The sequence below is a fragment of the Zea mays genome, chromosome 5 (genome assembly GCF_902167145.1).
Source record: "Zea mays cultivar B73 chromosome 5, Zm-B73-REFERENCE-NAM-5.0, whole genome shotgun sequence".
Lineage (NCBI taxonomy): Eukaryota > Viridiplantae > Streptophyta > Magnoliopsida > Poales > Poaceae > Zea > Zea mays.
Genome location: NC_050100.1, coordinates 140,270,922 through 140,343,010, shown reverse-complemented (window position 1 = coordinate 140,343,010; position 72,089 = coordinate 140,270,922). Strand labels below are relative to the sequence as shown.

At 44.9% G+C, this 72,089-nt stretch overlaps 2 protein-coding genes across 14 annotated transcripts; one reads left to right on the top strand and one right to left on the bottom strand.

Annotated features, from left to right (window-relative positions):
- Positions 1-4,683: 4,683 nt before the first annotated feature.
- LOC103628495 (uncharacterized) lies at positions 4,684-6,633 on the bottom strand. Its single transcript, XM_023300082.1, has 6 exons — positions 6,319-6,633; positions 5,959-6,257; positions 5,489-5,873; positions 5,157-5,416; positions 5,006-5,078; positions 4,684-4,910 (listed from the first exon to the last, which is right to left on the bottom strand). Exons 3-6 carry the CDS (start codon positions 5,516-5,518, stop codon positions 4,794-4,796), a joined length of 480 nt encoding a protein of 159 aa, XP_023155850.1. The 5' UTR covers positions 5,519-5,873; positions 5,959-6,257; positions 6,319-6,633; the 3' UTR covers positions 4,684-4,793.
- A 9,949-nt stretch (positions 6,634-16,582) lies between these two features.
- Positions 16,583-44,583, top strand: LOC103628494 (tRNA(Ile)-lysidine synthase). 13 transcript variants are annotated; one of them, XR_004849565.1, is made up of 16 exons: positions 16,583-16,809; positions 16,895-17,104; positions 17,782-17,866; positions 26,866-26,941; positions 27,528-27,704; positions 28,035-28,140; positions 32,972-33,081; positions 33,193-33,282; positions 33,366-33,446; positions 33,639-34,445; positions 35,105-35,272; positions 35,372-35,535; positions 35,742-36,278; positions 36,350-36,418; positions 43,407-43,534; positions 44,076-44,332. XR_004849565.1 is itself a non-coding variant. In XM_020538473.3 (12 exons), exons 1-12 carry the CDS (start codon positions 16,635-16,637, stop codon positions 44,146-44,148), a joined length of 2,118 nt encoding a protein of 705 aa, XP_020394062.1. In that variant the 5' UTR covers positions 16,583-16,634; the 3' UTR covers positions 44,149-44,583. The 13 variants fall into 13 exon arrangements, 2 of the variants coding, with proteins under 2 accessions (XP_020394062.1, XP_020394063.1); XR_004849566.1 differs by lacking the exon at positions 36,350-36,418 and having other exon boundaries at positions 35,105-35,248; positions 44,076-44,382; XR_004849563.1 differs by having other exon boundaries at positions 35,105-35,248; positions 35,742-36,418; positions 44,076-44,382.
- Positions 44,584-72,089: the final 27,506 nt, after the last annotated feature.

Sequence of the window (72,089 nt, the reverse complement as noted above, 5' to 3'; positions counted from 1 at the left end):
TGCGCTAGAATAGGAAGGAGATCGGCACCGGACCGTCTACAGTGACTGTCTAGTGGCGCACCGGACTGTTCGGTGCGCCATCCGACAGAAGGCAAGGATAGCCTTCCTTGTTGGCATCCAACGGCTCCTAGCTGCCTTGGGGCTATAAAAGGGCCCCCTAGGCGCATGGAGGAGATACCCAAACATTCAAGAAACATTCTAAGACTCCAAGACTCCAACTTCGCTCATTTGATTCTTTGAGATAGTGACTTGAGCTCCATTTGAGTTGTGAACTCCGCGGGTTGTGTTTTTGAGCTCAAGTTGTGACTTGTGTGCGTGATTGTGCTTTGATTTGAGTCTTGTGTGTGTTGCTCTCCCTTCCCTTACTTCTATGCTTCTTTTGTGATCATCATTGTAAGGGCGAGAGGCTCCAAGTTGTGGAGATTCCTCGCAAACGGGAGAAAGACTAAGAAAGGAAAAAACCGTGGTATTCAAGTTGATCATCGGATCACTTGAAAGGGGTTGAATGCAACCCTCGTCCATTGGGACGCCACAACGTGGAAGTAGGCAAGTGTTACTTGGCCGAACCACGGGATAAAAATCACGTGTCTCTTGTGTGCTTTCTCTTTGATTGTCTGTGTTCACAAGAGCTCGTTTCAAGCTACTTAGCCATTCTAACTTTAATAACTAAGTTTTGTGGCTATTAGTGTTGAATTTTATAGGATCACCTATTCACCCCCCTCTAGGTGCTCTCAGATAGCGGTGTCAGAGACTCATGTGCTGAAAGAGTCCTAAACCCTCTATCACCTGCATTCATCACCCTGACATGAATGCGAGTGATGTAGTAGCAAGCCCGAGGAGGCTCGTACACTCGCTTGATCTCGTACAGGGGTCATACGTAGGTTCCCAACGCGTGTAGAACATTCTGCAGCAGGTTAGGGAAGTGCCCTGTCTCAAACATTGAGGTGTAATGTTCAGTGACAGACCATAACCCCACGTAGTGGTCCTGCTATTCTTCGTTGGCTTCATCATTGAGGTTTTCCTCATCTTCTTCTTCTTCCTCATCGTCTTCATCATCGTCACTAGAGTCGTCTGGGTCGTCGCCTCCGGGAGCAGGGGCTTGGACTGCTGGTGCTGGCGGTGCTGAAGCTGACGATCCATTATGAGGCTTTCACAAAATATCCTTAGTACAAAGCCACCCGCTAAGGTTTCCATGTCAGTATTGATGGCCCTCTGGGTGAGGTACCTTAGTCAAGACTACCACCCCATGTTAACATGAGCTGCCACCAAACCACTGCCGCCCCCTCTTGCCCATCTTTCAGGTAGGGTTGCTAAGCACTAAGTCTATAGAGCTAATTACCAAAGCCAGAGCCATTATAGCACTCGTGGTTGCTCTATTATCCTGAGTGGCCACTCCATGTTCCATTTAACACAAAATGTTCTTGTTTAACCATCAGGTTAACAACATAAATAAACTTCATTTCCGGAACATAGTATCATTAAAAGAGTGACATCATATTCATCAAGTTGAGCAATAGCAAAATTGCTAAGCAAAGCATTTATCCCAGGGTAATTCAAGGAATAGGGTTGGTAATTCTAGGAAATCCTTAATTAGACAAATCCCATCAAATTATGCAATATATCCAAAAAGTAAACATTATTATATGCATTACTTGGGTACAAATAGAATATGCAGAGGGAGAATCCACTTGCCTTGCTCGAAAGTGTCCTGTGGGTCGTCCTCGAACGAGTTTGGTTCGTCTACCTAACAGTCAACTTCTAGCATCGATTTGTGTATCGTACATACAAAAGAATACATAGGCCAAATAAATAAACATACATCATTACAGGGGTAATCATTCACCATTACATTCATATTCATACATCACACATTTATACTCATAAATACGTCTTAAAGTGTAAATACTTATTAATCCATTATGACTATTACTGCGAGTCATTATTGGTGAAAATATGAGTAGGTGACTATGACACTAGTTTTATCTAGTACAAAAAAACGTCTTAACGAACTTTACTAATAATAGACTTTTGAGTTGTCCATTTTATTTCTAAATAGAAATTATACGTATAGCTAAAAAATTGTTTATTTATAATTCTTCTAACATTAATATTCTAAGAATTAATGTAAATTACTAATTGGACTTTTAATAACATAATCATGGTTATTATGACATAAACAAGTATTTTACTAATTCTAAGTAATTTAGTGCTATACTTATGAACACATTTATTCTGACTAGTAAAAATCTATTTTTATCTGACCGAAAATACGTGGCCTAGCATTTTCTTCTACTTTCTTATATCAATGAAGTTATACTTAAAACACTATAACAATTATCGTTCATGTGCTAAAGCGAGATCAATCGTAATTGTCTCTAGTACAAAAATCACCAAGTTAGTGATTAGTGACATAATTTATTTTTGAAATATAAATTCATACACCTGTCAAAAAATTGTTGAGGCTTGTTTACGACTACACGTATACATCGGAGAGTAGCACATAAGGTTTTCGAATCTCTTTTACATATATTTGTAATGCAGAAAATACAGAAATAATTTTAGGAAATTCGGAGGGCCAAAACGCAAAACTGTCATCTTCTACCTTGGGCTAGAGCTTGTGCACTAGGAGAACTCGGCGAGCAGGGAGTAGGGCAGGGCGGTCTCGGCCGGGCAGGGGAGGTCGAGGGGGCGTGGACGGTCCGGTCGGGGACGGGCGCGAACGACGAGGTTCAACGGCGAAGCTCCGGCGAGGCGCGGACGGCAGGGCGGACGGTCTGGTCGACGGCGAGCTCGGGAATGGGGAGAGGGCGCGAGTGAGAGGGAGAGCTCGGGGAGGGAGAGAGGGAAGGGGCTCGACCTTTTATAGAGAGAGGGGAGAAGAGGGAGAGTCGCCGGGGGAGAGGGAGGGCGGCCGGCCATCAATGGCGCCATTAGGGAGAGAACGTGGGGGAGGGAGAGAGAGAGACGGGCGGCGGTTTCCGGCTCGGGAGGCGGATGGGCGCGGCGCGGGGCATGCGGGCGCGATGTGGTGGCGGCGACACGGGAGGGAGAAGGGAGGGAGAGGAGAGAGGGGGCCGCAATGGGGCCACCTGTAAGAGAGAGGGAGGGGAGAAGGGTTAGGGCACGCGGCCGGTTGGGCCCTAGTGGGCCGAAATGGTCGGTCGGCTAGGGTTTCTTTCCTTTTTTCTTTTTCTTTTCTTTTCTATTTTAAAATATAAATAAATATATTAAAAAAAATCTAAAAATCATAATAATTATACCAAAATTATTTATAAATAAAATATTTATTTTTGGTCCAATATTTCTATCTCAAATAATCGGATTTTCAATATAAAAGAAATTCTACTAAACATCCAAAAATCAAATATGAGCAAACAAAATTATTCTCAATGAAAATAAAAATTAAGCACTTGAAAGAAAAATGCATTACCATTTCTACCATTAATAAACTAAATGCATTATTTTTAGTTGATGATTTTTATAGTGTTACCGCTTTTGAGCGTTATGTAAACACACAACCGGGAGGTGGGGGCACGCCGTGAGGTCTTGAGCTGGCGTCATGAGCTGCTATCTGTGGATACAGTGGCAGTGAGCCAGTGAGTCGTCGACGACGAGGGAAAGTCCTCCTGGGGTCTAACGGTGACGGTGGCGAAGCTTAGCGGCGACGTGTCGCCGCTACTCCTAGGGTCTGGAGAATAAATAGTGGAGGTGGAGAGGACAAAGGATTGAGGCTTGAGAATCTAGGGTTATAGACTTATGGTGTCCAGGGGAGACTGGAGACATCAGATGCGGGGACACGAGACAGATATGGGCTGAAACACTGTCTTGTTGGGTTGTTCGACCTGATTGGGTGACCGAATAATGTAACTGTATAACATATCAATTTCTATGAACTAGGACCCGAACATGAACTCGAGAACTGATATTTTGGTCTGTTCGATTTCGGGTTCAATCTGATTGGGTTTGATATTCGATCTCGGATATTTTTGCCGGTCCTAATTGTGGATGTGCTTTTACGGGCTGTACCTTATAGGCCTGTACCGTGCCGGTCTAGGGCGACCTACATGTACATGTATAAATAGTGGACGAACAAACAACATTCAACTTTTAAGATAAGACTTGTTTGGTTCTGTTATCATCGACCTGGCCTTGACAGTTCTGCGCACCAATTTCGGATGCCTGCAGCCACGATCAAATGCCCAGGAGTAGGGATGGCAACAGGGAATTCCTTGTCGGGTTTTAGCTCCCCATCCTCGTCCCGCGACGAAAAAATTTCCCAGCGGGGATCCCCACATACACTTGCGGGGGACATTTCTTCCCCATCCCCGTTATCCATGGGGATAAATCCCCGCCACAGATCCCCTCGCCCCCGCTTAAACTACAATTAAATCGTACTTAATTTGTTATTAATGTAAAACATTGTCATTTATACATATTGTTAGATGTAAAAATCATTATGTGTACATTAAAATGAACATATTTGTACAATGAGTGATATTTTGATAAAATAATTATTTATTTTTATCATTAACTGTTATATGAAAACATACTAGTCAAGTGCCCGTGCGTTGCGACGGCACACAAATTATTCATGCACAATGATTACATAAAAACAAGTAACATATTATGGACCACAATCTTACAAAATATACAAATCAATTTACAATCAAACGTGAATATACATTAAAATTCATACTAAAAGGACAGGAATAACAAGTGAGCAAAAATTCTAAATCTTTGTTTTTATCATAAACTCGAGTATTTACAAATAAATCACGTATATCTAAAGCCAACTAAACACTGATGCGCTTAATAATCTTTTGTATTTCTTCTGGAATATTGTCATTACATTCATTGTCCTGGTACTTCATCAACTCTACCAAGAATTTGGTCCTCAGTACACTTGAAGTCTGTACATTCGATATAAGACAACATTAAATTCAGTAAAGACAATTAGTTATAAAAAATGATATTGACCAAGAATTAGAACTACACAGTTACTCACAGTGGAAATGCAGGGTAACCTTTTACCATTCCACGAGTGCATAAAGTTGATAACAAGAAAGCCTGATAAATCCCTACAAATTAAAATAACTCGTTCTTACGTGTATATATAGCCAAAATTATTTAGTTGTCTTCAAGGTATAAGAAATTACCAGTTTAATGTTTTTGGAACCCATGATGGTACTATACGACGCCACATATAAATATCGTCTTTCCATGTAGGATTAGCCAATTTCATGGCAACATTCATATTATTGGCAATATTATGTATTTTGTGAATATAATGCATGCTTGGATCGTTACCCTTAAACCATGATGGTAGAGGCATGGAGTCCATTATATAGATGCTTCTGGTGTTCATGTTAAATACATATAAACTGAAGTGACCCAAGAAACAAAAGGGCAATAGAATCTGCAAGTTAAACAAACATCTTAAGAGAACAAAATTAAAGATTACAAAAAATATAAAGGAGTAATAGCTTACTTGGCTGCAATCTGAAATAGTATACTCCATGTCAGGCCAACATTCAAATAAATTCGCCAATACATTGGTATCTAGCTTTGCACGAAGGCGAGGGTCTTGACCATAATTAGTTATGGACTGTTTATTACCATGTTAGTAAAATATAGTAATATAATGATCATATTTATATGAAAATAGTTTAATCACTAATCAACATACACAGAACTGTAGATCCATGTAGTGGTATTTGTTTTCCAACAAGAACAAGGCATCACTGCATGCGATCATCCGAACAGCTATGTTGAAGCAATCCTTATCCATCGGTTTATTTACATCCAATATATTTTTAAGCTGTTGAAGACTTAAAGAAATTGGATAAGGCTTGGTGCTCTGAATCCAATGTTTCCTATTAAATAAATATTTGTTTTCATAGTTAAAGAAAGATCATAGATGTTGAATATTTATCATATCTATAAAAAACATTAACTTACTCCAAATATTCGGCGTCGTCTATCTCCATGATGTATGTGCATAATGCACTCATCAGTTCTTGTGTGTTTGTTGATGTTAATGTAGCGGGCAGAGCACATGACGATATAAATGGTTGAACCTGGGATGATGCATTTAACGATATAGGTAACTCACAAGGAGTCTTGATTATCTCAACATCACATGAACTTCCTCCATCTTCATCTGCATGATGGTTAGTCTCTTGATGTCCTTTCTTTGTGTTTAATCTTGAGTTCCACAATATTGCAGGTAGCTTAAATCTAAACTTTGTTATATCGTTCTGCAAATGATATAAATTAGAACAAAATAAACATTGTTCATATGAAATGCAACTCATCTACCTGAGTTATGTTATTAGACAGAGAAGACCCTGTCCAATATTCCATATAGTTCACCATCCATAGACCGCAAGAAACCCTAAACATAATTTAAAAACAATAGGTGAGTTTCTATGTATATGAAAACAAACACAATCAATTCTGTAAAGTAATGGTCACAAGAATTTTACCCATCGGTTTGCATTTGCTTTGTAATCTTTTCTATAACTGGCCATGATGTAACATCAATGTCTGACCACTTATCCCGGTTAAGTTCTTTATGTTCTGCTACAATTTTAATCTGTCTTTCTAGACCTTTTAACTATGTGGCAAACAAATAAAATTTTAAGATTGAAAGATAGCAAATAATGTAATGCTAAAATAATCACATATATATAAGGAATAATTACTCACTGTAGTATAAAGGTCTCGACGATCCGTTATTTGTGGTCCCATAGAATCGAGTATATGTACCTCATTTTTTTTAGCATTGACAATCGCCAGGTACGAGTGAAAATTTTCTATGTTTATTGGAATGAACACCTGCATCGAACATATGCATTAAAATTAATTTGCAAGTGTTGTGTACCAATATATTACATGTCTTAGAATGAGTTGATTTTTAAGTTAACCATGTCAGCTTGTAAATAGTTGTCCACCCTGTTTTCAAGTGTGTCTTCCTTACAATTCAAGAGTATCTTAGGATCACCATCACGCTTAAGCAAGCTGGAAATGAACGTGCTCTCTAAGAAGACCTTTCCACCTTCTCTATGAAGTATATGCTCTTCATCTCTAATAGAATGTATATATGCACTAAGGACCTGTATACCAAAACAATACAATTGGTACATTAAATTTACAGGTTAGATTTAAATTTGAATACCTTACAATATAATAGGATAGATATAAAGATATATATTTTATTTTATATTATATAATATAGATGTACTTGCCTCGCCAGTCAATTGCAAGTCACCATGGAAAAGACATTCCATATCATATCTATTTAACCAAGCGGTGTCGATGTTCACCACAACTTGTTTTCCCGGTAGTGATTTAATGTATTCAATAAGTTGAAGATCTTCTGTAGTGCACGTATAATCTATATATAATGAACAAATTATACTTCATATGCAAATGATATATGAGAAACCGATAGGATGCAACAAGGTAAGAACCAAAAATAATTACCTTTGGGTAAAACTCGAGCCACATTCAACTTCTTTGGTTTGTTATGCTCGCATATCCTAATCAAAGTGTCCAAGTTATCTTGTTCGATCTGCTCCAACGTATCCACATCAGAACTTATTTGAGTTGATTCATTTTGAACATCCAAGGATGACAAGGGAGTCACATCTGTGTGAGGAGTAAAAAACATCAATATATTGAAAAAGCATTATTTAGTAGAAAATTATAAGACAACATTTAGTAATCATCAGACAGAGAGCATTTAGAAATCTAGATATGAGAGCCTACTCGGTTGTTCTCCAACATCGGCTTTAGCTGACACATGAACTGGGTCACTGCCTACTGCCACAACATCAAGCGATTGTTCTACAACATTACCAACAATGTCCTTAATATTCTCCCCATCATTATTATCTATGGTGCACAAGAGAATAATTAGGTGTCAAACAAAAAAATATTGTTGAAATTACTCCAATGTAGTTATTGATAACAGCTCTTACCCAATTCGTGTGTGTCACTGCATTTGATTAGAATTTGAGCTGAACAACCACTACCCGCCATATCCTCAAATGATGGATTAACAATAGTGCCGACATCAACCTTTTCTTCATCCATCTCTAATATCCATGGTGATTTAGTAGAGATATAAAAACATATTGCATTAGGGAAAGCATTAAAAAGGAAACAAAACATTCGATAAAATGTGCAAACAAAACATTCGATAAAATGATAGTGCACAACGATTACATAAAAAACTCCGCGTTCGAATTGACGGTGTAACTCAGTCCCCTCGACCCAAACAGCTGCCACTTCCGATGAGGTAGGTGTATTAAACGTTCTTTGGTCAAGCTTGTAGTCTGTGTTAAGGTCAATACGGTATTCATCAATATTTCCATATTGGCCAATACTTCTGAATGTCTCTGCGTAAGGATTTTCCCTTAGCAAGTTTGCTAATTTGGTCATCACATTCTGATCTTTAGCTTTGAAGACTTCGTCACGCGCAAGACGCATTCGATGCGATAAAAGAGGATCATCATCGTAGAAGTACAACTCCAGGTGTTTTGGATCACTTTCTCGACGACCAAAAGAGTGTATCCGGTGATATACCTGACCATGTGCTTTGAATGTATAAACACCATCTCTTGAACTTGCAAGATTTTGGTCATACTCGCAGTTGAATGTGGTGAATGAAAAGTGACCATTAAAAAATCTAGTGTTATCCAAAAAATGTTGTGAATCAGCGTCCCTAGTTGTGTACAACAAGTGAAGCTCTTCGGGTGGTTGTGGCATCACAAGTTTGACCTTTCCCTGTTTGCAACAGAAACCAGGAGACTCGTACTGGAACCTTTTTGCTCCACAATGTGGACAATCTGACTGAGGTTGCAACATTTGTGTGGCGTCAGGTAGGTTTCTATATACAACATCGATGGTACCAAAATCATCTGAGGTCACGACCGAATTTTGATAGGTAATGTTTCCTCCCTCAAGATTATCAAGGTTACGTTGATCTCTTCTTCTGGCATATCGCTCTCGAGCGCGTGCCCGTGTATTCTCGAGCTGTTCAGTTGTCATACTCGCACGTCTTGCTCGATATTGTTGTCGGCGTGCTTCTGCGCGGTCTACTGATGCGTTAATAATCATTTTAATTGGTATGGGAATCATTAAGAAAGGAATGGTAAGTAACATATATTCTGTCGTACCAGCTATGTTTGCTTGGACGGGATATGTTGGAACAAAGTGTGAAGGTTCAAGTAAGCAACTATTGTTGGTTGCACTGACATCTAATAATAATAACAAGTCAAATTATTATTAAATCAATTGCATGTAAGTTATGCTTGAACCTTGTATACAAGTGAAATCTGGTAAGATTTACCATTGTTCGGTTCGCCATGAGGTGGTGTATCGCCTAACGGTTGGTCTCTTTTACGTCTCCTTTGTCCTGGCGTCATATTCGCATACCGTTCTCTAGCACAGGCTCGTCTACTTTCAATTTGGTCATAATTCATGCTCGCACGTCTGGCTCGATCTCGCTGTCGACGCACTTCCGCGCGATCATCTGGTACTTCATTAAAGTATGTTTGCAAGACAATGGGTGATATGGTAGTCGATGGTGCACGTGTGTTAATGTTCGTACCATCATCATCAACCATAAAAAAAATATAAGTTTCAAATTAGTAATTTAGTAATGAATAATAATATTTATGCTTGGCACTATGTTTTAACATATTTATCATTAAACTAACCGTTGGATGTATGTCCTTGTAGTAAATTTGATATGGCAGTCGATGATGTACATGTGTTATTCGTACCATCAGTAGCAACTATAAAAATAAGTTTCGCATAATTAATAATAATTATATTATTATTATGTTTGACACTATTGCCTTAATATATTTATCGTAAAACTAACCGTTGGATGTATGTCCTTGTAGTAAATTTGAATATGTCACGGTACTTTGTGTCGATAGTGGAAAGGATTCCACACGATGATAGGGCTCTTCATCATTAGATGAAGATGTGTTACAACTTTCTAGGAGTGGGTGTGATGTTTCTCTGATAATAATTCCAGAAGGACCATTTGTGCAATAGTCAGAGTATCGTCTCTTTCTATTTTGAGATGACGTAGCAACTAAGATACAACCAAGAATTAGATGAGTTTGAGAAAAAATAGTTGTATTAAAATTAATATTTTACACTTAGTTTACAAAAAAAAATAAGATTATCAATGGTCAACCTGATTTTCCTTTATCCATAGAGTTATTTGGACGCTCCGACATTTGGTGATAATTCGATGAACTTGACCCTAAAAGAATTAAATAAAGACCGAAGCATTAGGGTGCTAGTGAAAGCGAGGAGGATTGATACGTGATAGCTGATTCAGATCAATGATTTGATGTTGAAAAGAATATGGTTGTTCTACTCGCTATTCCCGGTTCAAATCATTTCACAGACCAAACATTTGAGTCATTTGAAATAAAACGCACGGGCAAGGGAGTGATTATTTTCACAAATAAAATAATATAAGGTTTAATAATCTTCTTATTAATTCAATCCTGAATAGAACAAATTGCTTTTACAAATATCGACACATGTAAGATTTGGTCGATAGCACCAGGACATGTATTCTCTCATAAATATGTATTCTCTCATAAATACAGTTGTATTGAAATCATCACCATCTATCTACGCCTTTGTTCTTCAAGAAATCTAACAGCAAATTGACGATCATTCCACGCCATCAAAGCTTTCTGAATTGCTGCAATAAATGCTACATTTGATTACATCTATATATGTAATCCACTATATGATGTGAACAACAATTTCAATGTAGGTAATTTTTGAAATACTTACGTTCAAAGTGATGGTTATTGTGATGGAAAGGATTGAAGTGTATTGTTGTATAATCAGATGACTCGAGGCACTCTAGAATTACATATTTAAATATTCGTTACAATCATTGTAAGAAGAAAATAATGACAGATGTGTTTGAAAGACGGTTGGTACATAAATTGTTATTACCTTGCCTTCTAAATCGTCGAAACATAGTCCCAATTATTATGCTACAATTCTCCTTAGCCAACACCCAGCGAAGTGCATTTTTGTTTAGCAAGTCACCCCAAACTTTAATGGCATGTAGAGACCACCTAGGATATCGATGTTGAGAGTAATAAATTAGTACTATTTTGAATATTTCATGTTTTACATATTATCGATAATTAACGTGATATACCTGGCATCCATGACAACAATCTTCCTGAATGGACCCCACATTGTGCGATGAATTACATCTAAGTGGACTACAATAGCCATAATGTCTACAAAAGCACGACGAAAAATGGATTACTACTTTTTTGTGTAGAAGGTATCGTAAGCTACCCAGAAGATTTTCACGTTCTTACCAACTAAAGTCCTATTTGGTAGTTCGGCATTATCTGCAAGACTCAAGAATATATGTTTTGGGAATGGCGGCATTTGAAATGGAACTGTGTACGGCTCCACGACAGTTTGTCTGGTGAGATATAATTCCATTGGACCACTTATATGTCGAAACTGATGTGCACCCATACTAATACTGAAATCTACATTGTGCATCTTGAAAACATGCTTTTCATGTAGCAAATTGTTGAAGTGCTTGACTGTCTCGTACGAACTTGTCATTGCCTCGATCTTGGCTCCCTAATATTATTCCAGCAGAAAAAGGCAGTGGTATGGAGATTATATAATTTTTTTGAAATTTTGAAATGGAACTTATGTGAATGTTAACTTACATTGATGTCAGACAAAATGAAATGTTGTCTGTCACGATAACGTGGTTCAATGGGGAATTTAACTTCTACTCGAGCGACAATACTGAACTTCCGTGGTAGCACATAATAATATTCATCGCGATAGTCGTCGAACAACCTAAAACTATATTAAACACGCAAATGAATAATCGTCACAACTTTGATAGGTTTCATTCTGTGTAACTATTCGTATATAACTTACATAGGCATCCTTTTTTGGCGGTCCGCTGCATTTCTCTCACGGTTCAGTACAGTCGGTTCCATCGAAACCTTTTTTATGGAAAATATGTTAGATAAACTTGCATTTTTAATTCAGTTTAGTAAAAGAGGCATTCAGTTTATTGTATTACTCATTTGAATAAATAGCTTTATCATGATCGGTAGATCCAGAATAGAAGGATGAAGAGAAGGGGGTGAGAGAGGATTCTGTACGGATGCAGGGGTTCCGTACAGAAAAGCAGCCTTCTATCTACCATTTTATCTAAAAAAGCATCGACCTCTATATACCGGTCGCATGCGTATAAACTTTATACCCCAATCAATACCCCCACCACACATCAGTTTGGCATTATTATATATTACTTAATCTGTTGCATATATAAATGTTTATTCCAATTCAATATAATTCATGTGCTTACTTATTATCCATTTAATTCATATACCCTAAATTCCACTAATCGAAACATATGTCAAATCGTGATGTGATATTAATTCATGACATAACAAGGCATGCTAAATCTTTATTAACAAAACAGTCTAGTCAATTTTATTTAACTATGATGGATTAATAAACCACATGCAATAATATATAACAATAGCTTTATCATGCATTTTGAAGTACAAAATAATAATTACATTTGACCTCGACGTACCTTGCGTTGCCACCAAGATAGCAGAAGAAGGTGTCGATGAGGGTGCTCTCGCCTACGATGTCCAAAACCAATCCAATCTCCACAGCAGGATCACGGTGCAAGCTTTTAAAAAAGAACAGTTTCATATACTCAAAGGTTGACCTTCTAATGAAGCATTTAGTAAATAAGTACATCACAGAGTGAACTTTCCTAGGGATCAATTAATAGTATAGTATAACACTCTTTTGCTTCAGTATTTATGTTTGGTTGGTCCTTTAAATTAATATCATATTTACATGATCAATTTACATATTTTTCAAACCATAAGGTATCGTTTCTTTAGTTCGTGCCATGATTATTTTATATGGAGGACAGATGGCTGCTCACAGCCACAACACGTAGCATGGCCACACTTTGCAAGTTGCAAGGAAGTAACTCAATTATTGGTTGAACATTGCAGTTTTGGTTAATTAAACCAGAAGAACATTTAGGTTTTTTCTAATCACCAATCAAGAAACAAACAAAAAGATAAACTGAGAAGCAACACAATTAAGCCACCGTTTTCCGAAAATGAGCTGGAAATCCAACCATGAAATGAACATGTACAATAGACAGAAATATATACCATATTAGAACTGACTACTACTCTAGACCAGCAGGGAATGCAGCAATTTAGAATTACAGATCGTGATGTGATATTAATTCATGACATAACAAAGCATGCTAAATCTTTATTAGCAAAACAGTCTAGTCAAATATATTTAACTATGATATTTAACATCAGTCACTCTTTGTATTAAATGTATTGCAGTTTATGTTCTGGAGCAGAACATTTGTCTCAAGTTTTGCATGGAGCTGTGCCAGATGGCTTTTGGGATTCTGGTGCGCATATGGCATCTACTACTTGTTTTTTTCTTAATGTAATATAATTATACATGGTTCTACTAATCTTGTTTCTCATTCTAGTTGAGTATATCCATTGAAGTTCCTGGTGAAGAACCATACCATTTTCAGCCCCGTCTGTTTTCTAAGGTAATCACTCACCATTCTATTTAGATGTTACTTTTCATACTTGTTATCTGTTATTAAGGTAAAGTGTGAGTTTCACTGTATAGCATATAGCTAGCACTTTGTCAGTTTGTCTTCAAGACAAGGGTCAGATACAGAATAGAAATTTATTTATGACTTCTAGATGCTGAGACTCAATCAAAAGGTCAAAACTGAAAAAATTAAATAACTCCAGAGAAACAAAATACACACACACACAAGGTTCACTTTACATTTTTTCTACTGTATAAACACAGTACACAGGCAATGGAGATACAAATCAAGATGTTGCTTTGTGTTATTTTTTAAAGAAGTATTTAGCAGGTCTTCTCCATTCTAAGGTAATCACTCACCATTCTTTTTGTTCCATATGCAGTGTCACTGCATTTTTATTAGAATTTTATCTTGTTTATTGTTTGACTGATTTTTGTATTGTTGATTGAGAACCTCCCATGCTTGATCTTTTGTCTATATGAAGAAAATCTATTAAAAACTTGAATCTATATTTTCTGCGACCATCCATACATCCTAAACCTTGATGTTGATTGTATTTCACTTGGGACAAAATTTTTGGGGTAACCTACAAACACGCTTAGCCATTGACCAAGCTCAACAAACTGGGCTACATCCGAGGACACGACTCAAACTGAACAAAACAGAAAGGAATACAGTTAGGCTGACGAAACTGAATGGATGGCTAACAAACAAACTGGTACATCAGAGAATCACAAGTGAATGTGGTAGTGAGTTTCCAGAAGAGTCATTTGTGTATAGAATCAAAATAACATGGCAACAGAGCACAGCAATAAGTAAACTTAATATATTGGGCCTTTTTAGCCTATGCCCCTATGTGCAGAAGGATCAGGTGTTGGAATTAACAAGAACAATATTAGCTGTTGTATATAGAGCACAGGTTTTTTTCTTTGCCTTCCATCTGAGATTTTATATTAGCTGTTGTATACACTGCTTATCCCCGCAGCCGCTCTTTAATGCTTCTTATGTTTATTTATGATAACATGCCGTATCCTGTATCTCTAGTTTCATATAGTTATTTATTTAACTTCATTTATGAATTGTATGTCCAATCCTTAGAAATGCCACCAGTGGCTAATTGTGTAAAAGATGATCAGTAGTAGTAATAAAAAAATGTTTCCTTTGGAACCACCAAATGGGCATGACATTTTACCATAAGTTGGGTTGCACATGGCCACACTAAACTACATCTGTAGCTAACAAGGCAATTGTTTTGCTTGTACTGGTACCATGAACCATCATCAGATCAGGGCAAACAATACCAAGTCAAAGCCCAATTGTCACTATCTAATACTAATGTTCATCGACCTGGCATTATGATGGTTAACTAAAAAGATACTTCATCATCAGGTTCGTGAAAACCTTAATTTTAATCTCAGTTTGGTTTGTTTTCAGGAATAAAAAGTCAGTGGGAGTTATAAGAGAGAGAAGTACCATAAGCTCAAACAATTGCAATTACCAATCCACTAAAGTTTAATATTACTGAGTTCAAACTAATTGACAACACAAGCAACAACAGCCTTTTAGGCTTGATTCCATACAAATCATGCTAGAATAAGCTATACACATGGCTTAGCGACAAAAAGAGATGACATACAAATCTAGAAAACAGGGTAAATGAGAATTTAAAACCTGTATATCCGTGTGTATGCAGAACTGAAGCTTGTCGGAAGTGCTTATCTCAAAGCCAAAGCGATCTTGTTATTCTACACAGTGATTACAAATAGGAAGAGGACAACCATTAAAATGTACGTGCGTCGCAGGGTTTAGGGTTTCGTTGAAGAACAGCCAAATAGAGTATAATAGAGAACACACGGACCTGGGTTCCCAGCATGAAGCAGCACGTGGAGGGACAACTCTTTGGACCTTATCTCGAGCAGTCTCGTCGCAAAGCTGCAGGGAATCGCCGCGAGCAGCCAAATAGGAAAAGGATGGGTGGGAGATGAAACCCTTGATATAGGAGAGGGGCAGATCCGGAGGGCGGTTGGGTCGGGGTGACGAGCGGCATGCACGGAGGTTGTTGGGAGTCCGACGGCACAAGGGTTGCATCATGCATGGAGGTTGTTCAACGGGGAATGGCGGCGGATTTATGGGCGCAGCGGATTTCTGGGCACGGCCGCGAGGTCCGAGCTCAGGGAGGGCTCGTCGACGCTCGGGGACGGGGCTGCTTCGGCGCTCGGGGACGGGCCTACTTCGGCGCTTGGGGACGGGGTCTGCGGGGTCGGCGGGGATGGCATCTGGGGGGTCGGGCGGCGGGGTCTGCGGCGTCTACGGGTCCACGTCTGCGGGTCTCCGCTGGGAATGGCGGCTGCGGGGTCGGGCTTCGGGGTCGGCGGGAATGGCGGGGTCTGCGGGGATGGCGGCTGCGGGGTAGGCGGGGATGGCGTCTGCGGGGTCGGGCGGCGGGGTCTGCGGCGTCTGCGGGGATGGCGTTGCGGGTCGGCGTATGCGAGAATGGCAGATGCGGGGGATGTAGGGGTATTTTTGTAAAATGGTGGCGTGCGACGGGTTGGTTGGAAGAAGAATAGGGGTCTTTTTATAAAAACATGACGCACGACGACCGTTGAAACTGGTGCTTTAAGTATAGTATAGATTATATGTAAGTTTAACGGGTCCCTGCGGGGAATAAGGATGTGAAATGGTTCCCCATCCTCGTCTCCGTTTACCTGTCGGAGAAGAATATTTCCTTATTTACATCTCCATGGAGAAAGAAATTTCTCTTATCATCCTCTATTAGGACTAGTTTGGGAGTCTAAAATTGGAGGGAATTAGAGGGGCTAAAATTTCCTTCTCATTCAAAATTAAATAAAGAGATGATTTTAGTCGGTCCAATCTCCTTCGATTTTAGAGAAATTCCCTGGGATTGGGTCCCATTGTTATGTCTACGCCCTAAACCCTGCAGGCGTCATCCGTATCTTCCTTCTCAGCTCTGGCCATGCCGCCTCTCCTCTTCTCCCTTCGACCCTCGCCCTGTTCAGGCTTCCCGCTACGCCGACTCCTATTCCGCTGCTCCGCTTCCTCCGCCTCCACCTTCTCGTCGCTCGCCTCTTACCACGCCTCCTTCGCCCGCCGGATGGCCCTCGCCGGCATCCATCCGCACCACCGCATCGGTTCGCCCTCCCCTATTTTAGTCACATTTCGTTTCAATGGGCTTACACTTGCTAACTCCGGTTATTTTTTTCTGGTCGGTTGCAGCGGTCGGGGTCTCCGGTGGACCGGACTCGATGGCGCTGTGCGTGCTCGCCACGGCCTGGAAGAAGGCAGCGGGGAGGAAGGCCGGTGATGAGGAGGATCCCGTCGCCTCGGCATTCGTGGACGGGCTCCTCGGAGTTGTCGTCGACCACGGTCTGCGCCCCGAGAGCGCCGACGAGGCGCGGCTAGTGCGTGACCGCGTCCGTGGCATGGGTAATCTCATGTACTTAGGCCCTGTTTGTTTCAACTTATAGATTATATAATCTAGATTATAATTTAGATTATATAATCTGGATTATTTGCTCTGGATTAAATAAGCTAGGTGCTGCTGTTTGTTAGCTCAGATTATTTAGACTTGGCTTATTATTCATATGCATACAAATACAACAATACCCTTGACTGTTTTACTTAGCTGGTGGGTGAGAACGTCTATGGACAGGTGGATGACAATTGGAAGTAATTTTAATCAACTTTCCATGGGTAGTGGATCTTTTAAAAAAAATAAGCTGAAATAAGCACCCTTTGATGAGCTTATAGGATTATCATAATCTCAAGTGCTAGATTATATAATCTTATCAGATAAGTTGCTTGTTTGTTTCCTCACTAGCTTATTTACATTGGATTATATAATCTACATAGATTATAATCCCAAACAAACAGGGCCTTAACCTCGCTGTATTTGAAACTTTTATAGATGTAGTCGAGCGTCTGGGCACAATGTACACAGTTTAGGGAATTTCCAGCACTTCCTTTTTCGTTAAGAAATGACCAAATCGGTGCTTAGCCTGGGTTTGTGATCCTCAGGTCTTGTTTGTTTTGAAGGATTAGAACGTAGCTGTGGTAACCTCTGCCATTTGGCTGTCTTTCGAGGTTCTATACTATTTTTGCAGGTGTTGAGTGTGAGATTGCTAACTGTGAGTGGCCGTATGGCCCTCCAAAGCAAGGGAAGGTGCAAGAGGCTGCCCGCGAAGTGAGGTATCCATTTTACTTTACCTCTTGTCTAACCTGATGCTACTGGGCTAATTTGACTTCCTGTAAACTTGGCATCTAGGACCTCAAAGTTGGGAACTTGCTTATATTTAGTTTGTTCTGGTATTTATCTGAAAACTTATCTGAAAACTCTGCCTATGTTGAGCTTGTCCCAACATACCAGATCCTGATCCCTGGTAAAGGAGGGGTTGTTAGGTTTGGTGAGCCAACCTCTACATAGCCATTCTATGGAAATGAAACACATGAGATATTCGTTGGGGCATAACCCTCTTAGCGTCATGCCATGTCGGAACTCGGGTATGGTGTTAAATGGGCAATGGTCGGGTCGTCTGTCCCTTGGGGACGCGCCGTGTCGTGGTCTGGGCACGATATTAAGTGAGCAAGGACCGGGTCGTCATTTCCTTAGTGGTGCGCTACATCGGCGCCCAAGTGTAGTGAAAAGTGAGCAAGGGTCTTCACATCTCTCTCAATGGGTGCGAAGGGTAAGGAAGCTACTTGACAAACTAGGTTTCATGCGAGTAGTTGGAATGTAGGGTCCCTAACAAGTAAGTTACGTGAGCTAGTGGATGTAGCATTTAGGAGTCGTGTAAATATTCCTTGTGTCCAGGAGACTAAATGGAAGGGCAAGAGGTGGAGGATATTGGCTTCAAGCTTTGGCACACGGGGGCAACTTCGGGCAGGAATGGTGTCGGTATCTTGATCGACAAGAGCCTTAAGGATTGAGTTATTGATGTTAGTAGGCAAGGCGACCGGATTATCCTAGTCCGACTGGTAGTTGGAGATGCGACTTTGAATGTGATCAGTGCCTATGCCCCTCAGGTAGGTCTTGTGAGAGCACCAAGAGGTTGGGAAGATCTGGATAGCATGATTAGCACCGTGCCTATCGGTGAGAGACTCTTCATAGGAGGAGACCTCAATGGTCATGTGGGTGCGACTAATGTAGGTTGCGAGTGGGTGCACGAGGGGTTCAAGTACAGTAGTAGGAACTAAGAGGGGGAGAATGTTTTGAACTTCGCGTTAGCCTATGACCTGTTGATTGCGAATACCTTCTTTAGTAAGAGGGAATCACATCTAGTGACATTTCACAATGGTCAACACTCAAGCCAGATCGACTTTATCGTTGCAAGGAGGGAGGATAGACGTGCTTGGTTAGATTGTAAGGTGATACCTGGGGAGTGTGTTGTCCCTCTACGCAAGCTTGTGGTGGCGGACTTTCATTTTCGGGTTTGTGTCCACCAGGACAAACGTGGCAAGATCGCGAGAACGAAGTGGTGGAAGCTTAGAGGAGAAGCGACACAAACGTTTAAGGACAGGATGCTATGCGAGGGGCCTTGGGAAGAAGGAGAAGATGCAGACGACATGGGGCTACAGATGGCACATGTGTTCGGAAGGTGGCTTTAGAAGTGTTTGGTGTGAGTAGGGGAGGCAAACAGGAAGTGAAAGGCACCTGGTGGTGGAATGATGAGGTGCAAAGGGCTATTAAGAAAAATGACTGTTTCAAGCGCCTCCACCTTGATAAGAGTGCAACTTCTATGACCGGAATCCCCTATACCAGGCGGCCAGAGGGGGCTAAGGCCCAAGGCCACCCAGGTAGGTGAGACCGACTAGGCTAAGGATAAGGCCAGGCACGGGACTAGCTAGAGATGGGATTAGCTAGAGATAAGATAAGGATTAGCTAAAGATTAGGATGAGAGATTTTAGGAGATAGTTGGTTGTACTCAGCATTATATCAGCCGATTGGCATTGAGAAATAAAGCAAGCAGATAGTATCCGCCCGCTTCTTCAACAGGAAGCCGAACCCTTACCTCCCTGCGCCCTAGCCTTCTGTTGACAGCGACGGCGCCTCTGCGCCAGCAGCCAATGCGCCCAACCCTCTCTCATCCCTACTCCCTGCGGTAGCTCCCTGGTAGGGTTAGGAAACCTACCAATTTGGCATCCGGAGCCTCTGATCTTCCGGCCACCATGAATTCCCCACCACCAGCCCCAACCGCCTCCCTGCCCTCTTCCACCCAGCCGCTGCCACCAGCCACAACCGCCTCCTTGTCCACCTCCACCCAACCGCTGCCCAACACCACCACCACCGCACTCATTCAGCCCACCTCCGGCATGTCCACTGCCCTTCCAACCATAACCAACGAATAGCTCACCCACTCCCTCCTCCACTTTTCACAAAACCTAGCCTCCTTGACAAAACAGATGGCCAACCTGCAGGCCGACATGTTCGTCGTCAAGTCCTATCTGGTGGGCTCCCATGCGCCGTCGAATCTGGCCGCGCTGGCGGTTGCCATCGCCGCCCTATCGCCATCGCCCCTGCTGCCACTGCCGGCACCGTCCACAGGTGTGCCCGTCCCAGTAGTGCCCTCGACGGGCGTGCCAATCCACATGATCAACTAGCCCAAGTCACCGTCGCAACTGCCGTCATGGGTCACGACCCCATTGCCGACGGCCACCACCTCCTACTCCACGCCGATCACGACGACGGTGTCGCTGCCCTCGGTGACCACAACCGCTTTGAGCACGTTCGGGGGACCTTCTAGCCTCGGGCACGCTCTACAGGGGGTCGATGGAACACTCTTTTTGTCTCTCTCGGGCTCATCTCCGTACGGGGGCTCGCCGTCGCAAGACTGATCGTCGCCAACCACGGCACCAACCACCGATAGCGATCGTCCTCCGCCGAAGTTCTACAGACTTGAGTTCACCACGTACGATGGCTCGGAGGACCCGCTGAATTGGCTCAACCATTGTGAGTAGTTCTTTCGGGGCCAGCGGACGTTGACATCGGACCGTACGTGGCTGGCCTCCTACCATCTCTGGGGAGTGGCCCAGACCTGGTACTACACCCTCGAGCAGAGCGAGGGCATGCCATCGTGGGAGCGTTTCAAGGACCCGTGCCATCTTCAGTTTGGCCCTCCTGTTCGCGACTCCCAGTTGGCTGAGCTTGGGCGACTCCCGTTTCGGACAACTGTACAAGACTTCTCGGAGCGCTTCAACGCCGTCTTATGCCATGCGTGCAACCTCGACAACCTTCAGAAGGCCGAGCTGTTTGTGGGGGCCTTCCCGACCACATCAAGGTCGACGTGGCGCTACGTGCGCTGCAGGATCTTCCGACGATGATGTACTTGGCCAGGGCTTTCGAGCACCGCACTAACACCATGATGGCCATGCTGCCGTCACCCCCACCGCGTCCGACACGGCCACCACAGCCGCGACATCAGCAGCCGTCCCCGGCTGTTCCCGCAGGCGGCGGGGGTCTGCCAGCGGCCGGTGCACAGCCGGGCCTCCGTCCCTTCCGTCGTCTCACGCCGGCGGAGCAGCAGGAACGTCGCTAGCAAGGCCTCTGCTTTAACTGCGATGAGCCGTTCGTCCGCGAACATTAATGTAAGCGCGTCTTGTACCTGGAGGCCCGGGAGGACATCGACGACATTGAGACCTCCGCCGCAACGATGATGCAGGACTCGTCCACGGGGGAGGAGAGCCCCACCGACGCGACGGCGAACGCGCTGGTGGTTTCCCTCTATTCTCTTGCCGGCATTCGCACAACCAACTCCATGGTGGTTCCGGTGCTGATCAAAGGGGAGCGCTTCCTCACCCTACTTGACACTGGCTCCACGTATAACTTCCTCCGTGGCGACACGATGCGGCGTTTGGGCATGACGCCCTCAGGAGGCGCTCAGCTCCGGGTGACAGTGGCCAACGACGACCGACTCTAGTGCGCATGCGTCGCGCGCCACGTCCCCATCGTCATTGAGGGTGCTTCTTTCTCCGTTACATGTGTGGGCATCGACTTGGGCGGTTTCGACTTCATCCTCGACGTCGACTTCCTGCGCACTTTGGGCTCCATCTTGTGGGACCTCGAGGCCCTGACGGTGTCCTTCGGCACAGGGGCGCGCATGTCCAGTGGCAAGGCGTGCGCACTCTAGACACGACTGCCCTCTCTGCGGCTGCGAGCAGCCCATGCTGGACGTCCTGCTACAACAGCAGGGCGCCCTCTTCGACGAGCCAACAGGGCTGCCCCCGGTGCGTCCATACGATCACCGGATCCACCTATCGGTGGCGGTGCGTCCCTACCGCTACCCACAGCTGCAGAAGGACGAGCTTGAGCGCCAGTGTGCAATCATGCTTGCCCAAGGGATCATTCGGCCGAGCATGTCACCGTTCTCCGCTCCGGTCTTGCTAGTCCGGAAGGCGGACCGCTCTTGGTGCTTCTGCATCGACTATCGCGCTCTCAACGCCAAAACAGCGAAGGACAAGTTCTCGATCCTAGTGGTCGACGAGCTCCTGGACGAGCTCCATAGTGCCTGCTTTTTCTCTAAGCTGGACCTTCGGTCAAGTTTGAGGCATTGATTATGACCTGAAGCCTGAGAGTGTGGTGCCGATTCCAATCATGGCCTGAAGAGAGATACCAAGGTCTTCTGGTGACACAACCTTTGTGGTAGCATCTTCTTCCTTCCAGTTTGAGCAAAAGCACCGCACGACCTGAACATTTGTGATTCGGTGAATACTTCTTGCAATGGTAGCATTCGTCACTGGCGCGCTTGGCTGCAATCTCATCTGGGGATAGGCGCCGGAGACGTGGTCGGTTTGATGTTGTTGCTGGCTTGCTGCTGCTTTGGATGCTGCTGCCGGTGCTTGAGATGCTGATCTGGTAGGGCTGGTCTTGAGTAGCAGGCGTCTTTCATATACCCTGGCCAGGTGCATGGCTCGCTGTAGTGTCTCCGGCTACTCCAACTCCACATCAGTGCGGAGTGGCTCTCCTAAACTAGCTTTATACATATTGGTCTGCTGACGATGAGTCATGTTGTCACAGCGGCAAAGGAGAGTCAAGTATTGCATGTATAATCTTCAACAGTGCCGGTGCACTTCAGCTCTTTCAAATCTGCCATTCCATTGAAGCGGAGCGGTGGCCCGAAGCGCATTTGCAGGAATTATATGAACTGCCCCCAGGTGAGGACACCGCTGAGGTCGCGCTCCAAAGCATAAAACCATTCTGCCGCCGCACCTTCCAAGTGCAGTGAAGCCTGCCATACCCTCTCATCCTGGTGAACGCCCATGCCACGAAAATATGTGTCACACTTGTTGATCTAGGGTAAGGGGTTCGATTCTCCGTCGTAGTGGGGGAAGGAGAAATTTGGTCGAGGTGGTCCACCTCTTCATAGCGATCCTGCTGGCCACCGTGCCGTCCTCCCCGGCGTCCTCCTCCGTGGTCGGCGTCAGAGGCACCAGAGTTGGTGTGCCCCGCGCCCGTGTGACTCTCGAGGACAAGGCCCAACAACGGGGTCGCTGCTATCGGAGGTGGCCCTTGTGGCGATCCCGTCGGATGGATGGGGTCTTGTTCTAAGAGGGCCAGCCGCTGCACATGGGTGTCCAGACGGTTGTTCATGGTGGCCAATTGTCCCAGAATGTGATCCAACTTCTTGGAATCCGTCATCTTCCTAGGGTCTTCATCGCTGCCGAACATGAATGTCGATACAGCTGTGGAATCTGATACCAAATTGATGGGAACTCGGCTAGTTCTCACCGGGCGAGGAGTACACCACGAAGGGTGCACGAGCAGCGTGGATTGAGTGGCGGAGCGAAGGGAGTAGGGCACACAGCGTGGCGGCTGGAAAGCAGGATCACCAGAGGGCGTGGGGTTCGCCACGGTGATCAAGCATCCGCACCACGTAGGTACAACTTTTCTTGATGAAAACCCTATTACAATCTAAGACACCCTTATAACTTCGGGGCCTAACAACTTATGGGATAATTGAGTGGATAAGCCCCAGGGAGGATAAGCCTCCTTAAATTTCTCTAACAACCGACTGCTATCTAGCCAAGAGCCGACCTAATGACTTGGGCGCCTGACATAGCGCCAGCCCACAAAAGAGTCTACAACAGCTAATGGCTCTTGGAAACTAAAGCACTACGAACTATTTCCTTTTATAAAGCAGCTAAAAAATCAGAGGTGACACATAGTTGCAGATTCTGAAGCGCCAGTTTGGCAAAGTGATCGAGTCCTAAACAATGTGCCGAGTCTACAAACTTGGGGGCTACATGACAGAGTTGGGGACTCGGCCAAAAGACAGAACACATCAGACACAGATAATCCATGACATTCAAGAAGATTCAGGAGAAGAGTCTCATCTTTCTGAGTTAATGACTCAGCCAAATAAAACTCGGAGGCTACTATCAATAATATATACTAGGGGTACCCAGATCAAGCTCAATGAAAAGGCATGTATGAATAGGCCCATGGGCTCGATCGAGAGCCCATGGACTCGACCGTCATGATCAGTAGGAGGTCTACCACCAGGAGGATTCTAGAAGCACAAACATGATAGATCTTATCCAATAGGAGGTATGATCAAGATCCTAACTGCTAAGGCAAAGATCCTAACAGATAAAGCAAAGATCCTAATGGATAAGGCGAAGATCCTAGTGGATAAAGAAGACACACTTGTAATCATAGAGTTAGATTCATGTACAACTAGGTAACCAATTTGATACCATCATGGACTAGGCAACCAACTCGGTATTCATCATGTAATTGTTGTCCCTCCTTGAGCTATAAAAGGAGGGACATGAGAGCCCCTGAGGGCATCAGATCTCATCTTGTCAGAGAATACAACAACATCCCATACAGGACGTATCTCGCATCGAGAGCCTGAACCTATTTAAATCTTTGTGTCTCTCGTGCCTTTACCTTCAACTTTAGATCTCAAGATCTACCCCATAAATTCACTGCCGCAAAATTCTCTACATAAAGCCATTACTCAAGGAACTTGAAGACACTGTAAAACATAGACTGCTGCTAAGTTTCAGAACAAGGCCTCACAAAGATGTTACTCAACAGCAATAAAATGCTTTCTGAAGAATTAAAAGGACAAGAGTCTTTGGTCAAAACACAAATGATCACCGAGTCCTCACACAAAAGTATATATGTCATTAATCCACAACAAGGCTTAAAGCACATGGTTAATCCTAGTAACGTTGAGTGGGTGTTTATGACAAACAAGCTATCCAAATCAATAGAATGAAAGACCAATACTCAGTGTGATGTGCAGAAACAAATTGATGATTGAGGCAAGGCACGGTTTCACCAGCCACTGTCCCAGGAGTTCCTATGCGCCCTCGTTCCTGCTGGCATGGAAGATGGAGATACAGAGCATCACCGCACTGTGTCAGCACATGCTGGTGCGCCTGGCGTCGTACCAGTCACCAATGCTACCTTGGCACCTTATAATCAGCTCACTGCACCGCACCAGCGCGTGCAGGCGAGCCTGGGCGTTGTACCAGTCACTAACACCACCTTGGCACCTTTCAATCCAATAACTGTAGGAGCTCTGCAGTGCACTCACAGGACGGTAGGAAAAAGGAAAATAACGGAGATTTTTCTGAGGTTAGTTTAATACTGATGGTTATAGAGGATATCAGCCATGTGAAAAAGGTGACAAAGAACTGAGTCAGCTCTGTACTACACGCTGTAGCTTCAATCCTGTCATTATATCCTCAATCTGTGTGCTCGCAACCACTGCTGCGTGGTGCACGCCCGACCGACTCAGGCATTGCCATTGCACCGCTGCCACTGTAGAATGAGAGCTGCTACTACTTATTCCTCTTTGGTACTCAGAACCCAGCACTTCCTGTACTCACGAGAAGTAGGGCTGGGCTAAAGAACAGAAGCAAGAAGGCCTAGATAACAAGCTTACATTGGTCCATAATCAGATTTTTCTACATTAAAATTCCATTAATCAGCTATAATAATTTTTGTGACACATGGAGCATTGTGCTAGGAAAGAGTTATACCCATAAGTTTGCCAACAATCACTAAATTAAAGTTACTTTGCTAAATTGTAACAGACCGTGTCTACTACTGATACTGTTCTTGTATACACTACACATTTTATACTCCCTCTGTTCCAAATTATAGTTCACTTTAACTTTGTCCTAAGTCAAACTTCTCTGATTTTGATAAAGTTATAGAAAAATTTATCAAACTCTGCAATATTAATTCAGTCCCCTTCCCTTAAATTATCCTTGAATTGTGTCATGATAATGCATTTAATATTTTAACTAGAAGTGTAGTATAAGTGAATTGCGGCTACTTCTTCCCATCAACTTATGCTTTTGGATTAAGCTGGTTGGTGCATGTAATTCGATATAGTATCAACACCAGAGGTCTCAAGTTCAAATACTAGTTGCTCGCTCCTATTCCACGTTTGAAGCCTGAGGGAGCCTCCACGTGAGTGGTAGTGTTGGAGTATAAGTGAATTGTCCACCTCTTCGTATTAAGCTTTGGGTTTAGTCGGTGCATGCAACTCAATAAAAGGATGTACTCTCTCCATTCCAAATTATAAGGCGTGGTTTTCCATATACATAGGTTTTGCTATGCACTTCGATATACACTATATCTGTATACATAGTAAAAGTAATGTATCTAAAAAACCAAAAAACATCTTCTAATTTAGAATAAAGGGAATAATAGATAATATATTAAGGATGGAATATACCTAAAGATTTAGCCTATTAGTGAAGTGAAAACAATTATCCACATGCTTGAACCTTGATTCGTGGCTTCTTTGGGTTTCAACTCTAGTCTACCCCAACTTGCTTGGGACTAAAAGGCTTTGTTGTTGTTGTTGTTGTTGTTGGAGTAATAGATATTAATGTTCTTCTTCTAAGAACTTGTTCAAAGTTTGGGAAGTTTGATTTAGGACAACTAAAATGAACTATAATTTGGAGTAGGGAGTAGAACATTTCCTATAGCCTTGCAATCTATAAATGCATAGACGATTTCAACCAATGCCAAGAACTGTTGGATCCAAGAGGTAGGTATTATAAAAAGACCACAATGCTCAATTTTGCATAACATGATAAAATTTAAATGAATCTCGAAGCCTTTGTGAAATAATTGCGTTACTTACCCTGTTACCCAACCTATGCACTGGCAATTTATTGTGTCAATTTATTCAGCTTGATAAATCTTCATGTGTTAATAAATTCAGGTACCAAAAACTATTGGACATTTGTATAAAGCAACAGATAGGAATCTTGCTTATTGCACACCATTCTGATGACCAGGTTTGTGAAAGCTGGTTTAATTCTTCATGTTCTTTTGATGTTGATGGAGATGTTATCCCAATTCTATAATTGTAGCTTAACAAATAAGACTTAGTTCTCAGTAGTAAATAACTTGATATTAAATGAAAATACTCCAGATAATTTACGAAATCTGGAATTACCTCTTGTACTGTTATACACAATGTCTAGGTCTCTAGGAAAAAAAGGCCAGTTGATGAGAGTTTCCTTTTGTTGGTCAGTTGATGAATCCCTACTTGGTGGCACATGCTCTGTTGCGCATTACTTTTCGAATCTGTTATGTGAGGAACTGGAACTAGATAGGGTATTACTGTGTGGTTACATACTACCACGTCTTTTTCTGCCCATATATTTTCGGGCAAAACAAATGGATATCTGATTGAGTGAACGGATATATAGATTTAAGATTGAATAGAATTTTTAATTTTATGCTGCAGTTGTAACAGTATCCATTGAAGCATCAAATTGAGGATTTGTGAATATGCTGATTTTGTTTCCATGATATTTACATACAGTCATCCTTTTAATGTTTGTATTTGTCTGAATGAGCCCAGTCATGTAAATGCAGGCAGAGCTCTTTGTTCTCAGACTATCTCGCCAAAGTGGGGTTTTAGGGCTTGCTGGTACAGCTTTTGTGTCTCAGTTGTTTGCATCTAATGTAAAATATGATGGGGAGAGATTTCGACGTTATGGCATACTTCTTGTGCGGCCTATGCTTGAGTTTTCAAAAGATGACATGTATAAGGTGAGTTAAGTCTTCACTGTATATATGGACTTATTAATGGGTGCCTAGTTAACAGAAGTATAAGTAATTTTCTTTTTTGGCAGACATTTTCTCAGACCTTCCAATTATTGAGATTGGCTAGACATCTTCTCTTTATTTAAGTGCATTCTTACAACTTCAAAATCTCTCAATCGGAACAAAAATGATCTTTATGTTGATTTAATCCCCCTTTCTGGATAAGAAATTTATTATGGACAGATTGAAGTGTATTGCCACTGTTTCTTACTGTCAATCAGTTTAGGAATCATCTTTTCATATTGCAGTACCTAATTTGTCAATCTTTTGTCACAGATATGTCAAGGTAGTAATCAACCCTGGGTGGAAGATCCAACGAATACTAGTATGAAGTATGCTAGAAACCGAATTCGGGCGTCTTTAAGAAAATTATCCACCGAAGGTCAAGCTGTACTTAAAACTGCCATGCTTGCTTTAATTTTATAGTCCTTTTATGTTGTCCAAAGGTTTGAGATTCAATAGAACTTAAACTGAATATATGAGATGTGATTTTGGCACTAATACACATTGAAAGGAAATATGACTTGGGGGAATAGTAGATTGATTATAGAGGTACAAGGGGTGTACAATATATAGGTAAGGTAAGATTTATAGAAAGCACCCAATCTATGAAGATCCTTGCCTAATCTATGATTGACTACCATAAATGCCGAGGCACATATGACAGGCCTGATCAGCCCAGTCTAACACATATGGCAACCTGATCAGCCCAATCTAACATGCCCCCGCAGTCTTATAGTCAGCCACTCCGCACATTCAGACTGGACTTAAATTCAGTGCAGACTGAAGATGGTAGTCCTTTGGTGAATATGTCTGCATACTGAGACGAAGTTGGGACATGAAGTACACGAAGATCACCAACTGCCACTTGCTCTCAAAGTGAAGTGAAAGTCAATCTCAATGTGTTTGGTTTGATGACGGTGCACCCAGTTGGCCGCTGGAACTGCCCGTCCAGGATGGATTGAAACTGATGGCATGCTACTGTTCAATGGCAAGGTTTTCATTCCTGACACCTTCTTTATGGCCGGTGTTCCTTTCCCAGGCCCATGAGTCTGGCCATGAAGGAGTGTAGAAGACAGTTCACCGTTGGTGTACCTCTTTTTACAGTCCTCAGGCCCTTCGTCTTTTACAGTCCTCAGGCCCTTCGTCGTTTACAGTCCTCAGGCCCTTCGTTGTGTACGAGAGATTGTGCGCAGCTGTGCCACTTGCCAAGGCAACAAGACTGAACATGTTCATCTTGCCGGCCTGCTCTAGCCCCTGCTGATTCCATCTATGGTGTGGGCTGATATCTTGATGGATTTCATAGAAGGGTTTCCAAAGGTCGGTGACAAATCAGTGGTGCTCACGATGGTAGATCGGTTCTCCAAGTACAACCACTTCACTGCTTTGGGTCACCCTTAGCAGCATCGGTGGCAAAAACTTTCTTTGATGAGATTGTCAAACTCCATGGCCTCCCATGCTCTATTGTGAGTGATTGTGACACCGTATTTACAAGCTTGTTCTGGACTGAATTGTTTAGCATGGTTGGAGTCAAACTGCAGATGAGCTCCGCATTCCACCCACAATCTGATGGCCAATTGAAAGTGGTCAACCGGATTATCACCATGTACCTTCGCTATCTTGCTGGTGATCGGCCAAAATCATGACTGAAATGGCTCCCATGGGCAGAGTTTTGCTACAATTCATCCTATCAAATGGTCTCCCTTCAAAGTCTACGGCAGCCCCCCTTCCCCCATGGTTTCCTACCAGCTAGGGGACTCGCGTGTAGCGGCTATTGGCAAACAGCTTCGGGGCAGGAATGAATTTCTTGCTGAGATAAAAGATCGCCTCATTCCAACTCAGGTTACAATGAAAAGCTATCAAGACAAGCGTCACCGGGAGGTGGCATTCAGCATTGGGGATTGGGTATGTCTTCGGTTACAACAATGAACTGTTGTGGGGGTCACCACAACAGCCCACTCCAAACTGGGACCTAAATATTTTGGTCCTTACAAGGTCCTGCAGAAGATAGGGACAGTTTCATACAAGCTACAGTTGCCCCATTATGCCCAGATTCATATTGCTGAAACTTCCTTCCCTAGTGGTGGAGAATTTGGAAGTGGTTCAAGGCCTCCTCCCATGTAACATCTCAACTTTTCCTTGCCGATACCTGGGCTGGGACTGCCGTTGTCTCTCAAAAATCTCACCAAGGATCAGTTGCAGCCTATTGTGGATAGAATTGCTGATCAACTCCCAGGATGAAAATCAGATTTGATGACAAGGGCTGGTAGAAGGGTGCAAGTTCAATATATGCTTACTGGAATGCTTATTTATCTCGCTATGGCGGTAAATATCCCCCTTGGGCTATCAAGGCTATCGACAAACTTAGAAAACAGTTTTCTATGGAGGGGGTGCAAGGAGGTCAGAGGAGGGCACTGTTTGGTTGCTTGGGGCAGAGTTGTAGACCTCTCCAGCTGGGTGGTCTTGGCATTTCTAGTCTTAAAGAGCTCAGTTGGGCCCTGCGCATGCGGTGGCTATGGCTCCAAAAGACTGAGCCTAACAGACCCTGCTGCAGTTTACCCATCCAAGTGCGAGACAAAGCAAGGGCTTTCTTCTTGGTGGTGTTGATATCAAAAGTTGGTAATGGGACAAACACGTTGTTTTGAACTGATAAATGGGTTCATGGGCAGAAAATTGCAGATCTAGTGCCTAGATTATTTGAAGTCATCCGAGAAGAATCACTAACAGAAGAACGGTCCAAGAGGCGTTAACAAATAGGAGATGGATTTCAGATATCACAGGAACTCTATTTGTGGGGGTTTTAGTGGATTATCTTCATCTTTTGAATCTGATTTTAGATTTTGAGTGCAGCCCGATGTAGAGGATAAACATATATTTAGTATTGCTGCTAATGGGGCTTATTCGGCAAAGGCTGCATATGAAGGGCTGTTCACCGGGTCTGTTCACTTTGGTCTATGAAAGAGTTTGGAAAACTTGGGCCTCTCCCAAATGCCACTTCTTCCTTTGGCTCACAGCTCTAAATAGGTGCTGGACAGCTGATAGGCTGGCTAGAAGAGGGCTGGACCACCCAAAGAGAGGTCCTTTATGTGATTCGGATTTTGAAACTTTGGATCACATTTTGGTTTCCTGTGTTTTCGCGAGAGATCCTGATGCTGCACCAATTTAGGTTGCATAGCCTTGCTCCTATTCCTGGTACAAATTATTTTATGGGATGGTGGGAGAAGGTTGACAAAAGTTCTGGGGATCTGGCTACGAGGGGTCTCAATTCTCTTATTGCCTTGGGAGCCTGGATTCTTTGGAATCACCAGAATAGAATCATCTTTGATGGATTATCTCCTAGTATTTCCACTGCTCTTCGTCAGGCAAGAGAGGAACAACAATTGTGGGAAATGGCTGGAGCTAAGGGTCTCTCCTTTCTTGCAGCCACCCCTCGTGTCCCTTAGTTGCTTGTTGTAGTGTTGTAATTGTTCATGGATATTTTCCTCTTTCTTTGGTTTAGACCTCATTAGGAGGGAATTCTTGTATCTGGGTCCATTTTGGACCTTCTTATTTCTTCTTAATATAATGATGCGTAACTCTCCTGCGCGTTCGAGAAAAGTGGTAGAGGAAGGTGGTCAAGTTAGTACCAAAAGAAAGGAGGCAAGGGCTGAATTCTCTTATCATTTTAACAGCCTGGGAGATATGGAAGCATATGAATTCTTGTGTCTGAGTATTCAGAGCCTAACACACTCACTTTGATCACAAGGATTGTTGAGGAATGTCGGCTCTGGAGGTGGGCTAGAGGCTAGAGCCTCCAAAGTCCAAACTGCAAGACTTCCTGGTCTGGGCACGAGCTAGGAATGTGTAGGCCTTGATGGCCTATCCCTCTGTGGTTTTTGTATTCAAGTGGTCTAGGTGTCACAGCTTTTAGTTGCTCAGTCCCTGGCTATATGGGTACATGTCTTGTGGTCTTGGCTGTTTTCGGTCGTTTTTTTCTCTCTTTGATGTATGTGGTATTTTTTTCTTCTTAATGAAATGACACACACATCACGGAGGAGCCCAACTTTTCCATATCCTTTCAGCTGGCTCAAACAAAGTTGATCGAACTAGAAACCGGTTATTTGCAGATTTGGCAGAGTATTCCCTTGAGGATGTAGGTAGCCATCTGTGCCTGTCAGGAACCTCTGGATGAAGCTGAACCCCCTAAATCAAATCCCAAATATTGAAGTACTCAAGTAGAACTTGTTCCGGCAGACTACCCCTGATATCATTCACCCATCTGCTATTGATCAAAGCTTCTTGGACTGTTCTGATAAACTGGATTCTTTTGGGGATACGACGAATCAGAGATGGAGCAATCTTCTTAATCGATTGCCCCTGAAGCCAGCGATCTGTCCAGAATAGAGTTGAAGCACCGTCACCAACATAGTAACACACACAAGCAGAAAAAAGGGCTGCTGCATTTGGATGAATTTGGATGTCAAATTCTGCCCAGGGTCTGTCCGGTTGTGTTTTTTTAAGCCAGAGCCACCTCAGGTTTAGAGCCCACCCAAGAACATCCAAGTTGTGCAGACCCAGACCTCCTTGGTTCACTGGTTTGCAAACCTTAGCCCAACCAACAGCACAATGACCTCCTTTGATATCAGTTCTTCCTTTCCAAAGGAATCCTCTCCAGACTTTATCTATTGCCTTGACAACCCATTTGGGGCACTGAAGTGCTATAAGATGGTAGATAGGGACTGCCGTAAGCACAAATTTAACCAAAGTTGCCCTCCCAGCTGGGTTGATTAAAGCAGCTTTCCAACCAGGTAGCTTATCATCCACCTTGTCAATGAGATCTAGAAAAACACTTCTGGGCAGCTTCTTAATAGAAAGGGGTAATCCCAAATACTTACAAGGAAAGTCCACAACTTTGTAGGGGAAAAGGTCTTGTGCATCACTAAGGTCTTGCTCATCACAATGGGTTGACCGTTAGTTTACTAGTTTCAATTATAGTTTATTTATGAAGTGCAAGATATTTGAAAAAGATATGAAAGTAGTTTCCAGGATATTTTTTTATATATTGTCACATCAACATTTTTTTGCCGAAGTATTTTATAGTTGATATTTGATTTTTTAAAAAGTTCCACTGTAACATCTCAAACTGCCCATCTTCTGTTCTGGAGGGAGTATGTGTGCAGTTAATCTTGAGTGCATGAACATACATTGTTCTGATAAACTCTTGTTTACATCAGGTACCTTTCTCTCAGGAGTTCATAAACTGATAAGCGCATGCCGATTGACACGGGCATGTGTTGATTGTGCTTGCAATACAATTGCAAAGCAGTCGGTGTCAATATCGGAGGTCCACCGTTGCTCTCTACTTAGATATGGAGTTTTCTAGTCTTAGGTGAATTGTGAATATATTATTGTTTTTCTAGGCTGGCTTCTCTTAAATATGTTTTCTGTCTTGCAGTATGGATATGCTATTATAGACCTGGAAAACCTTGATCCGTTAAATGTTGACGACCTTAGTCTTTCACAATATTTAGCATATATCTTGCAGGTATGTATAACTGACATTGGATATTTTATTTGTTGGTAGTAGCAGATTTTTATAATAATTCTTCATTTTTTTGTCTTCTGCAGTTTGTTTCACAAAGGCACAGGCCACTTCGTGGTAGATCTGCTGAACTGCTACTTGATTACATTCGTAGCATTCCCTGCAAGGTTTGCTATACTTGACGAATTCAGTGTTGTCTTGAAAACTCCTGAAATGATCAAATTAGTAGTACATACATTTGTGGCTCTATATGCTGGTTCATGATATGAAATATTAAACATCTATGCTTACATGAATACATGATTAGTCATTATGCAGTCGCTTAGGAGTTCATTCAGCAGTGCTTGATTCTCATGCAGGCTGCCCTTACTGTAGCTGGTTGTTATCTTTGTGCTGTCCCAAGGTCTAAAGGTACAAAAGTACTTGTTTGTTGTTCTGTTGACTGGATGGAGTCATCTTCTGCTGAAACTTCCTACAAGTGTTCCTATGAAGAGCAGGCACCTCCAGTACCGGATATTGATCTGATAGTCCTTGAAGGACATCTTCAAACTAATCAGTCTATACAGAACCACTCGAACATACCTTTTCTGTATTCCAAATCTTCCATAGATGTTCTGAACAAAGCGAAGGATTTCAACATAATAGATGATTTTACATTAGAAAAGCTCCATTACTTACGGACAAACGAGCATGATAAATTTATTGTGAAAGAACATAAACACGAAGAACAGGACCTGCAGGAAACAAAAATTTCTGATTGTAATGTTTTAGGCCTCTGTCCTGGTGAAACATGTCACTTTATGAGCAAATTCTTGATTACATGGAAAGCTCCAGAAGATGTCAATGAAATATGTTCACTTGAAAATAAACAATCTCTGTCCAAGTTTTGTACTGTGAATTTGGGTGGAAGTCTTGAAGTCCGGCACATGGTTGATACTGATTGGTTGTTCCTTGCTGAAGTTTGTAACACCCCTTCAGTGGAAGAGAACCGTAGTCATCCAAGAGCATCCTGTACCAAGATGAAGATGGATTCTGCCCTGCATCACTCCAGATTCTTGCAACAATCAGCACAGAAAGCTCTTCAGATCCTTAGATCTATTCCAGCTGCTGCAAGACGAACACTTCCAGTACTAACCAATGCACAAGGTGACGTAGTATGTATACCGGTAAGTATATCCATCAGTATTACCTGATTTTCCTTGGACTCGATGTTTTCAGGAATTCAATGTCTTTTGCTTTAAGAGATGTCTTATCGAATGTGCTATCTGCTAACTTGATTGAAGTAATTATATTTAACTACAACAACATATCAACACTACCTGTAGAGTAAATTAATGTTGGCAGTTACTGTATCACACTGTCCATATGCAATTAGTGGCATCCTGAATTTAAAGGTTCTGGAAGCTTTGTGATAAATTGCATGCGATACTTTGGGTGATACTCCTTCCATTCCAAATTATAAGACATTTTGGGTTTTCTAGATACATATCTTTTACTATGCACTCTTATGTCTAGATACTTTGTAAAAACAATGTATCTAAAAAACCAAAATGTCTTATAATTTGGAATGATAGAAGTATTATATAGCCTTTTCTGAGAACTGGCTGGTTTTCTTTTACAATACAATTATGCTGTGTTTGCTACTTGCTGTAAAAAGGGCTAGTTTGGGAACTCAAATCCCCTTCGGGATTGGAGGGGATTGAGGGGGAAATTAGTTCATTTCTCCAATCCTGGAAGGGATTTGAGTTTCCAAACTAGCCCTAAAAATTGGTATTTTTCCTCCAGATCAATTCATCATCATGCTAATATTATTTCTCCTGATCAGAGTGTTGGCTTCAGATGTTGCCCTAGTCTATTGATAGAAGCAGTATTTTGTCCAAGAGTACCTCTCGGTGGAGGATATAGTTCATATTTATGATTGGTTGAGCTTTGCTTTGGACGAAACGAAACATAGGGTGAATATTCACAGGTGGGAATGGGATAGTGGCTGCTGGTAAATATCCGCTGTAAAGGATTTTGAGTTACTTAGTTTATTATAATCTGTGTGCTTATAACCTTATCTTAGTGTTTTGTTCTTGTTAACCTGCTACAGTTGCTGAATGATGCAATCGGTCTAGGGCATCTTTGGCTCAACAGTTCAACTTCTTCTACCAGTCCTAGTGGATCTTTAGTAGAAAACATTTACTTTGGCTTTCCCGTGACAGACAAGGCTGGTGATGACTGACAAGAAAACATATATACCAGGGACAAGATTATGTAAGGCTAACTCCAACGGTTCCGCTTCCCAAATCCTCATATTCTCAATTTCTATTCAATAGGGATGAAAGTGGTAGTCCTGAATTGTTAGGATAAATTTAATATTTTAAAATAGGTATGTATAAAGTTTGATGCTGATCTTTTCTTATGTTATCAATCACATTATTACGAATATATTATCGATAAGGTGGCATCCTCTCTTCCAGGTTGGCAAGCGGAATTATTGAACAAAGCTGGCCGGGTAGTACATGTGCAGTTTGTTATGACAGCTCGGGTTATCTACTTATCTATACAGCTTTGGCTCTAGACTTGCCTGCTTGGGCATTCAAGTCCATTGACAAACTCCGTAAAGGTTTTCTTTGGAGGGGTGGAAAGGAAGCGAAAGAGCTTGGCCTAAGGTGACCTGTCCTAAGGAACTAGGGGGCCTTTGTGTGCTTGATCTCAAGAACATGAACTGGGCTCTCAGAAATAGATGGCTTTTGCTGCAGAAACTGGAACCTGGGAAGCCTTGGGCTGATTTCCCCCTGCAATCTTGTTCAGTAGTTTAGAATCTTCTCTCGGCTGCGGTCGTTACAGAGGCTGGAGATGGAGCCAACACCTTGTTTTGGAAAGACAAGTGGCTGCAAGGTAGAAGAATCATGGACATAGCACCTGCGGTGGCTGCTTTGTTCCCAAAACAAAATTCAATAAGGGTCTTGTTTGTGATGCTATGGTAGACAACAAGTGGATTGCGGATTTCCAAGGTGCTCTCTCTTTCTGGGTCCTGGTGGAGTACTTTAAGTTGTTTTGAGGGCTTCAGAATGTTTTGCTGCAGCCAAGCAAACCTGATCGACATCTTCGGCGTTTTTCCTCCGGCCAGTATTGAACCAAGTCAGCATATAAGGTCCTGTTCTATGGTGCCACTTCTTTTGAGCCGGCTGAGAGCATATGGAAGTCTTGGGCTCCAAATAAATGCTTGTTCTTTGTCTGGCTTGTGGAACACAATAGATGTTGGACAGCGGACAAATTGGCTAAACGAGGCTTACAACATCCAGAGAAATGCCCTCTCTATGACCAGGACGAAGAAAACATTAATAACCTATTAGGGCTGGTTTGGCAGCCTAAATCCCTGTTGGGTACCCGATGTTTTCCCTGTGCTGGTAGCCCACACATTAAACTCCCACGGGCCACTGCTTTGTCCTGTTTGGAAGCCGGCTCCATGGGGATAATTGCCCACCCTGAGCCCAACTTTCGCGTGTGTTAGACTGTATGTGTGAGCCGGCACCACTGTTAGGCTGGCTGCCCATTATGGGTAGGGTTCTGAGTCTATATATATGTAACTACCCCTATGCAATATTATATCAAGCATTACACAATCTTACATGGTATCAGATTAGGGTTTCCTTCCACTTTACCAGCCCGCCACTCCACCTACCTCTAGTCGCCGCCCCCGGGAGGCTCATCTAGTGCTGGGAATATGGGCTGGGCTTTTCGGGCCAGCACGAGCACGACCCGAAAATAGGAGCCCACAGCACGGTCCGACACGAAATAATATGGGTCGGGCTAGCACGACCCGAAGGCGGGCCTGGGCCGTGCCTCAAATTTCGGCCCGTCAGGCCCCCGGCACGGCCCACATAGATGGGCTGGGCTTGGGCCGGCACGACCCAATTAAGCCCAATATGTTTAATTTCTTTAATTTAGTAAGATATCGACTTTATATTGTTGTTATATTTGGAGTTTATGTGGTTAAATGTTGCTAAAATTGTTTAATATCTTTAATTTAGTAAGGTATGAACTTTATATGGTTATAATATTTTGATTTTATGTGGTCAAATATACGGGCCGGGCTTGGGCCGGCACGGCCCAACGAAGGCACGACGTGGTTTAGGGCCGGACTGGGCCACTGTTTTTACACTTCGGGCTGGCACGACACGGACCAAAAGTTTTTTGGGCTTTTCTGGCCCAAACCCGTTTGGCACGAAGCACGATAGGCTTGGGCTGGGCTGGCCCGGCCCGGCCCAATTTTTAGCACTAGGCTCATCCCTCCCTCCTGGGGGCGGCCACATCCCAGCCGCTGGCGCGTGTCGGGACAACCCGCCCAGTCGGCATCGGTGTAGACGCGAAGTTCCGTGGCGGAGGACCGGCGTAGGAGCCCGAAGTTGAGAGTTCCCCGCAAGTAGCACAGGATCCGCTTCAGCGCGATGAGATGTGGCTCTCGAGGGTCGTGCATGTGAAGGCACACCTGTTGGACGGCGTAGGCGATGTCGGGCCTGGCGAAGAGGAGGTACTGAAGGGCCCCGGCAAGACTCCGGTAGCCGGTTGGATCGGCGACCGGGGGGCCGGTGGCGGAGTGTTTGCCCTGCGTATCCACCGGAGTCGCGCAGGGGTTGCATTCAACCATGCCAGCACGTTCAAGGATGTCGACGGTGTACTGCCGCTGGTGGAGGAACAGGCCCTGGGAACGACGCTCGACGGTGACCCCTAGGAAGTGGTGGAGCGTCCCGAGGTCCTTCATCGCAAACTCCCGCTGGAGGCAGGAGATGATGCGACGTAGAAGCTCGGGGGAGGAGGCGGTGAGGACGATGTCGTCGACGTAGAGGAGGTAAGCTATATCCGAACCGTGACGAAGGATGAACAGGGACGTGTCCGACTTGGCCTCGACGAAACCCTGTGAACACAGGAAGGTGGCGAAGCGACTGTACCAAGCCCGGGGTGCCTGCTTGAGGCCGTAGAGGGACTTGTTGAGCTTGCAGCCCAAGTCGGGTTGAGTAGGGTCGACAAACCAACCGGCTGGATGCAGTAGACCGTCTCCGTCAGGGTGCCGTGGAGGAAGGCGTTCGTCACGTTGAGTTGGTGGACCGGCCAGTTCTGGGCCAGTGCCAAAGTCAGAACAGTCCGGATGGTGGCAGGCTTGACCACCGGACTGAAGGTCTCGTCGAAGTCGACCCCAGGGCGCTGGGTGAAGCCCCAGAGCACATAACGGGCCTTGTACCGCTCCAGGGACCCGTCGGCGTGCAACTTCAGCTTGAAGATCCATTTCCCGGTGACCACGTTGGCACCAGGGGGAGCAGGCACCAGGTCCCAGGTGTGGTTAGCCTGGAGAGCCTCGTACTCTGCTTCCATGGCGTGTCGCCACTGTGGGTCGGCAAGCGCACCACGGGCAGTCGTGGGTACCGGCGGAAGAGCTGAAGAAGAGGTGGTAGAGAGAATCAGGCGATCAAGTGGCCGAAGGACACCAGCCGCGCGGCGGGTGACCATCGGGTGGATGTGTCGAGGATCACGGTGGACGACGACGGGGTGATAGGTCGGGACCTCGGCGCGGGAACGAGCCGGGGTACCGCGTCGACCACGACGCTGGTATGTCTGGATGGGCTTGGTGTAGCGAGACGGCGGAGCGGGGAATGATGGAGCAGAAGGCGTCGGTGCCGTATTGGGCTGTGCGGGAGGAGGGGACGTCGAGGCCGCACGTGGCTGTGCGGGGGAGGGTGGTGCAGACAGGGCCGCGTGAGGTGACTCAGGGAACGTCGAGGCCGCACGTGGCTGTGCGGGAGTGGGCGACGAAGGCAGGGTCGCGCGAGGCGACTCCGGGAACGTCGAGGCCGCACGTGGCTGTGCGGGGGAGGGCAGCGCAGAGGGCGTCGAGGCCGCACGTGGCAGTGCGGGGGCGGGCGGCGCAGGCAGGGCCACGCGAGGCGGTGAAGCGGACGAACCGGTGGGGAAGGGAGGCACGATTGTGGGGGACACAAGGTTGAGGTCGAGGAGCACGTCGAGGTCGGTGAGAGAGGCAGTGGGGGTGGAGGAAAAAGGGAAGTTCGACTCGTCGAAAACGACGTGACGAGAGATGAGGACTCTGTGGGAGGCGAGGTCAAGACACCGATATCCCTTATGATCGGGAGAGTAGCCGAGGAAGACACAACGAGTGGAGCGAGGGGCGAGCTTATGAGGAGCAGTAGAAGCGAGATTGGGATAGCAAGCGCACCCGAAGACACGAAGATGGTCGTAGGAGGGATGGACGCCGAAGTGAGCGAAATAAGGGGTGGGGTGGGCAACCGCCTTGGTGGGGAGACCGTTGAGGAGGTAGGTGGTAGTGCCGAGGGCCTCAGCCTAGTAAGGAGCGGGAAGGGAAGCCTGGAAAAGGAGAGAGCACACAACATCGTTCGTCGTGCGAATCATACGCTCAGCCCGGCCGTTCTGAGGAGACGTGTAGGGGCAGGACATGCGGAGGTGGACGCCGCGAGAGAGGAAGAATTTACGGAACACATTGTTATAGAACTCACGCCCGTTGTCACACACAATGTTCCGGATGGTGCGACTAAACTGAGTGGAGACCCAAGCGAAGAAGTGAGACAGGGTGGGAAAAGTGTTGGACTTCTGACGTGAAGGAAAAGTCCACAGATAATGCGAGAAGTCATCAAGAATAAGTAAATAATACTTATAGCCAGAAATGTTGATTACAGGGGATGTCCATACATCACAGTGTATCAGATAAAAAATGCCTGCTGCTCTAGAAGAGGAGATGGGGAATGGGAGCCTAACATGGCGACCTAACTGATAAGCATGACAGAGGTGCTCAAAAGATCCCCTACAACCGGAAACGGAGGTGATGCTGGAGAGCTTGAACATCACATCACGACCGGGGTGACCGAGACGACGATGCCAAGTCACAGAAGAGGCGGCGGCTGCAAGCAGAGGTCGGTGTAGAGCGGCCCGGGGCTGTCACACCGAGCGAGAAGGGTCTTGGTGGCAAGATCCTTCACAGAAAGACCAAATGGGTCAAACTCCATGGAACAAGAGTTGTCAGTAGTGAACTGACGGACGGAAAGAAGATTTTGAATAATGTGGGGAGCAACAAGAACGTTGGATAAACGGAAAGGATCGGGAAGGACCGCGTCACCGACTGAGGTGACGGGAAAGGCAGAGCCGTTTCCAACCACAATGGAGGACGGAAGGGAGGGGTGGGGGGAGAGGTGGAAGATAGAATACCTGCGTCCGGGGTGGTGTGGTAGGAGGCACCGAAGTCAGCCACCCAGTCAGAGACTGAGGTGGGTGGGGCCAGCGTTATTGTGGAGAAGGAGTTGGCGAGAGACTGCGTGTCCCACCCATTGGTCCAGGGCCCCCACACGGGTGGGGCAGGAGGCCCTGGGAGGGGAAGGAGCCCCTGCCGAGGCTGGGGAGGTGCCGAGGGCGCCGCGGGAGGTGGAGCGGCAAAGAAAACCTCCTGAGGGGTGGCGGGGCGAGGGGCCGAGGTGCTCGCGGACGGCCCGAGCCACATTTGGATAGTGCCAGTCCACGAGTTGTAGAAGGATGGCCACTGGGAGCCACCCGGTGAATGGCCTCGGTCGCCGCGTCCACGACCACGACCCCCCCCTAGCCAGTAGGCTGTCGAAGAGCTCCAGACGGCGGGAGACCGGAGTGCGGTGAAGAGGATCCCCCCGGAGGCAGAGGGGGGGGAGCCCGAGGAGCAATGTAGAGCGTCGTGGCGGGAGCGGCGGTCGCAGTGGCGGAGAGGCGAAGCTCCTCGAGAAGCAGATCGTTCTTGGTCTCCGCAAAGGTGGGAAAAGGCTTCATGCGGGTGAGGATGGGTGTCACACGATCGAAGCGAGGGCTCAAGCCGCGGAGGAGGTTGAGCACGAGGCACTCGTCGGTGATGGGGGCCTCGAGGGTGCGAAGAGTGTCCGCCATCGTCTTCATCTGACGGCAGTACTCGTCCACAGAGAGATCGCCCTGAGCAAGCTGACGGAAGGCGGTCTCGAGGTACAGAATCCGAGTCTGGCGGTGATCGAGGAACTGAGCCTCAAGGGCACCCCAGATCTGGTGAGCAGTGGCGTTCGGTACGCGAACGATGTCCTAAAGTTCGGTCGTGAGGGTGCCATGAATCCAAGAGAGCACCACCTCGTCCATCAGAAGCCAATCCTCTAACCTCTAACGGGTCAGGGACCGCTGAGAGGACGTGGTCGGCGAGGGCGTACCGGCGAAGGGTCTGCAAGACCTGATCGCGCCACCGAGGGTACTGAGTGGAGTCCGGCGCAAGGACGTCGGTGACGGTTGCCCGGATGCTGGTGAGGGCCGGCGCCTGAGCATGAAGAGAAGCGCGAAGGGTTGAGGCCGGGGCGGGCGCGGGCTCGAAGGTGTCGGCGCTGTGGCGAGCGGATGTGGGGGAGCCATCCAACACACCCTTGCCAGCGAGACGGCGGTAGGTCTCGGTGTACTGGCGCTCAATGGCGTCGACAACCGCCTGCTCCTGCTCAAGAGCACGGGCGGCGTCCTAGGCCCGCTGGCGAGCAACCGTAACGGCCGCCCGGGTGGCAGCGAGAATGGCAGCAGCGTCGTCCGAAGGACTGCGCAGGGAGATGATGGCGGACGGCTGACTGTACACAGTGGTCGGCGGGGGGCAGCCACGAACGGGGGCCCCGCCAGTCGTGTCGAGCGGGACATGTGGAAAGCCCGGCGCCAGCAGTTGGGAGCGAAGTAGGGTGGCATCCGGTAGGAAGAGCGCAGGAGCCAGCTGAGACCTGTCGTGGCCAGGGGCGGCCGCGAGGGTGGCGGATTGGGTCGGCGCAGGTGGAGGTGGCTCGACAGTGGGGGGGGGGGGGGGAGCGTAGCGGTGAGCACGAAGGCGTGCCCCGGCGGCGTACCGGCAGCGGCGAAGGGACACGCATGGCCGGAGACATCGGGTGTGGTGGGGAAGTGGGCCGCAGGGGGCGCGGCGACTGCCGGGGGCTCGCTGGCCGCAGAGGGAAGGTTCGCCAGGGACGTGGCGGTGCCCGGGCTCCTGCCGCGGAGGAGGGAGGGGCCCCGGCGGCACGCCAATCGCGGGGGAGAAGCTCGCCGGAGGGGCTGCGAGTCCCGGCGGCGCGCCGGCCGGGGGGGGGGGGAACACCCGCCAGGGGCGCGGCGAGTGCCGCCTTGTAGGAGAGAGGAAGGGGAAGGGGAGGGAAAGGGTCGCCGGAGAAGGGATGGGGCGGCGGCCGACCGACCATGGAGAGGCGGCTGCGGCTGGAGGGGAGGGGTGGGGGCGGCGGCGGCTGGAGGGAGGGAGAACCTAGAGCTCTGGTACCATGTTGGATTGGATAGAATGTTGCTGTACAAACCCTAACCCTAACAGCTACAGTGATAAGGACCCCTAGTGGGCTGTGGGCTAGGCCCATGTACACAGATAGCTAACACATATACTTTTTTTCTGGCTATGTCAATGAACTATACCGAGCTGCGCTGACCCATTTCCAAACTTCTAAGTGTACACTGTCCAAATCTTCTGCAGGCAAGTTCAGTGACAATATTTTACTTTCGTACAAAAAAAATGAATGTATGCTACTGTTACAGCAGCTGTCAATGTTGCTATTTTAATTGTCGTCCTGATAAACAAGTGTTTGATTCGAGACATATCTGTCCTTCGGAAATAAAACACTTGCTTCGAACTAAAATCTTATCTGTAGATGTAAATTATTGGTAATGACCCAAAAAATCTTATTCATCGTAAACACAAACCCTCTTGCGTACATACTAAAATTTTCAACCCATTTTTTTACTTCGTATATCAAATCTAGCTTGATCTGTTTATACATTTTTTTACTCCGTGTAAGGCACCTTCATGTATTCTTTTTATACCAGCTATATATGATGCTGCAGCGATGTTAGATGTGAAACTTTAATTGCTGTGCACGGAAAATTAAAATTTTCCATAGCGTGCGTTTGCATACAGCCTCTTATTTACAATGAATGAATAATATTAGTACGTAAAGTTTTCCATTGCTTGGTGGATGTATACACTATTGCAACATTTTTAGACTGCATTGCACATCGTCATACCGATTACCTTACATATATACATCAGCATTTTATTAAATGTTGTACGCAAATGACAATGCATACATTTAATTGTGATCTTGCAGGTTGCTCGACCACTTCATAATCTATGTGGTTTGTTCAGATGGGAAGAGCTTCTGTGCAGTGGGCTGTTATCCAGAGCATTAACTTCGACAGTACAATCATACAAGTATACATCAAATTCCATGTTCAAGTGAGTACTTCCGTACTCCTCTTTCCATTATCTCAGTTAATTGCATGAGTACTCATATGCTTTCTGGATATGTCAACCATTTACAAGGACCTGCGCAATACATTTCCGCAAAAAATACGAATGTTCGGTACTGTTACGTCAGCTGTCAATGTTGCTATTTTAATTGTGTTCTTCAGCAATAAAACACTTGCTTTGACCTAAAACCTTATCTGTCGATACAAAATATAGATAATGATCTAAAAACATTATTCATTGTAACCAGAAACCCCCTTGCACCCTAGCTTCATGTGTTTCTTTTATATTAACTATATGTCATGCTGCAGCGATGTCAGATGTCAGACTTTAACTGCTGTGCAAGGAAAATTTAAAAAATCCATGATGTGTATTTATACACAGCCTTTTATTTACAAAGACTGAATAATGTTAGTATTTTTTTTAAAGTTTATGCATCAGCGGAAAGTTGTCCTTTGCCACTGTTCTTTTAGTTATAACTTTTTAAACATAAGAAATGTTTTACAGAAAATGAGTTTTGACTTTTCAGGCCTCCCTTCCAACCAGAACAGCTGCATCTGAAAGCTCTGACAAGGCGACAACCAGACATCCTTAAAAAATAGACCATTTGTCATTCACTTAAAAAAGAGAGATCACAACATTAGGGTAACATAAAAACAACTACATTTAGTCTCTATAGTACTTGTTTTAGGTTAAAAAGATTAGCATTACAGCCTCCTTCCTTAAACACCTTTAAATGATGTAAGTACTCCCATGTCATATATGTCATTCCTATAGTTTCGACCAGTGCTGTATTTTTTATATATAACAATGTAGTCTAGAACTTCTTTGCGTGATACTGGAAGCCTAAAAAATTGTACCACTGCAGAGACCGTACGACTGACGGCTGCACGTAGATACGCCACAAAAAAGATTTGGTTGACTACCTTCAAACGGACCTTATGAACATATCCAGTACTGACTTTTGTAGCGTAGCTATTAGGCTGTCTCGAGCAACGTTACATAATTTTATCTTCTAAAGGATTCTGATCTCTATATCTTCTCAGTCTCCAGCAACGTCCTCTAAATTCGGTCCTCTAAAGTTAGTGATAACAGACTTCCTTTTTTGTGTAAATATAATTTCGGATTTTTTTTCAAATTGTAAATATTAATTATCACTCCAAATAATTTTTTGTGTAATTGTTATTGGTAAAACGACACATAGTTTTAAGGAGGCTGAAAATTCAGTTTGTAGCTACAGTAGCTTGCACCGTAAGCCACGACACTTCTTGTAGAAGCCATCCGCCTTGTTCAGGATGCTAATACGTTACCTTCTTTCAGAAGCATATTTGTCCTATAAATAAAGCACCCCCTCGTGAATGATTCACTCACTCAAGTTGTCCAGCTGTAATGCCCAAATAATTAGATTTATAAAAATATGTAAGTATTGGGAATTAAAAAAGGTTTATGTCATTACTTGTTTTGTTTTCTCCCTTTTATATATTCAAATAATGGGATCAAGTAGACTACTAACAATTATGTTAAATGTATAAATTAAATATGCATTACATGCTGAGGTTCTTGTATGTTTGCATTTGTATTTAATTAGCGAGACAAGCTTGAAAAATTAATATTTGAAAATGGAAATAAAAAAGAGAAGGAAAGAAAGATATACTATAGAGAAATATATAAAAATAATTATGTCTATTCATGCTGGTACTTTTATATGTGCATTTAATCTAGGTATGAGACTTACAAACAAATTTGAAATTCAAAGACTAGATTTTAAAATGGAGAAAGAAATTCAAAATGAAATAGGAAAAACAAATGAAAACTTCGGCCGGGCCTACACCCTGATTTTGGCCCACCACCGCTTTTCAATAGCTTGGCCCAACTGGGCTGCACGCCGCGCCGACAGGCGGGCCATTCCTGTCAGCGGCCGTCGCGCGCGCCACAGGGCAGGTTCCCTCACCGACGCGCTGGACCCACTTGCCAGCTGGCCATATCGCGCGCCTCTGCTCAGCAACTCGGCACCGTCTCTGCTGGCACTGCGGGTGGGACCGCGGGGTCAGTGTCGCGGTCGTCGCCCTCCCTTGTGGCTGATTCGCATTGAGCTCCAAACAGATCTTCACCGAATTCCTCGCGCGGATGGGACAGATGGAACTGTCTTTGGGGCCACACTTGTTACTATATGAGCCACATTTCCCTGCCTCCTTCTGCTTACCCGCAAGTTCTCAACCCTACCAGCTATAGCCGCGGTAGGGGCCGAGCGCTCCGTCATCGTAAAACGGGAGAGTGGGGCGCGTCCGTGGAAGTGGGCATCCATCGACATAGTGATCCAACGAGGCGACAGGCTGAAGCAGTGGACCAAGCCGCAAATCTTCATCGCCCAATTGTGCTACGGGGGTGACCGGAGCATGGAGAATGGCTCGCCGGAGGCGCTACACCGCCGCGCTGCGTGGGCAGGAACCTCCGCGGCGTAATCCATAGTGAGTTTCGCTCCTACGAATTCGCGATACTTAGAGCATTACAATTTACACTAATGTTCGGTGTTTAGGTGCTGGGAGATCGGGCGCGTCCTCGCTGGTGCTTGCGCCGCCGTGGTCTGTGCAGATGGCTCGGCCACTGCTCCCGTGTGGAGAAGATGAGGCCACTGCCATTGGATTGTCAGGCAATGGGTAGGATTAGAAGGAGCATACCTTTTCGCTTAATTGATCGGGACCGTTCGGTCGGATTAGATGGTGGTGTTCAGATCTGTTGGGGTCCGTTGGATCTGGATCCAAGGGCCCACGTCGTGTACCGGTTCGCTTCATGGTGTATTTAATCCTGGCGCTTGGATTAGATCAGATGGCCGAGATCCGTGCACCGTGCCACTTTGCAAAACAAACCCTAGGGTATGCAGAGTTCAACCCGCAGTCCATCGAGGGTAGAGAAGGATTTAATTTGTGTCTAGAGAACTTATGAATTAGCCCTCGTACTTTCTAGTAATGTTGAGCGCGGTCCAGAGAACTGGTAAATAGAATAAAAATATAGAAAATGAATTTTAGTATAAAAATAATTCCAAAAACTTGTTTAATGTATAACTAATTCATTTTAATTCCTTTTTGACCCATTTCAGTTGCATTAAATTCATAACAATATTGTTTATCATCTGGTAACCCTGTCTTATCATGAAACATAGATTAAAATTATGCACTTAATTTATTCTATCAAACACTTAAAACTTCGGAAAATCATAATTCTTTAACCGAACTTCGAATTTAGTGGTTCTCGAACCTGTGATCTCGATGTGATGCGTAGAATATTGTCATGCATTCTGTTATGATGTTTGGTGTGATGTTAATTCCTCCTATATCATGTTTTTTGTATTGTTGCGAGTGGACGAGCAAGCAACCGAGGACCCAGCGCCCAGCAGGTGGAAAATACTAAGCAGGAGCTCGTAGAAGGCAAGTTGTGCCCTTGATCACTTTTATTTACCCAATAATGTTCTCTATAATCACTTTGGCATGTTTAGGATTAATTTGATGGGACCCAATATGTCACCCTAGTCTGCTTTGCCTTATGCCTTGATCACCACTGAACTTTTGGGTAGTCTTGCTATTGCTATATGTGGTTTTGAGTGTTTAGATAAATTTGACACATGATCATTCTTTATATTACTATTGATTATTTATTGTTCATGATAAGATTACTGTGTAAATTGGAACATGGAGAACCACCCGGGAAAACAGTGCTACCGCAAGGGTGGAATGGGACACTATTGGCCAAGTAATTAGGAAAGCTAGTGAGAGACTACCTTACATAAAAGGGGCAAGCGGGGAGGCGTCGCTGTAGAGTATAGGGAGGTTCTCTGGTCGGACTATCTGTCTAGCTTTCTGGACAGGGGATTCCTATGCTTCCTTCTTCCTGAATTCGTAGCGGGTTTTCTTGAACTAGTGGAACTTTAGAAAGGCCTCATAGTGCTACCCTGCCTCGTCTCCTCGGTAGAGATGAATGGGACTTCTAGACTCCTTGGAAAATGGGTAGCATGGCTTGTGGGTAAAGATGTGCAACCTCTCCAGAGTGTAAAACTGGTATATCAGCCGTGCTCACTGTCACACCCGGGTTTCGGAGGCACCAAGATCCGGGCGCGAAATAAACACCAGGTGTGCTGGGACCAAGTCTCACACATATGATGAATAGTGGTACAGAAACGAATGTCACATCTTTACTATATAATAGGAGTTCTGTACAAAATAAATAAATAATTACATCATAAGAAGACAACGATCCAGCAACCCAAAGTTGACTAGGAGACGATGACCTAGACCTCTCATGAACTCATCACAACATCCTTCATGTGCCTCATCCTGCGGTACCTGTTCTTGACCTGTGGGGGGTGTGAGACAGCAAGAGTGAGCTCACATACGTTCATCGCTCAACAAATTTTGGGGAATAATGTGCATGAACTCGCCAAAGGTGGGAGCTCATGTGAAGTGTAAGGCTTACCAAAGAGGATGGTTAAAGTTGAGCATTGTTTTTAAAGTTGGTCAAAATTTTATTAGCAGTTACTAAGTATAAGTAAATACCAATCTAATTAAGTAGTAGAACAAAAGTGATAACAACACCTGCGATGCAATGCATATGACAAATCAAATTTTAGTTCCATAAGTTAATCATGTGAGTGTCCGAGCTGCTCATGACCGTGAGCACGGCTAGTATACCAGTTTTACACTCTTCATAGATTACGCATCTTTACCCACAAGTCATGTTACCCATCTGCCAAGGGATCGCTACTTCCCATACCCCTCTACCGAGGAGGCAAGGAAGGGTAACACTACAATGCCTTTACAAAGTTCCACTAGCTTCAGAAAACCCGCTACAGTTTCTAAGAAGCTCCAATGCAGGGACCCCTCGTCTGACCGCCATCGCAGCAAAATCAACCCATTGGCCTCCTTACACTGACCACTCCCCTACTACCCTTGCCACTTTTGGGTAAAGTAATCCTCCACTAGCTTTCCTAATTAGTCAGCCAAGGGCGTCCCATACCACCCTTGTGGTAGCACTGTTTCCCCGGGTGGTTCTCCATGTTCCAATTAACATAATGATCATATCATGAACAGTAAATAACAAACTGATAATAAAAGTGTGATAATGAATAATGTATATCTTTATACACAAAACCACATAAAGCAATAACAGGTACTACCCAAAGATTCAGTGGTAAACAAGGTATAGAGATAGTCAAACTAGGGTAACCTATTGGGTCCCATCAAAATTAACCTATGCAGATCATTATGATTAATAAGAACATGATTAGGTAAAAAGAAGTGATCAAGGGCACAACTTGCCTGGGACTTGAGATTCCAGGTACCAACTTGCTCTTATAGTGACTCGTAACCTCGCTGCTAGTCGTAGCAAACAAACATGGTATAGGCAAAATTAACATCACACCAAACATAAGAATAAATTGCGTAATAATAATCTACGCATTGCAACAAGATCGTGGGTTTGCGAACCACTGAAATCAGAGTTACGATTAAAGAATTATGATTTATGGTAGATCTATGTGATTTAAGTATTAAACTATATTATAAATTGATTAGTATACATCATATGAGAGAATATCTTATAAATAATTAACTCAACTTTAATCTAAGTCCTTACTTGATTATAAATCATCTTTTAGTCCAAAGATAACCATAAGATCATGATAATATATTAATATTAGAATAAGCTAATCCAGAAAATATAGTTTAATCAAATTAGTTACCTAATTATAAAAGTATGGGATATCATATAATCAATGTTGCTACTGCGTAATAAATATTTATACGAAGCTAACGCAACTTGAACGGATCTAAACAGAGTTGAAATGAATTAATTATGATTTTCCAAAGTTTTAAGTGTTGAATTAGAAGAAACTAAGTGCATAATTTTTAATCTAAGTTTCATAACAAAGTAAGGTTTCTAGATGATAAACAATATTATTATGAATTTAATGCAACTGGAAGGGATCAATTCGGAGTTAAAATGAATTTTCCACAAATTAAACAAGTTTCTGGGTTTATTTTTACACTAAAAATCAATTTCTGAATTTATTTATTTGATTTCACGAGCTCTGGACAACGCAACAAATACTAAAAAGTCCGAGGTTAATATCGCAAAAGTCCCGCAGTCATAGACTTTCTTCAGGGTGGACTGCTGGTTGATTTGTATTAACCTGAAGGACTCGTTTAAAAAGTTGCCACGCGAAGGGGTATGCAAGGATCGCGACCGTCCGATCAGAGAGAGAGCGCCAAGATCAAACGGCACATGACCGAACCGGTATTATATCGCGCCCATCGGATCTAGAATCGACGGTCCCAATTTTATGAAGCTCGAGTTGCACTGAACCGCCCGACCATACCCCTACGGTCCCGATCAAATCGCCCAGGGGAGTACGCACGATTAAATCTTCACCGCTCATCTACGATCCATGGCTACCACCCACACCACTCTTCATCTAATCGCAGCCGGTCATCGCGAAATCGACGGCCCCGGACCCTTCCTCCTCCTCCGCCGTTGCCAGATGGCGGTGCCGCCCACCCACACGGTGGCGGTCATCGTCGAAGGCTGGTCCGATGGTGACCCCAAGCTCTAACCTCCGATCTGATCAGTGCAAAACAAGAAGGGAAGGATTGCGAACGCAGAAGGAGGCTCATTATCGTGATTTGGGTCGCAGAACTTCCAGCCCACAGAATCATGCGAGTCCGACGCGGTGATGCTGCTCTGGAGAGCAATTGCCACGCCGCCTTGGCCCTTTCGCGCCAGCATGCGACGACCCCGCATCCGGTATTCGCCAGAGATCACCCTCACCCGATCACCGAGATCCCAAGCCGCAGCATCGTTTGAGTTCATGGCGACGGCGTTCATCGGTGCTCTGGTGATGGATTCCCCGACGACCACATTCCCTTCACCATCGCATGGAGCCTATGCCATGGAGGACGAGGGTCACGTTGATTTATAGGGACAGGGCAAGCACCTATGTTAGCAGCCTACTCGAATGGGAAGAGCAGATCGAGGAAGAAGAAGAGGATAGGCAAGGAATGAAGTTTAACGGGGGTTTAGCATTTGTTTTTCCCTGCCGACACAGACTTCTTGCGTAGGGTTATACCCATCCGCTTACACAGTCCACTCCGGACCAGAGTACCGAGCATTCGACCTTTTTACTCTACGGCCCAACAAGCGTGGCGACAGCACCGGACCAGTGTCGGTGGCTGTGTTGTGACCCAGCGATGGAGCGTTGCTGACATTCCCTCCCTCTTGCGATGCTGCTTGCCCCCAAGCAGCGGATCGGGGAAACTGTTGGCGAATGGCGTCCAGGTCTTCCCATGTTGCCAGCGCGTCGTCGCAACCGGACCAGCGCACCCGCACCTGGGGAATGGATGTACCGCCACGGGAGATGGTTCTGGTGTCGAGCACTTGGACAGGAATCTGGTTTGTAGCTGATGAATCTGGCAAGGTGCTGCTGATCTGATGTATGGGCGAGACAGCCTTCTTGAGCAGTGAGACGTGGAAGACAGGATGGACTGAAGACTCAGCTGGTAGCTCCAATTTGTATGCAACTGAACCCACGCGCTGCAGTACTGTGAAAGGCCCAAAATATTTGAAAGACAGCTTGTGGTTGGCCCGGGGTGCGACGGATGTTTGAATATATGGCTGGAGCTTGAGGTATACACGCTCCCCCACAGCAAACTCCCTCTCTGATCGGCCTTTGTCTGCTTGGGACTTCATACGGGACTGGGCGCGGTGAAGGTGTTGACGCACTACCTTGGTCATCAACTCACGGTTGGACAACCAGGTAGCCAGATCCACATCAGTAACTGAGTCTTCTGCAGCCAGGCCAAAATGTCGTGGAGGTCGACCGTAGAGGACTTCAAATGGAGAGCGACCAAGAGCCGAGTGAAAGGACGTGTTGTACCAGTATTCGGCCAGAGACAACCACAGGTTCCACTTGTGCGGACAAGCATGGACGAAACAGCGTAAATAGGTCTCCAAACACTGATTGACTCGCTCAGTCTGGCCGTCCGACTGAGGATGGTAGGCTGTCCCCATACGCAGCTGTGTACCAGCCAGCTTGAACAATTCCTGCCACAGAGAGCTGGTGAAAATGCGATCACGGTCGGAAATGATAGCTTCTGGCATGCCGTGTAGCTTGTAAACAGATGACATAAACAACTGAGCCACTTTGAAAGCTGTGTAAGGATGCAAGAGTGGAATAAAATGGGCATAGCGAGAAAACTTATCCACGACCACGAGGATGCTATTAGCATGAGCAGAACGCGGCAGACCTTCGATGAAGTCCATCGACACCACCTGCCAAGCTTGTGCTGGCACGGGGAGGGGCTGGAGCAGTCCAGGATACTTGGACCTATCGGGCTTGGACTGTTGGCAAATGGAGCAAGCTGCCACATAATCTTTCACCTGTTGTTTCATGTAAGGCCATGCAAACAGTTGATGAATCCGGCGGTAGGTAACTGGAAATCCAGAGTGCCCTCCCATAGGACTGTCATGAAATGCAGAGATGACCTTACGCTGCAGATTTGAATTAGCACCCAGCCAGAAACGACCTTTGTATTTGATGACCCCATTCTGAAGTGTGTAATGGCCAGCAGGTGAAGCAGTCACGGCCAGCTCAGATAGCAGCTGCTGGGCGTGATTATCCTGTTGATAACCGTCCATAATTTCTGAAAGCCACTGGGGGCTACTGCTAGAAATATGATAAAGCTCTGAGGATTCATGGGGACGACGTGACAGGGCGTCCGCCGCACCATTTTCAATTCCTTTCTTGTATAATATTTTGTATTGGAGACCCAAGAGTTTGGTGAAAACTTTTTGTTGCCACGGCGTATTAAGCTTTTGCTCTGTCAAGTGTGAGAGACTGCGCTGATCAGTGTAAATTATGAACTCATCGTGCAAGAGGTAGGGTCTCCAGTGGTCGACAGCCATCAGAATAGCTAGGTACTCCTTTTCATAGGTCGATAATCCTCTATTCTTTGGACCCAGAGCTTTACTGACAAAAGCGAGAGGGTGGCTGTTCTGGCTGAGAACCGCACCAATGCCTGACCCCGACGCGTCAGTTTCAATGGCAAACGGGGACGAGAAGTCAGGCAGTTGCAAGACTGGGGCAGAGGATAGTGCTGTCTTGAGTGTACGAAAAGCATGATAGTGGTCTTGAGTCCATACAAAATGTGTGTTCTTCTTCAGTAACTGAGTTAGGGGTTTAGAGATCACCGCGAAGTGTCGTACAAATTTCCGGTAATATCCCGCGAGGCCGAGAAATCCCCGTAACTCTCGACAGTTTGCAGGTACTGGCCATGAGGTAACGGCGTCCACTTTTGAGGAATCTGTTGCCACCCCTCGCGCTGAAATGACATGGCCCAAATATGCAATTTCTTGTTGTGCAAAGGAGCATTTGGACAATTTAATCTGCCACTGATCGGCTCGAAGAAGACTGAATACTAACTCCAAATGCTGAATATGATCAGACCATGTATGGTTGTAGACCAATATGTCATCAAAGAAAACAAGGGCACATTTCCGGAGCAGTGGGGAAAGAGTCCTGTTCATCGCTCCCTGAAATGTTGCAGGTGCACCAGACAATCCGAAGGCCATGACTTTAAACTTGAAATGACCATGGTGGGTTTGAAATGCCGTTTTGTGCTGGTCCTCGGAAGCCATTCGGATCTGATGGAACCCCGCTCGCAGGTCGAGAGTGGAGAACCAGGCTGCGCCGTGAAGCTCATCCAAAAATTCGTCAATAATGGGTACCGGAAACTTGGTTTTGATGGTCAGTGCATTTAGATGTCTGTAATCGACACAAAACCGGTATGTGTTGTCTTTTTTCTTCACTAGAATGACTGGAGATGAGAATGCACTGCTGCTGTTCTGAATAATTCCTGTCTGGAGCATGTCCGCTACTTGTTTCTCAATTTCTGATTTCAGAGCTGGAGCATAACGATACGGCCTGAGTTGTACTGGGCTTACACCGGTCAGCAACGGAATACGATGGTCGCACTCGTGTGGGGGAGGAAGACCCTGTGGAACTTCAAATATATCAGCATATTGAGTGAGTAGCTGCTGCAGTTCTGCGGGCAACTTGTGAACAATGGCTTGATCCTTGTCAGTGAGGGATTCCAAGGAAGATACCTCCATAACAGTACACTGCATGTTCTGAACTCCCATACCACACAATTTGATAGTAGAGCCTTGGTACGGTATAATCAGCCACTTATCTTCCCAGTGTACCCACATAGGGCTGTGGGAACTCAACCAGTCCATACCTAAGATGAGGTCGTAGTGAGTGAGCTGAATAATCTTCAAGTTTGAGGAGAAGGCATACTCATTGAGGTACCATGTGACATTAGTTAATTCATGGTCACACGGTAATTGGGAGCCATTGGCCACCTGTACGCGAAGTGAAGCTGGTAAGGGAGTCCAATTGGGCAAATGTGAAGCAACTCGGTGGCTGATAAATGAAGTAGAGCTGCCCGAATCCAACAGTACCAACATATCCATACCACCAATGTGGCCAATAAACCGCATGGTCTTGGGGGTATCTGCACTGAGAACAGCAGCCTGCGACATATGTAACAGAAGCAACTCTTTAGCTGCGACATCAGTAACAGGTTCCTCATCTTCCGGTAACTGAAAGGACTGCCACATTTCTTCGACCAGGTGTAACTGCACGGTGTTAGGGCACTTGTGACCTCGATTATATTGGAGTCCGCATTTGTAACAAAGTCCCTTGGCCTTCCGATATGCATATAATGTAGCCAATTTGTCCTCGGACTGAGCTTGTCGAGAAGGAATGGCAGCAGGCGCATGATCCAACTTTAGGGAAGGAGTTGCTTTACTGTCATGTGTAAGGCTGGTGCCTGAGGCCGTTGGTTTGCTGAATGTTCTTGGAGTGAACTTGCCCTCCCGCTGTCGGGTACCCTCGCGCACCTCCTCCTGCAACTGAGCAAGAACATAGGCAGTATCGAGATCTCGTGGGCGTTGCACCAACACAATAGAGCGTACATCATCACGCAACCCATCGACAAACTTAGTGATATAGTAAAGTGGGTCAGCATGGGGTTGATAAGCCTTTAACTGGTCAACTAGTTGTGCAAATTGTTCAATATAATCAGAGACACTGGAATATTGACGGACGTGCAGGAGTTGTCTAAGAAGAGTTTCGTGCTGGTTTTTGCCAAATCTCTCACGAATTAACATCCCAAACTCGTGCCAAGTGACCTGGTGAAGGCTGTGTTCGATCGACTATAACCATCTGGCTGCAGGACCGGTGAAACTCATTGTGGCTACTTCAATCCAGACAGAGGGATCTACGGAGTACATGCGAAAATATGATTCACAACGTGTTTGCCATAGTTTGGGGTAGGAACCGTCGAACTCAGGAAAATTCAGCTTGGGCAACTGGCCTAAGTAATTGGTGAATTGGGCGCCGTAAGCACGACCGCCGAACGGTGCGGGAGGCGGGTTGAGACCAGTGCCCGACGTGCCCCCAGTGTGGACATCGAAAGCAAATGAAGGAGCACCCTGAGGATGAGAGTGCATACCCATGGCCGGGAGGGAGTGATGGGGGTAAAAACCCCCAAAACCCGTCTCCCGTGGTTGATTGTCGATGCGGTGCCCGCTTGGGCCGTCGGTGTTCCATGAGGGAGGAGGCACGCGCTCCGTCGTCGACTGGTGAGGACCGAGTACGCCATGCGGATCTGGCGAGTCGTGGATGGCACCGCGTTCGAGGAAGCGCGCTACCCTGGACAGCTCTGCGCGAACGGCGTCGACCGAGTCCTTCACGCCGTCGACTGATGCCTCGACGCGCGGCCTCCATGATTCGAAGACTGAAGTGACGTTCTCCAGCGCGGCCACCCGGGTCATGGCGTCCGCCGTGAACTCCTCGAGAGGAGCCTAGCCGAGCGCCCCTATGGAATCCAGCGTGGTGTCGCGATTTGCGACCTGCACCTGGATCGCGGCGATGTCGTCGGAATTGGCGGCCACAGACTTCTCCAGATGGCACCACCGTGCATCCTGGTTTTCCAATCGGTCGCATAACTGCTGAAGTAGCTTGGATTGGGTGGTTAGGCTGTTGGATTGGGCTTCGATCTGTTTGGATTGGGCATTCAGAGCAGCCGCCAGGTTGGGATCGGGGGCGCCCGCCATTTTTGCCGAGCGAGTGAAGTAAGGGGGAATCTCCAGTGCCAAGATCGGTAGCTTTGATACCAATTTGTTAGCAGCCTACTCGAATGGGAAGAGCAGATCGAGGAAGAAGAAGAGGATAGGCAAGGAATGAAGTTTAACTGGGGTTTAGCATTTGTTTTTCCCTGCCGACACCGACTTCTTGCGTAGGGTTATACCCATCCGCTTACACAGTCCACTCCGGACCAGAGTACCGAGCATTCGGCCTTTTTACTCTACGGCCCAACAAGCGTGGCGACAGCACCGGACCAGTGTCGGTGGCTGTGTTGTGACCCAGCGATGGAGCGTTGCTGACAACCTAGCGCAGGCGAGCTCGACCGGTGAACCAACCTCGGTTGCTACAGACGGAGCCAGAGATCGCGCGTGGAGTTTGTTACGCTAGAGGGGAAGGAGCTGACCACCTGGGCCTGCTTGGAAATGAGACATGCGTGACCAACACAGGGGGGTGTGGGGCTGACCCGTGGGTCCCCCCATGTCTGCGCGGTCGAGCGTGCGCCTGGGTGGGCTGCGCGATGGTGAAAAGGGTAAGTGGGCCGAACAGGGTGAAAACGGCCCAAGGCGCAAACTGCCATCCTCTTCTTCTTTTCTTTTCTTTTCTTATTTCTATTTTCTTCTCTATTTCAAGTTTACAATATTCAATTCAAATTCAAATTTCCTATTTTAAGTTCAGATTCCTAGTATCAAATATGATCCAATTTATGAATATAAACGCCACTATTTTTGATATTAGTATTTTTCCTCCTTCCCCTTATTTAATTCTAGTAATAAGTGACTTCATTCCAATTTCCTTTCTAAATTTGTATTTGATGTTTTCATTTAAAATTCTAAGGTCAAATTCAAGTCATGTCTTCAATAAAATGCCTTACACAAAATGGTTAAGCAAGGGATGCAATTTCTTCATTGTTTATTTAATGGTTGCTTAACTAATTTAATATTATTAATTGATTATAAATGGGAAGGGTCCTAATATATTCTCAAAGGTTTTGAAAATTCTAGAAACATTATCCTAAATACATTTATTTCTTTATTTTATTATATTTTTTCTACCAATTTTTAGGTCTTACAAATCCTACCCCTTAACAGAAATCTCGTCCTCAAGATTAGTTAGAAAAGGGATACAGAAGGATTGGTTTGTAATTCAACTTTTAGTTTATAATTGGTTCAAAAATCAAGAGTCTCATCATTTTTTATAGTCAATAGTGGGTGATTAGGAGCACATATGTATCCAGTCACTTATTATGTATGATATAAGCTGGACGGGTTGAGGTAAGAAAGATTATGGCAAGGAAAAGAATTTACCCAATATGTTTAAGTCTTGATTCATCTCTAGATTCGCTTCGACTGTTATATCCTTCCTTGCTGATGTCGATCTTTTCTTCTCCAGTCTTGGTCTCATTGATTTGAGGTTAGTGTATTTTATCGGAGTTGGGGAATATGGTTAAGATAGATATGAATGAGATAGACTACATGACGTAGGTCAAAATCTTCTTTGATGTTCCGGGAGCATTATGTTCCAGAGGGAGTGCTCCATATGAAACAAGAAGAGTTTATCCGGTTATAGCAAGGTGGAGATACTGTAATGCAGTATCTCAATAAATTTAACCACCTCTCCTAGTATGGCATTGACCAGGTGAATACAGATCTAAAAAAGAAGAATTGTTTTATGAGGGGACTCAATGATAGGCTTCAACAGAAAATGGCAACATGCTTGGACCTTACCTACAGTAGGGCTATCAGTACAGCGCTGGCAGTGGAAGCCAAAAATGCAGGACATGGAAAATCAAAGGGGTTTGGAGGTGAAAGGTCAAATCAAGGGCCTGAAAAGAGAACCAGGTTGGTGATCCGACCTTTTAATCAAAATCGTTCTTCACCTTGCCCACCTTCATATCCATTCAAGCAGCCTGTCTTTATTTGTCCTACTACTGCCCCCGCTCCTACCAATCAGCCGAGTGCCCCTGGTACTCGTTTCCCTGCCTTCCCAGTTCTTCCACTGGTTGCTTCAATTGTGGAAAGTCCGGACACTTCATCAAGGACTGCCCATACCTGAAGCAAAATAAAACCAACTTTCAGCAGAACTCTGGGAATTCAAACCAAGGGAAACACGACCAATACTTCAACGGGCAAGAATTTCAAGAAAATTGGACGGATTTATTATACCTAGGTGGCTACAACACCGGAGGGCGAACCGATGATGATGGGTACGTTTCTTGTTGCCAATTACCCAGCAGTTATTCTCTTCGATTCTGGTGCATCACATACCTTCATAAGCAAGAATTTTGTGGAAAAACATTGCATTCCTTGCACTAAATCAAGGGAGGGATTTATTATCCACTCACGTGGGGGACCGATATTTACTAAGGAAGTAGCCTTCCACATACCAGTAACGTTGGCCGGACGGGAATTCCCTACCAACATGATTGTTTTAAAAGGTCAAGACATAGATGTAATTCTAGGCATGAACTAGTTAGCCCAACATAAGGCCATCATCAATACAAACTTAAGGACTGTTGGGGACTTGTTCTCAAATGCTATGAATTAAGAACAAGGCAACACAAAATGTTAAAGGTTAATGCCCTCCGTCCTTCGAAGCATTATTTCCCTTAGGATATAATGATCTTCACACGAAGGTCGTGAAGGACATGACTTCATCATCGCTGTATAAGTTAATAAAAGAAGAAGCATATGAAATATAAGAGACAACATGAACAATCATATAACATTATTAATTCCTCTTTATTATATTGTCATGGAAGAACAGAAACAATATTGAATTACATTTGTACCTTTGGCTTGACAGAAGATGAAAGTACAAGCGTGCCGCACAAGTGAGTACAAGTCCGCGTGAACAGTACGGGGGTACTGTTCATCTATTTATAAGCACATGGCGCAGCTTGTGTAAATTTACATTCATGCCCTTCATATTTACTATTGACTTATGGACAACCCAACAGGGGCTAGATAGCCTTTTCCCCTTTAAGTCGGTTCTTTTTTCTGACATTAAGCCGAAGCTCCCTCGCGCGTAGCTTCGGAGCAACATCAGCCTTCGTCACGACCATGCTTTTCACATCGTGTATGCTTTTAACCCAAGTCTGAAGGTACCTGCTCATACGTTACACTTAGAAAACATTGTTAAATCATGTTTTTGAGGACCTTCGGAAGACGAAGGCCCCCAACGGTAGCCCCTCGCAGTATTACTTTGTTAAGATAACGAATTCAGACTACGACATGGACGAAGGCCTTAAGCCGAAGGTCCAAAAAAACACCTTCCCTTTGCTAGAATAGCAACAATCAATGACAGACGGGGCCCTCCAACTTGCAGCGTACTGGGCGTATAAATAGGAACTCACACCAACTGCATTTGATACGTTGCTTGTGCCATTTGCATTATTTTCTCAATCTTTTAGCTCTTGCTCACTAGCACTTGCTAAATTTTCAAGCTCTCTGAACTTCGGTTTAAAAAACATGTTTTCACCATGTCTGGAGAAAAGATGTCTCAGGAAAAGAAGATTGTTGCAGAAACGAAGCTGACCGAAGAAGCGAAGCTGTTTGAGGAGAAGAAGTCTATGGATCCTTATGTTGCTGGATTTATTTAATCAATGGCAAAACCAAACACAGAGAAAATTAATAGAGAGATACTGGAAGGTTTGTCTGAAGATACTGGTGACAGCGATAGCTATGATGAGGAAAGTGGGGATGAAGATTCTAAGGATCGGCCCTGGCGGCCAAGTCATTCAATCTTCAGAAAATCGACCATCAAACAGAGTCATCTTGAGAACATGAGAGAAAGATACTTTCGGGATATATCTATTGTGAGGGCTGGCGGAGACAACAACGTCCCTGCCCCTGAGGAGAACGAAGTTGTGATTTATCGAAGCTTCTTCAAGGCTAGACTTCAGTTCCCTTTGAGCAAGTTTATAGTTGAAGTGCTGAAGACCTACCAAATCTTCCTTCATCAGATCACCCCCGAGGCCATAATAAGAATGGGGATTTTTGTATGGGCAGTAAGGAGTCAAGGGCTAGAGCCAAGCGTGAAGTGCTTCTGCAGTATGCACGAACTTCTATATGAGACGAAGGCCATGGGTAAAGAACAGTACCACAACAACTTCGGTTGTTATGGATTTATCGCTCGCCCCAACGCAAGCTACCTAGTGCCAACGTTTCGAAAGAGATGGGCCAGAACTTGGATGGAAGAATGGTTCTATGTGAAAAATGATTTACATGCAAGGGAAGATATCAAAGAAGTCATTATGCGTCCCATCTGGTCCCGCTTCGGCCTGCGAAGGCTGAAGGTCGAATTTGATGTCTCCGCCGAAGCGTGTCAGAAGGCCTTCAGTACTGTTTGCTCCTTCATTGGCACAAGAGATTTAATTCAAGAACATATAGCATTCAGAGTATGGCCGCCTGTGGAAAACTGGGAAATGCCGAAGGATACCATCACTAACTCTAGCGAAGGTGGTTTGGTCCGGCTGAAATATACATTCAGGTTTGGGGATAAGTTTGATGAACCAAATGATGATTGGCTGAAGTGTATTGAAGCTACTAGCGATGAGTTACTTGGGGCGTACTCCAAAACCGAGGACAATGCCTTGTCCGCAGCCTTCGGGGGTTAGAATAAGAAAAGGTTGAACAGGGTATTCGATGCTATTGGCTTCGTATACCCTGACTATTGTTACCCGCTGCGAGGGCAAGGGGTAAAAAGAAAGATTGCTGCTTCTGGAAAGGTTGCCGCTTCGGCTATCACAGCTGAGCCAAAGGGCAAAAATATGAAGGTTCTAACTCACCGACCGCGTTATATTGAACCGGCCGTGATACCTGATTTTGGCGAAGGGGCCTCTTCAGCTGCCAAAACAAAAGAAAATGTTCCTCATGCGCAGAGGACTGAAGAGCCGGCTATAATGCCAAAGTTACCTTTAGTTAAGCTAGTTGAGACGACGGCTGATAAGGCTGAAGGGTCAAAAAACTGAAGAAATAACAAAAATGCCAGAGATTTTGAACCCTTCAACAGAGGCAACAGTGCCGAAGGCACAAAAGAGTTTTGCCGCAACTCCTAAGAGGAGAAGGATGGCGAATGTGCTAGTTGTTGTGTTATAAACAGCAAAAACCTTGAGTCCTGCTCCTACAAGAAAAATTATCGAAGGTTCCAAGGCACAACCCAAAGCTGAAACGAAGCAGGCAGAAGTCGAAGCTACAACAATTCAGGCTGAAACCGAAGCTGGGCCTTCAATGCCCACTGAGACAGAGCCTGTCGTAGTTAAAGAAAAGGCGATAGCGCAAAATGCGTCTGAAAAGGTTGAAACTCCTGCTCCCGAAGCTTCAAAAGAAAGCACTGATTACATCATTCGTCATGCTTCGGGAAAGGGACTTTCTCAAGAAGAAAAGCTAGAAGCACGACACTATGCCCAAAAATTGAAATACCCGAAGGGGGCATTAGTGTTTAATGGCAATGGGGAAGAAGATTTTTTGTACCGTCTCCCGGATAATAAAGAAATATCTGTTTGCCAGGAGATAGGTAGAAGCATCGGATTCCCGAAGCTAGAAGATGACCTTTCAATCTTATCGAAGGATGAGCTTACTGACGGCTTAGCGTATAATAGCATAAAGGTATAAGAGTTACATTTGAATTTAAAAATGGGGTATTTTATTTGTCATACTTATTCTTTCCTCCACTTGCAGGGCCTGATTCTTAGTAATGCCCTCAGGCACAGAAAAACATTGAAGATGAAGGATATACGTGTAGGAATACGGGGAGGCTACACTAGCGCAAAACAAAATTTTCAACCCCATAATACCAAGATCTACTGCGGTTATAGGTCATGGGATTACCACTAGACGCGCAGAGCAGCGGAAGACGTCTCGATGTAGACGAACGCGTCGAGCAGTGCCGTGCAGTCGCCGGCGTCCTTCACGTCCTCGCACGGTTCGTCCAAGTGCTCCAGATGCAGCACCTCTGAGGTATCCACACGTACAGGGAGGAAGCACCGCGTACCGAACTGCTAGGTTCGCGACGGCGGCTTGGCAAGGGCGAGAGGTGGGCGGCGGCTGTTAGTTCGCTGGTGGCGAATTAGGTTATCTCTTAACCGCGCCCCTGCCCCTCATTATATAGGCGTTATGGTGGGCTTCTGACGCCGAGGCCCATCATTAACCCTAAAGCCCAGTCTAATTTCGGATCTAATCCGAATTAGGCTTCCTTCCCCTTAAGTGTGTGACCCTATAGGTTCACGTACAAATAGACATGGCCCGAGTACTCTTACTTGGCCCAATAATTGACAGCGGCCTCTAGCAAGACATGTCAACTCCTATGTGTACGTAAAGATCATATCAGACGAACCATTGCGACATTACGTACATGCTGTTCCCTTTGTCTCACGATATTTGGTCTGGCTCTAAGCTGACCTCTCTTTCTCGATACTGTGAATTGGAATCCTTTCAATGGTTAACTCTTAACCCTAGCACGGCCATGCATTTCTTGATCCAATCACTCGAGGGGCCCAGAGATATCTCTCTCACAAAGAGAGGGACAAATTCCATCTTGACTGACCATGCCTCACAGCATGCTTCCTGACAAACCCAAAACTACCTTTATAACTACCCAGTTACGAGATAGCGTTTGATAGTCCCTAAGTAAGTCAATTCACATCTTGAGAACATGCAACAATCTCAGGTCTAAGGATACAGTATTCATGTTGCAAGAAGAGAACTATATTACAATATCTCACGTTGGGTCGGTCCAGCCTCATGTCATACATGCGCCCACATTATTAGTTTAACATCTCCATGTTCATGACTTGTGAAATGTAGTCATCAACTAATACATGTGCTAGTCATCGACTCTGACTAGGGACATCATTTAGAATAACCATATAAGTAAAGAATCTCACAAACAATTCACATAATTGCTAATCAATACAAGGTGCCTTCCATGGATATTCAATTAAGCAATATATATCATGGATACAAAGAAATATGCTCATCTCTATGATTATCTCTAGGGCATATTTCTAACAGTCTCCCACTTGCACTAGAGTTAATCTAGAAGATATCTAATACCCATAGATCTCACGTGTGCCTCATGCTTAGGTTGTGGAAGAGGTTTTGTCAAAGGATCAGCAACATTCAAATCCGTATGTATTTTGCATATCTTTATCTCACCCCGCCTAATGAATTCCCGTATGAGGTGAAACTTCCGCAGTACGTGTTTGTTTTTCTGGTGGTTCCTTGGCTCCTTAGCTTGCGCAATAGCCCCATTGTTGTCACAGTAGAGGTTCAATGGGCTAGATGCATTAGGAAACACACCAAGCTCGATGAGGAACTTCCTTATCCAAACACCTTCCTTCGCAGATTCAGAAGCTGCAATGTACTCGGCTTCTGTTGTAGAATCAGTCACAGTCTCCTGTTTGGAACTCTTCCAACTAACAGCACCACCATTTATTGTGAACACAAAACCTGATTGCGATTTTAACTCGTCTGGGTCAGTTTGGAAGCTAGCATCGGTGTAACCAGTTACAACGAGCTCCTCCTTACCCCCATATACCAGGAACATATCTTTAGTCCTTCTTAAGTACTTAAGAATGCCTTTTACCGCTGTCCAGTGATCCTCACCTGGATCAGCCTGGTATCTACTCGTAGCACTTATAGCGTATGAAACATCTGGGCGTGTACTTATCATGGCATACATGATTGATCCAATCGCTGAGGCGTATGGTACCTTACTCATGCGCTCCCGCTCATTAGCCGTCGCAGGACATTGCATCTGGCTAAGGTGTTTACCATGTGACATAGGTATGAAACCTTTCTTGGACTGTTCCATGTTGAACCGTTTCAAAACCTTGTCAATGTACATATCTTGACTTAATCCTATAAGCCTCTTCGACCTATCTCTATAGATCCTTATGCCCAAAATATATGCTGCTTCCCCTAAGTCCTTCATAGAAAAACTCTTTTTCAGTGAAGCCTTGACGGACTCCAGCATAGGAATGTCATTCCCAATCAATAATATGTCATCCACATACAAGATCAGAAATACAACAGCGCTCCCACTTTCCTTCTTGTAAACACAAGCTTCTTCTTCATTCTGATGAAAACCAAGCCCTTTGATCACTTCATCAAAACGAATGTTCCAACTCCGAGATGCTTGCTTCAACCCATAAATGGATTTCTGAAGTTTGCATATCTTTCCAGCATTGATCGGATCGACAAAACCCTCGGGCTGTATCATATACACGTCCTCATCTAGGTTTCCATTAAGGAAAGCTGTTTTGACATCCATCTGCCAAATCTCATAATCGAAATATGCGGCAATAGCTAGAATGATCCGAATAGATTTAAGCATCGCTACTGGCGAGAATGTCTCGTCATAGTCAACTCCTTGAACTTGTCGAAAACCCTTTGCAACAAGTCGAGCCTTATAGATGTGAACATTTCCATCCATGTCTTTCTTCTTCTTATAGATCCATTTGCATTCTATAGGTCTAACACCATCAGGCGGGTCAACCAAGTTCCAAACTTGATTTTCTCCCATGGAATCTATCTCGGATCTCATGGCGACATGCCATTTCTCGGAATCTGGGTCCATCATCGCTTCTGAATATGTTGCAGGTTCGTCGTTGTCTAACAACAACACTTCCCCATTGCCCAACAATAACACTTCTCCTCGTGCCTCGCGAAGCCTTGCTGACCTTCGTGGTTGTGGTGGTGATTCTCTTGCCATAGACGTCTCAACTTGTTCTGCTACATTAGCATCACTTGTTGAATCTTGTCCCACTGGCTCATCCTGAACTTCTTCAAGATACACCTTTTGTTTACTTTTCTCTCTTTTGAGAAACTCTTTCTCTAAGAACACACCGTTCCGGGCGACAAACACTTTGCCCTCTGACCGGTGGTAAAAGTAATATCCTAAAGTTTCCTTTGGATATCCCACGAACATGCACTTGTCCGATTTTGGAGTGAGTTTATCCGACTGTAGTCGCTTGACGTAAACCTCACAACCCCAAATCTTCAGAAAAGACAAGCTGGGAGTCTTCCCAGTCCACATCTCATATGGTGTCTTAACTACGGACTTAGATGGTACCCTATTTAGTGTGAAAGCTGCTGTTTCTAGAGCGTATCCCCAAAACGACAAAGGTAGGTCCGACTGGCTCATCATTGATCGAACCATATCCAATAAAGTCCGATTACGTCGCTCAGACACGCCATTCCTCTGAGGCGTTCCAGGCGGCGTAAGCTGTGGAACAATTCCACAACTCTTTAGATGATTGCTAAACTCATGACTCAAATATTCACCACCACGATCTGATCGCAGTGCTTTAATTTTCTTGCCACGCTGATTTTCTACTTCATTCTGAAACTCTTTGAACTTTTCTAAGGATTCAGACTTGTGTTTCATTAAGTAGACATACCCATATCTACTAAAATCATCAGTGAAGGTTATGAAGTATTGGAATCCTCCCCTAGCTGTCGTACTCATTGGTCCGCACACATCAGTATGTATGAGTTCCAATAAATCTAACGTCCTCTCCGGTAAACCCGTGAAAGGCGCCTTGGTCATCTTACCAAGTAAGCAAGCTTCACATGTCTCGTATGATTCAAAATCAAACGAAGTTAAAAGCCCATCAGAATGAAGCTTCTTCATGCGATTCTCACTTATATGTCCCAAACGACAGTGCCACATGTAGGTAGGACTTAAATCATTAGGCCGAGGCCTTTTAGCACTAATATTACAGATAGGTGCATCATCAAGATTTAAAATGAATAACCCATTCATAATGGATGCAAAAGCCACAAACATGCCATTCTTAGAGATCACACAACCATTGTTTTCACTCGCAAATGAATAACCATCCTTCATCAAACATGAAGGAGACATAATGTTTCGACTCATACTAGGAACTAGATAACAATTATTTAACTCCAAAATAAATCCTGATGGGAGGTGGAGTTGCATCGTCCCGACGGTCAACGCAGCAACTCTTGCATTATTGCCTACCCGGAAATCAACTTCTCCTCTTTTCACGCTTCTACTTCTTATCATTCCCTGCATCGAATTGCAAATATGGGCAACCGATCCGGTATCAAATACCCAAGAATTAATATAAGAATCAGCAAGAAAAATTTCTGTAATGTGAATAGCAAGTGTACCTGCTGCGGCTGTACCCTTACCGCCGCGATCCTTAATAGAGGCCAAGTACTGCTTGCAATTCCTTTTCCAGTGACCAAGTTCTTTGCAATAAAAGCACTCTGCATCTGCAGCTGGTCCAGCCTTGGGCTTTTGATTGGGCTTGGATACTGTATCCTTTCCCTTGCCCTTCTTCTTTTGAGACTTACCCTTCTTCTTAAAGTTGGGTTTGTTTTGGACCGCCATCACATGGCCGCTGCTGCCAGCACTTTTCTTTATGTCCCCCTCTGCAGTTTTCAGCATGCCACATAGTTCATTGAGGCCCCTCTCCGCCCCATGCATATGGTAGTTCGTGATGAAGTTTCCATAGCTGGGCGGAAGAGATGCCAAAATGAAGTCAGTGGCCAACTCTTGGCTTATTGGGAAGCCTAGCTTCTCCAACCTCTGACTGTAACCAACCATTTTGATTACGTGTGGCCCAACTGCTGCGCCTTCTGCTAGCTTGCATTCCAGAAAGGCTTTGGACACATTGAACCTTTCAGTCCTAGCCTGAGTCTGGAACATATCCTTGAGCGCCACGATCATATCGTACACCTCATGGTTTGTCTCAAACTGCATCTGGAGCTCAGGCTCCATGCAAGCAAGCATTAGGCAACTTACTTCAAGATTAGCATCCATTGCTTTCTTGTAAGCGGTTTTAGCTGCGGCAGTTGCATTTTCACCAGGATCCTCTGGCAGTGGGGTGTCTAGAACGTCTTCCTTTTTTTCAGCCCTGAGAACAATTCTCAGGTTACGGATCCAATCCGTATAGTTTGTTCCATTTAACTTATCCTTTTCAAGAATCGATCGCAAAGTAAATGTTGGTGTGCTAGGTGCCATTTATCTACAACAAAATAATGCAAAATACTAAGACAAAAATATCCATGACAGAGTAAATCATATTAAACATTTAATAGTCTACTCCCACTAAAATCAATATCCCTCTATTGATACTTAGTGATTCAGAATCCACAACTAACAAGTCTACTAGTGAGCTTTAGCATCACCGCTAGAAGACAAGGTAGATCGGTAAGCAACTCCTTGCTAATCATATCATATATATGACTCCTGTTGTTGGGTGACATCTCTATGTCTCGGCTCCCAACCTTATGCCTCAAAGTCCTTAACCATTAAGCTGACTTTCTTTAAGTTAACCAACCCTTTCTGCAGTTCGTATCCGATACAAACCTATCTAGTCAAGGAAAACTGGTGGCACCCTAATTTCATAGACCCACCACCAATTGTACAAGACTTATGATAGTGCAAGGTTTGGAGAGGCATTTAAAACTTAAACATTTATGAGGGATCGTCCTACTTATAACATCGCACGCAAGGAATTATATGCAATATAAACAAGTAGAACAATAAGAATGGCATTCACACAACAGTTGTGATTCGGTATGGCTTGTTTTCACATGGTGATCTCCATCTCCAATAATCTGTCCATCACGATGATCTCCATCTCCATGATATAGGTATGCCATCCTCCATGTGATGAGTCCTTCAAGACCTATCTAACGTATGCTGGTAAACAAATTACATATACGCTTTGGATCATCACATGTTGACACGCAGGTCATTACATTAATTTTGGACAATACATGTGGCTCCAGCCGTATTGCCCTGATCACGACACGCAGGTCATGAATAATTTATTAACATGCATCACATACACATAATAGCCATACCGATCACATGTCCTGCAAAAACAGGTTAGACAAACACGTTTCTATACGTTCGCCACTACAGCAGATAGCCACGGCGGTCCCGCTGGCCGGTCAGCGGGCGGGGGGTCGAGGGGGGAGCCGCCCCCCGCGGGTCTCAGGGCAGCGCCCTGAAAACCTCACAGGATTTCATGCATCGTATGTATGGAAATTCCACTGGAAATCTCATGCGGTTGATCAAATCAACCCAAATCCGAGACTTTCGACCCGAAGAAGATTACACTCATGACGTCGATCTGTTACGTCAATCTACTGGTTGTGTGCGCAGTTAGCCCCGATGGTGATTCCAGCCGGTAGGGGCAAGTCGCGCATACAACAGAGAAGGACGAACTGATCTCTCCAGTCATATCCGATGTAATCTACTTCAACCCTTTATTACCAATTGATCTAATCAAACCGTGCATCAAGTAGATCCATCTCATGAACCTAGATCCAGACCTAAAACTACGCAGAACCTGGCTCTGATACCACTGTAGGAATACGGGGAGGCTACACTAGCGCAAAACAAAATTTTCAACCCCATAATACCAAGATCTACTGCGGTTATAGGTCATGGGATTACCACTAGACGCGCAGAGCAGCGGAAGACGTCTCGATGTAGACGAACGCGTCGAGCAGTGCCGTGCAGTCGCCGGCGTCCTTCACGTCCTCGCACGGTTCGTCCAAGTGCTCCAGATGCAGCACCTCTGAGGTATCCACACGTACAGGGAGGAAGCACCGCGTACCGAACTGCTAGGTTCGCGACGGCGGCTTGGCAAGGGCGAGAGGTGGGCGGCGGCTGTTAGTTCGCTGGTGGCGAATTAGGTTATCTCTTAACCGCGCCCCTGCCCCTCATTATATAGGCGTTATGGTGGGCTTCTGACGCCGAGGCCCATCATTAACCCTAAAGCCCAGTCTAATTTCGGATCTAATCCGAATTAGGCTTCCTTCCCCTTAAGTGTGTGACCCTATAGGTTCACGTACAAATAGACATGGCCCGAGTACTCTTACTTGGCCCAATAATTGACAGCGGCCTCTAGCAAGACATGTCAACTCCTATGTGTACGTAAAGATCATATCAGACGAACCATTGCGACATTACGTACATGCTGTTCCCTTTGTCTCACGATATTTGGTCTGGCTCTAAGCTGACCTCTCTTTCTCGATACTGTGAATTGGAATCCTTTCAATGGTTAACTCTTAACCCTAGCACGGCCATGCATTTCTTGATCCAATCACTCGAGGGGCCCAGAGATATCTCTCTCACAAAGAGAGGGACAAATTCCATCTTGACTGACCATGCCTCACAGCATGCTTCCTGACAAACCCAAAACTACCTTTATAACTACCCAGTTACGAGATAGCGTTTGATAGTCCCTAAGTAAGTCAATTCACATCTTGAGAACATGCAACAATCTCAGGTCTAAGGATACAGTATTCATGTTGCAAGAAGAGAACTATATTACAATATCTCACGTTGGGTCGGTCCAGCCTCATGTCATACATGCGCCCACATTATTAGTTTAACATCTCCATGTTCATGACTTGTGAAATGTAGTCATCAACTAATACATGTGCTAGTCATCGACTCTGACTAGGGACATCATTTAGAATAACCATATAAGTAAAGAATCTCACAAACAATTCACATAATTGCTAATCAATACAAGGTGCCTTCCATGGATATTCAATTAAGCAATATATATCATGGATACAAAGAAATATGCTCATCTCTATGATTATCTCTAGGGCATATTTCTAACAATACGATGGCTCTGAACAACCTTTGTACGAAGGTCTTGAAAAAGACAAAATCTTGATTTCATTGGTAAACAAAGTGAAAGAAGATGAAGCTAGTTTCAAGGCTCAAGCCGAAATCCAAAAGAATGAAATTGAAGACCTTCGAAAACAGTTGGCAGAAGCCAAAGGAAAATGCGCACTCGCAGAAGCTAACCGAGAGATTAGCGAATATTGGAAAAACCATTTAGAGAAAACTGTTGAAGAACTTCGTGCATCCAAGGAAAGATGCTTTGAAAAATCCTTGGGCTGCGTGGAGAAAATAAAAGTTAGCTTCACCAACGTGGGCGCCTATTCTACCGATGAGAACTTCATACGAGGCGACCCTGAAGGTGTTATCGAATGGATAAGTGGGGAGGCCGAGAGCTTCGAAGAAATCTTAAGTGATCGCGGGGATGTCTGTGCATTTTTTGGTGCGCGGGGGATTTCAGCTATCTTGGAGAATGGAGGATGCGATCACATCAAGACCATGGCCCATGCCGAAGCTGCCTTCTCCGCAGATGTCACGAAGGATCCTTCAGTTGAAGCAACCTTGATGGGCGGAAAATTTTATAATGATGTGTGGATGAATGGTGGCCGAGAGATGGCTCATGAAATTATGAAGAAAAGTGAAAAAGACATCCATGACGCTCGAGCAGAAGCAAGGCGAGTTGAAGAAGCTGCTGAGCGTGAAAAACGTATAGGTAATATCTTTTGATGTTTAGCTTTCGGAATTTGTTTTTGTGGCTTCGGACTGATTAATTTTTCCACTGTAGCTGAATTATCTCTGCCACCAGAACCGTTCGATCCCCTGGTCGATCCAGAAACAAAGGAAGCACTGGAGATCATTAATATGGCTGAATCTATTGTTGACGAAGTCGTCAACAAATTGCTAAATGAAGTTGCGGAGAAGATTCTGAAAGAAGACTAGCGCTTATTATAAAAACATTTTTAGATGGTCGATGTAGCTTTGTTGTAACAAGACTGTAATATTTTATGTGTATATCTTTGAATCTAATATGTAAATTATTTGTAATTCACTTCTTTGCGATGCATGAAACTTTATATACTTACCGTTTTTGAGCCTTCGGCAAAAAACACCTTCCCTTCTTTTCATGCTTCGTAAAGAAAAAGATCCATGCTTCGTGAAAATATCTATGCTTCGTAGAAACATCCATGCTTCGTAAACAAGGGATCCCTTCTTTTGCAACAGAGCTGATGAAGTTGTATTTCTCAGCTTACTTTGTGCCTTAGCATATTTTCATTTTTATAAAGCATTCTTCGAAGACCGACTTCGTATTCAAGTTGTGTTATTGGTGCGATATGATGTATGATGTGATGTTATGCGGGATGATGTGATGATATGATGCAAAAAATGATGCTAATGTCGAAGACACACACCCACACGCCCACACTGAAACACACAATCTCCATGTCCCCTTAGGAACGATTGGAATCTCTTTGCCGTTTATTTTTCGGCTTCACCGTTTATTTTTCGGTGTAAGTTCTGCATCCCCTTAGGAACGTCTTTTGAACTTCTTCGCCTTTTATTTCGGCGGTATAAGTTCTGCATCCCCTTAGGAACGTCTTTTGAACTTCTTCGTCTTATATTTCGGCGGTATTTGGCTCTGCATTCCTTTTGGAACGACTTTTGAGCAGAAAACTTACACTGCGCTCCCTTAGGAACGACTTTTTTGTAGCTTCAGCAAAACTTACGCTGCGCTCCCTTAGGAACGACTTTTGAGCTTCGACGATTTTTGAGCTTCGTAAGTCTGTGAAGAAGATATATTCCATCTTAATAGAAACAAAATCATTAAGAATTTAAAACGACATTTACATTGGTTGTTCCTTATTGAAAAACAACATTACATAGAACATAAAAGTATTTCAGGGGTAGGATATCGCTCAATAAATGTGTTTTGATTCTGGCACACTACTGTTGACTGTGAGAGCTTCGGATTCCTCCCTGAATTCACGTTGCTGTTGGGAGTGCTGGCGCCCTTCTGGCTGCTGACTTCGGGAATAGGTCAGTTGTAGTGGTGGTGGGGGTGGGAGCTGTGGTCAGGAAGCCTGTGAATGGCTAGCCGAAGCAACAGAAGCTGCAGGATGATTGCCCACATATTCTGGTATGTAGGGAGAGTGGCACGAAGTAGTGTGCAAGACCTGCTTCAGCTGATTCTGCCGAGCTTCGGCTTCCGCGATCTCCTTTTGCTTCTGAATGGTGATTTGGCACATTCTTGTAGTATGGCCCTTGTCCTCACCATAGAATAAGCAATAGATCTTCCTAGGCTGATCCCCATATCTTCTTCTAAAGCCCCTGGCGCCTCTGCCCCTTGGAGCTGGCGGCCTGAAAGAGCTTTGTTGTTGCCCCGAAGATTGTGAGGTGTACTGTGACCTCTGAGGCTGGCTTCCTTTGTCGTCGTTCTGACTGGAGCTATGAATCGACCTGACATGCCTCGGGTGGATTCTTCCTTCGAAGCCCCTGGTCATCTCAGAGAATCTGTAAGCTTCCTCCCTTCTTTGGCGGAAGTCGTTGTCAGCCCGGATGTACTCATCCATCTTTTGAAGCAGCTTCTCCAGATTTTGTGGGGGCTTCCTAGCGAAGTACTGAGCCGTAGGTCCTGGCCGAAGACCCTTAATCATGGCCTCAATGACAATTTCATTGGGCACTATGGGCGCTTGTGCCCTTAGTCGCAAGAACCTTCGGACATAC

Bases quoted from the DNA above. Each gene is read 5' to 3' on its own strand.
- LOC103628495 (XM_023300082.1), bottom strand. From the start codon at position 5,518: ATGGAGTATACTATTTCAGATTGCAGCCAA. The intron at 5,417-5,488 runs GTAAGCTATTAC...TTTAACTTGCAG, and splicing joins CTATTTCAGATTGCAGCCAA to ATTCTATTGCCCTTTTGTTT. The intron at 5,079-5,156 runs GTAATTTCTTAT...TTTAATTTGTAG, and splicing joins GTTCCAAAAACATTAAACTG to GGATTTATCAGGCTTTCTTG.
- LOC103628494 (XM_020538473.3), top strand. From the start codon at position 16,635: ATGCCGCCTCTCCTCTTCTCCCTTCGACCCTCGCCCTGTTCAGGCTTC. The intron at 27,705-28,034 runs GTGAGTTAAGTC...CTTTTGTCACAG, and splicing joins CAAAAGATGACATGTATAAG to ATATGTCAAGGTAGTAATCA. The intron at 34,446-43,406 runs GTAAGTATATCC...GTGATCTTGCAG, and splicing joins GTGACGTAGTATGTATACCG to GTTGCTCGACCACTTCATAA.